The following is a 72,089-nucleotide window of genomic DNA, read 5'->3' as shown; positions in this document are numbered from 1 at the left end:
TACATTACATTTTCAAATATGTTAAAATGGGGAACAGTTATGTGGAATTGTAACAATATGTATTACTGTATTATTACTCTATTCCAGCCTTGGTGAGCTTAAAATACCTTTTCAGAAATATTACTAACTCCAAACTTTTGAATGATAGTGTGTCACTGAACACTTTGGTTGAAAGCTAGAGATATCCAGTAGGAATATCCATTATTTGACTTTGAAGAGAGTGCTGGATAAATTCCTCTCTTTCCTACAGAGTTCTGTTGCAACCCTGCAACACACCTGCCTGTAATTTCCAAGGGAACATGAAGCTCTTGATTAACTTTTTCAGGTGTGTTTGATTAGAGTTGGAACACTCTGCAGGAAAGTAAATCTCCAGGAACAGGAGAGCGCAAGCTTGCTCCTGAGAATGCAGAATTCCCCACACTCCAGTGCACTGGCACAGACATCAGCCAGACTGTGACAGATCTGTGGCAGGATCCAGATCTGCTCCCTAATGTAATGTTACAGAGAGAGAGAGAAAGAGAGAAACAGGCAGGGATAGAACTGAAGCTCTATGGGGTGATTGTCTAGATGACACAGTTTGTTTTTTGAGATGGTCAAAGATTGGGTATAGTTATGATTGTTTCCAGTGCTTTACAAATATGAATTTGAAAATGTTTTGTGCTAACATTTAGTGTATTTTCAGGTATGACAGTGAAGGACGGCTAACCAATGTGACGTACCCCACGGGGATGGTTACAAGTCTGCATAGGGAGATCGAAAAATCCATCAACATTGACATTGAGAGCTCCAACAGAGATGATGACATCACCGTTATCACGAATCTTTCATCGGTAGAAGCGTCTTATACTGTTGTGCAAGGTATGTCTTCTCACGAGTCGTTTTGAATTTGTATTGGGTTTAAGAAATCATTTTGTAAAAGATTCTCTGGTTGGGTTCGTATTTCGATTCATTTTGAACTTTATTGTTTTATATATCATTGCATGCAAACTTACTCTGCGAGATACAGATACCCCCGACATCCATGTGGGAGGATTGAAGCCAAAGAACTTTATGATTCAGTGCAGAAAACACCATTCGTTTTCACTCCCATGCCTAGTGCTCCAGTTGTATTTTGCTGTGATGCATATGATTCAAAACAAATTCATTACCTTATCCCAAGAAAATATTCACAGGCTTCCATCTGCCCTCGACCACAAACCCCACCGTCCCAAAGCTTATTTCATCTGTTAAGATGAAAGGACAGAAAGACAGAGCGGGAGAGCAACAATGTTTTACTTCCTTCCCATGGCAGACTAAACCATAAAGTCAAACTTCAATACAACTAGACGTAACACAGGATGAGGGAGGAACCTTCTGATTGAACTACTGAGGATTCAGTCCAAGGAGAACGTTCCTCAGATCACGCTTTCGAATCTAACCTTGACACGCTCATGGGGTGAATAATAAATTGACTAAACGCCTCTAAAAGGTTCCATATAAATTATAACTATATTATCTCAAATTACGAACGTACCTTGTGCTCATAAATTAGTTTCATTGTTGGTAATTTATTTATAGTGGATGTTCTGAAGCATAATAAATGTTTGTGGCATTCTGAAACAAGGGGATTTGAGGCTTCACATCATTTGTTATATCTTTTATGATCTTAAGAAAGACAGCCAGACTGTTCTTGAGCTGATGAATGCCCTCCAGCCCTTTCATGAGTTCAGAATAAATCAAGCCTTTTTTTGTAGTTGTCGTTTTGTACTCTTGTCATGTTGAAAATTTGTTACGAAATATTTTTTTTGTTCTTAATTTAATGGTAATTTGATGTCACTCTGTTGCCCCCTGCAGATCAAGTACGGAACAGCTACCAACTGTGTAACAATGGCACTCTGAGAGTAATGTACGCCAATGGGATGGGCATCAGTTACCACACCGAGCCCCATATCCTGGCAGGATCAGTGAGTCCCACCATCGGCCGCAGGAACATCTCCCTTCCCACTGATAACGGTCTGAACTCTATCGAGTGGAGGCTGCGCAAAGAACTGTCCAAGGGCAAGGTCACTGTGTTTGGCAGGAAACTTCGGGTGGGCACTCGCTCTAAGATTTTTATTCAAATATTGTAATATATTGTTTTTACATTGATCATGAGGTTTTCATGTCTAATATTTGTGCAATTTGCAGGCACATGGGCGCAATCTCCTGTCAATAGATTTTGATAGGAACACACGGACTGAGAAGATCTATGACGACCACAGGAAGTTCACCCTTAGGATCACGTATGATGCCCAGGGCAGGCCTGCGATATGGCAGCCGAGCAGCAGCCTTGCAGTGGTGAATGTGTCGTACTCCAGCACAGGCCATCTAGTGGGGCTACACCGAGGAAGTATGAGTGAGAGAACAGAGTTTGACCCACAGGGCCGAATCCTTTCACGCTCTTTTGTGGATGGAAAGGTCTGGAGCTACAGTTACCTGGACAAGGTGAGATCATTGTGAGAGTTGGGTAAAGATGTATTTAGAAATGTAGAAATTTAAAAAGAAATTTAGAAATGTTGTTGTTGTTTGCTTTGCTTTGCTTTAAAATGTTGAAATATACTGAAAATGTAAGTAAAATAAAATATTTTGTCAGATAATATACCATGAATTAGGATTTATATATTTTTTTTAACTTTTCCTTTTAATTGGACATTTTTATTTTTATTTTTTTAAGCGTATATTTAACTCAAAAGAGTGAGATTTAAGCTTAGAACTGGGGGAGGGGGCAATAATAGTTAAATTGTTTATAATTATGAATAATTCATGATTATGATAATTATATTAATAATTGTTAATAAAACAAAATGTTGTTTCATTATAGTCCAGGTCATTATTGTTAACTAAAACGTCATTAAAAACAATAATTTATGCTCATTGAATCTAAGGCAAAAAAATCAGAACAAAAAAAAATAATTTGATTATAAACTTAAAAAGCAAAATAAAGAAATATAGAATTATATATATTTTTAAGTATTTTTTAAGAAAATTATAAAAAAATAAGATTACCAAGAAAAATATTACAACTTATATACATACACAAATCTACTCCAAAAAATACCAACATTTAGTGCAGAAACTCTGATGCATGATTACATTTTGAATTATGACAGCTTGTTAAAAGATGTTGTTGCTCATTAATTTCAATGTGATAATGATGATCTGAAAATATTTCTCTCCACAGTCCATGGTGCTGCTCCTGCAGAGTCAGAGACAATACATCTTTGAATTCGATGCGTCTAACCACATCACTGCTGTCACCATGCCCAGCGTCGCCCGTCACACCATGTTCACTCATGTCTCCATCGGCTACATCCGCAACACCTACAACCCGCCAGAGAGCAACGCGTCCATCATCTACGATTTCAGCGAGGATGGGCGCCCCCAGGCCACCTACTTCCTAGGTACTGGCCGTCGTGTGCTCTACAAATACGGCAAGCTGGCCAAGCTCTCCGAGATCTTGTATGACAGCACAGCCATCACCTTTGGCTACGACGAGACAGCTGGCGTACTAAAAATGGTCAACTTGCAAAGCGGTGGCTTTTCGTGCACGATTCGCTATCGTAAAATGGGTCCCCTGATTGACAAGCAGATCTATCGCTTCTCGGAAGAAGGTATGGTGAATGCACGCTTCGACTACACCTACCATGACAATAGTTTCAGAATCGCAAGCATGAAGCCAGTAATCAGCGAGACGCCACTTCCTGTTGATCTATACCGCTATGACGAGATCTCCGGAAAAGTAGAGCACTTTGGAAAGTTTGGCGTCATCTACTACGACATAAATCAGATAATCACCACTGCCGTCATGACCCTCAGCAAGCATTTCGATGCGCACGGCCGAATCAAAGAAGTTCAGTATGAGATCTTCCGCTCTCTCATGTACTGGATGACGGTGCAGTACGACAACATGGGCAGAGTAATCAAGCGAGAGTTAAAGATTGGCCCCTATGCCAACACCACCCAGTACCGCTACGAGTACGACAATGACGGACAACTCAGTGGCGTCAAGGTGAACGATTGGTCCACTTGGCGCTACAGCTATGACTTAAACGGCAACCTACACCTGCTCAACCCGGGTAACAGCGCCAGGCTCATGCCGCTCCGCTATGACCTACGAGACCGCATCACACGACTGGGTGACGTCCAGTACCGTCTGGATGAGGACGGTTACCTCAGCCAAAGGGGCGGCGATGTGTTTGACTACAACTCTAAAGGCCAGCTGGTGCGCGCCTATAGCCGTGCAGCTGGAGGATGGAGCGTCCAGTACCGTTACGATGGACTCGGACGGAGAGTGTCTACTAAGAACAGTCTGGGTCAGCACCTCCAGTTCTTTTATGCTGACCTGAACAACCCAACTCGGGTCACGCATGTGTTCAACCACTCCAGCTCGGAAATCAGCTCTTTGTACTATGACCTGCAGGGCCATCTGTTTGCCATGGAGGTGAGCAGTGGGGAGGAGTACTACATCGCCTCTGACAACACTGGTACGCCACTGGCTGTCTTTAGTAGCAATGGGCAGATGATCAAACAGGTGCAATACACCGCTTATGGGGAGGTGTACCACGACTCCAACCCTGAGTTTCAGCTTGTCATCGGCTTCCACGGTGGGCTTTACGACTCGCTTACCAAGCTGGTGCATTTCACCCAGAGAGACTATGATGTTCTAGCAGCCAGATGGACGTCGCCTGATTACACCATGTGGCAGAAGATCGGAAAAGATCTGGCACCCTTTAACCTATACATGTTCAAGAATAACAACCCTCTCAGTGATATGCTGGATGTCAAGAATTATGTCACAGGTGGGAACTTGTAATTGGGTGCTGTTGCAGTTTAGCAAATTAGTTCATTAGGTCAATTTCACATGTTAATTAAATGCTAGTATTGGTTTATAAATAATGTGATTTTTTTTTTTTTTTGGCAAATGTTCAGTCATATTTAAATCAACAATATTCAGAAACTGTATATGCTACAGATGGTTCACTCTTACATATATATGAATAGGAGAAATATGATATATTAAATATATATTTTATGTATATACACTACCATTCTGCAGTACATGGTCAGTTAAGTTTTTTTGTTTGTTTGTTTGTTTTTTAAGAAATTATTACTTTTATTTAGCAAAGACACATTAAATTGATCAAAAAAGACATTAAGGACATTTCTGAAGTTAGATTAAAGATTTGTTTCAAACATCATATATATAAGCAAAATATATATCTACTTATTTTTCATATAAGTTTTTGCCATATGATGTACTTCATTTTATGTTTTTTTTTTTTTTTGTTATTATTATTTAAATCACATGGGCCTATTTATTGCCTATGTTGTAAACCCCAAAAGCTTAAGCTTAAACTCCTTTTCTATGTATTTTTCATCGCAGATGTGAAGAGTTGGCTCGTGATGTTTGGCTTCCAGCTTAGCAACATTATCCCAGGCTTTCCCAGACACACACACTATTTTGTGGATCCACCATATGAGCTCCTCGCCAGTCAAGAAAGTGAAAACGGCCAGGTGAGTCACCACATTAATACCAAAGTAAATCCTAAGGGAATTACTTTTGTTTTCCAATGGCAGCAAATCAGTGAATCTTGAACTAGGTGATCTAGCTTGCATTTACTAAGGCCTTTAATTGTCTTCTTGCAGCTGATAACCGGAGTTCAGCAGGAAGCTGAAAGGCACAACCAAGCATTCATGGCTCTGGAGGGACGGCTTCTTGACAAAGAGCGCAAGACCAAACATGAGAAACCAGGCCACTGGTTTGGCACGAGTACCCCCATCATCGGACGAGGGGTGATGTTGGCGGTGAAAGAAGGCCGTGTGGTCACAGGGGTCTCCAGCATGGCCAGCGATGACAGCAGGAAGGTGGCCCTGGTGCTCAATAGCGCCATCTACTTAGACGGAACACACTACACGCAGGATGGCCGTGACTGTCATTTCTTCATGAAGATCGGATCAGCTGACAGTGACCTTCTAGCTTTGGGACTCACCAATGGACGAAAGGCACTGGAAAGTGGGATCAATGTGACGGTAAGCGGACGATCGCGAAGAGGGGTCACCGTTGAGTTCCGGGTTCCAGCGCTTTCTCTGAGCGTGCGCTATGGATTGGCATCGGACGCCCTGGATGAGGAGAGAGCTCGGCTGTTGGAGTTGGCGCGGCAGCGGGCGCTATCAGGAGCCTGGCTGCGAGAGCAGCAGCGGGCGCGGGATAATAAAGAGGGAAGCCGCTTGTGGACTGAAGGAGAGAGACAGCAGCTCCTCTCAACAGGGAAAGTGCAGGGGTACGATGGGTACTACATTTTACCCGTGGAACAGTATCCCGAACTAGCGGACAGCAGTTTCAACATCCAGTTCTTGAGACAGAATGAGATGGGGAAGAGTAACAGTCCAAATCATTTGTTATCCCATTTGGCTTTCCCTCCGCTTATACCTTTACCGTTTTCAGTTCTTCTCTCAATCTTTTTCTCTCTCTTGCTCTGTCTTTCTCTTTTTTCCTCGCTTTTTTTCCGTTATCTCCTGAACCCACGGAGAATAATTGAACTAATGGGGAAACTCACCGAACGCTGCAGGGACTTTTAAAAGAAGAACATTCAAAAACTTTGTTAATACTGCCTCTGGCAAAAAATAAATAAATAAATAAACAATTTGAAAGACCTCGTCTTTGTTTTCCAACAATGGACGTCAAAAAGCACTGAGAAACAAAACAGAGTTACTGTTGCTGAAATACGAAAAATCCCCTTTTTAAAAAAGAATTGATATTTTTACCCATATTTTTTGGGTTACCGAGAGGATGTTGGTGCCAGATGGTACGCTTGTGATCGTGTGATCTGGATCGGAGAGGTGCTGCGAGTCTCACGCGCCATTGGAGAGGCCCAGTCTCCACGTCAGAACTGAAGAGTCTCAGGCCTCACATACTTCACAGCCTAAACTGTCAATTGCCTCTGCAGCAAGTCCCATCATCTACAGACTGTTCCTTCAAGACAATTCCAGCGGAGTCAAAGTGATGAGAACATCCAAGTCCGGCATAGTTCGTTTAATCACTGATAGAAAAGTACAGTACTTGCATATCTGTATCTGATAACAGTGAAGTTCTGAGTGTGCTTTAGATGCGATAGTTTTGTACGTCCCAGTCGCATTAGAGTAACGAGACCTTCACCAGGGCACTTCTGTATAGAGATATCAGAGAAAAAAACACTCACAGACTTCAGATTGAAAGGTTACTAGTGTCAGAAACTATTTATTTTTAGTTAGTTTGTTTTATTTATTTATTTTTCATTCATAGTACTCTATGACAATCACAAAGGAGTCACGGCTTTTAGCTACATAGATAAACATTGACGGTCGAGTTAATTTTCCTTTGTACAATATGTAATAATTTTTGTATTATTATTATTTTTTTCTTCAAAACAAATTCTAGTCATAAACAGAAATAATTTATGTAAAGTGTTTTAAAATGGTTTATACTTTAAATAAAGTTTAAAACTGTGAAGCTTGTTTTTCAAAAATATATCTGTATGTACAGTGTATAGATTTACCTTTATGCAGCACAGTAGAATATTGTTCATAATATCAACTTTTATATTTCTAACAGAAGGTGGCTTGTTATGTGCAAATCAACAGCTGGTATTAAAACACTAGAATTTTGTGACACTCAGATATCACAGGTGAATAATATTGATACCCCGTTTGATGTTCTGTTTGTTTAGTTTTGTTTTTATGCAGAAAAGTTGCTGTACTAGAACCCAGACTATAGAAATGGATTCTTTCCACTGTGAAGAGACTCATTATGGATGTCATGATGTACCAAATCAGTATTGAGGGATGATTCTTACTCAAGTGAGACTCTTCTGAGACCTTACCAATAAATAGTTTAATTCATGTGAGTTCGGCTAGTCTCATGTATTTGTAAATGTCTTCACATCTGTATTGTTGTTGTATTATGTCATTTCTCCACATCACATGAGGTAGAGAGTGTGCTGTTCCCTTACCAAAATTGACCGGGTTAAACTATACTGCAGTAAAACTTTGATGGTAATGTTAACTAAATGTAGAATGGTAATTCAGCATTAATATGGCTTTTTTTGATATACACAATGGTAATACTATAATAATAATAATAAATGTATTTTTATACACAGTAGCACCTTTAAAAGTAAATTCTTATAGCACTTTAGAAAAGATATTAATATTAAAAGAGCAAATAAAGTAGAAAGGTAACAAATGACTCAAATGATTCGCGAACCAGCTCTGAAGTCGCGATCTGACTAAAATGATTCGCGAACCCGCTCTTAAGTCGCGATCCGACTCAAATGATTCGCGAACCCGCTCTGAAGTCGCAATCTGACTAAAATGATTCGCGAACCCTCTCTGAAGTCGCGATCTGACTCAAATGACGCAAATGATTCAGATGACTCAAATGATTCGCGAACCCGATCTGAAGTCCCGATCTGACTCAAATTATTCGCGAACCCGCTCTGAAGTCGCGATCTGACTCAAATGACGCAAATGATTCGCGAACTCGCTCTGAAGTAGCGATCTGACTCAAATGATTCGCGAACCCGCTCTGAAGTCGCGATATGACTCAAAATGATTCGCGAATCCGCTCTAAAGCTATGCTCTGAAGTAGCGATCTGACTCAAATGATTCAAATGATTCGTAAACCCGCTCTGAAGTAGTGATCTGACTCAAATGATTCGCGAACCCCCTCTGAAGTAGCGATCTGACACAAATGATTCAAATGATTCGTAAACCCGCTCTGAAGTAGCGATCTGACTCAAATGATTCAAATGATTTGTAAACCCGCTCTGAAGTAGCGATCTGACTCAAATGATTCAAATGATTCGTAAACCTGCTCTGAAGTAGCGATCTGACTCAAATGATTCGCGAACCCCCTCTGAAGTAGCGATCTGACTCAAATGATTCACGAACCCGCTCTGAAGTAGCGATGTGACTCAAATGATTTGCGATCCCCCTCTGAAGTAGCGATCTGACTCAAATGATTCGCGAACCCGCTCTTAAGGCGGGATGTGGTATAGTTTCCACATACTTGTGTAAGTCCAATTTGAATAAAGAAAAAAGAGGTTTAGAGCCAGTAAACTTTTGTTTATAGCTAAATGTGAAATTTAGCTAACAGGAAACATAAATTATGTAATATTTTCCAGTATTCTCTTTTGAATGGTCAAACAATCCAAATGAAAACAAAAAGAGAAGTCACTTACAAAATAACACTGAATAAATGCCAAAAAGTCTGACCAAAATTTTTCAGTGTAGGAGCATTGCCAAAATAAATGAATGAAGACTTCTTCAGAAGAATGTCAAAAACAGCAACTCACGTCAATGTCTAACTTTAATTGGGTAACATTTGTGAATTAACTTAAATGTTATTTATTTTACTTTGTTGGTAAGCAGATATCTATGAGGCAAGGTCCATACTTTCTCCCAAGGTATATTCTCCACAATGCTATTCCAATTAGGTATTATGTAAGGAATTGGTATTATCTCTCTCTGAAAGAGAGCTCTAATTTTATAGTTATTTTTTTCTTGATCTGCAGAAAAGCAAACATTTCCGATCATTGTGTCAGTTAAATTCAGAGTGTAAGTAGCCTACATGGCCATGTACTTACAATACCTTGTTTGGTTCACATTTGTCTGCTCTGCTGTAAATAAGCAGTCGTGGAGCAACTCATCTGGTTCATTGTGTCGAGGACTTTGTTTTTGCATCTTTTTTTGTTTTACTGGAAAGACACACTGCAACAAAAATCCATTGAATCCAAATCCATTCTATCAATACACCATTTACTCCCATACAATGGTTGTAGGAGATTTCATATGACTTTATTATTGTTTGCAGCAGTAAAAATAATCTGACAGTCTGTAAAATGTGTTTTGGTAAAATCTATATCTAGGTAAATTGCTTTAATCAAGAATTGATGAAGAAGTGATGATTATAACCATGAGTTAATAATAATAATAATAATAATAACAATAACAATGACAGTTACAAGCACACTTTCTGTTGTTCATAATAATAACAACAATTTATTAGTATTATTATTCATATTAATATTCAACTTGCCATGTAAGCAGTCTTATTTTGAAGCTACAGGTCTTTATTGGAAAGTTTTAAGGCGGTGCCTTTTACAAGACCACGCCTACGCTTACAGTAGAGCCAATATGAGATGGCTTTTAAAAACTTGAATGAGGAAGTAAAGGTGCAACCACCCGGTGAACTGTCTTAACGTCAACATGGCAAGCAGCGGTAAGTTTGTGCTCGGCTAAAAATAAGAAACATACTTTAAGAGAGTTAAATAAATCGACGTGTGAAACTGCAGATTTTTTTTCAGTGTTTCTGAGTACTGGAAACGGATGTTGGCTTTGAGCAGCTGTTGTTTTCGTTGTCTCTCGTAGTCAGGGTGACAGTTCCCAGGTGCACATGTGATAAAACTACCATTATCTCTACATTTTATTACTTACAGTGCAACAAGCTGAACGTTTTGTAGCCTACACTTGCTAGTATCCATAATTCCATTTAATGCATTTTCTAATAATGCATGCCTGCTATTTTCATTACTCCATTCATTCGCTTTAAAGAGCGTAGAATCTTGTGACGTAAGGATGACTTGCAGTAATTGAAATGCTTTATGTGTATGGAATGCAACATTTTCACTTTTGATTTAATCATTATTTGCATATTAACAGATATGAGACATCCATACATAAAAAAAATAAAATAAAAACAAAATAAATAAATCATAAAACAGAACGATTAACCAAACAATTTACATATAAACAAACTCTCGCGTAAACAGTATGGTTCAAATGATCTGTCTTTTTTTCTTAATAATCAAATATTTAGCGTGTAATGTATAAATCATATCTAAACAAACTTGAATTGTTTTATAGCCTAGTATTGTTTTATGTTCGTTGATTACTGAGCGTTTATTTCGTGACAGGAATGTAGGCTTAACTGCTTGATTGTACACATTCCTCTCTGCAATAGATAAGGAGATTTCCTATGCTGATCTCAAAGCTCTCTTGGCGAAGGGTTCAGGGCTTGTTGTGGATGTCCGCAGTAAAGAGGAGGTAGATAGAGGGCGTATTCCTGGCTCCATTCATATCCCAGGTAAGAGAGATGGACTGATTGCATTGTATCGTGTTACACAAGAAGCAGATTTGGAGGTGACCTAAAATGAAAAACAAAGTCAAAACAAAATCAGTTTTTCCATCACTGGAAAAACTCTAAAACAGGGTGTTGAAAATGCTAATAATGAAAACAGGTAGACATATTGTTTGGGTGGCAATTTATTTTCCCTGTTTACATTTGTATTGGCCATGTGTTGGCCTAATAAAAAGAGAACTTGATGTTGTTTTTTTGTTTTTGTTTTTTAGTGGAAAATGTAGAAAGTGACATGTCATTGGACGCATCTGAATTCCTGTCTAAGTTTGGCGTAGTTAAGCCGTCTCTGGACAGCTCTGAACTGGTTTTCCACTGTCAGGTGGGAAGACGCGGCGCTGTTGCCACAGAGAAAGCCAGAGGCCTGGGCTTCAAGAAGTAAGAAACTTAGCATCATGAATGCTAAACAATCATAGTTTTGCTAAAGCTGTAACAATAATTCCTTCTCTCTCTTCACAGTGCCCGTAATTATGCTGGCGGCTACAAGGAATGGTCAGAAAAAGGAGGCAAGTGACAATCCTCAGAACTCCTGAAAATCTAAAGATTCCATCTTAATTTAGGGACCTTTTATCACTTATACCTCTTAATGATAATCATAATATTTGTGCATGTATTTTAATAAAGTCTGATTATTAAACACATAAATGTTGTCCTTGTCTCTTTAAATGTATGGAAAATGGTATGAAACGGTCCTCCTCATTCAGAACCATAGAATCTATCAAAACATGGACGTAGTGTCCGTGACGTCACCCGTAGACTCCTGAAGAGCGTTTTTGAAGCTCAAAGTGTGCAGAGCAGGCCGTCAGGCATCTTGGCAGCGCATCAAAATAGGCAAAAGGCAGGAAGCTGGTTGCTGAGGCCACACCCACCTAGCTCGACCGCAGTGTCAACAGCTGCAATCCACCTGTCACTCAAGTGGCCACGCCCTTAATTATGCAGAACTTTAAGGTTTAATATAATTTAAATGGATGAGTTATAAAAATAAAAAAAAAGGCACACCCCTCATTTATCACGAAGGGCAAATTATATAGACCAAAATATTTTTTATAACCAGGCTGTAAACATACACACACAAACACACACACACACACACACACACACACACACACATATATATATATATATATATATATATATATATATATATATATATATATATATATATATATGAATAATGATTTTTATTTATTTATTTATGATTTTTTTCTGCTGTAAAGTTGGGCATTTTAACATGAGGGGTCTATGGGACTGAGTGACTCCCTTTTGCAGTTAATCGATGAATTACAGTTTTAGTCACTTCCTGTTGGCTTCAGGAGAGGTTGCCCCTCCTTCAGAACCAATAACCAATCAGTTACATTGTTTCCGATGCGTTTCCTCTTTTCTTTTAATTGCACGTGCGCATCAGCTTCACCCTAAGGCAGTAACAATACCTGCGAAAAGCGAAATGTTGATATGGTGGTAATTAATGGACACTTACGTTGATCTCTGTCAATCATTCGGGTAATATACTGCGATGTCTCTAAATAAATAGTTAAATCAGTGTTTGAATCCAATAACACGCGTATGCGAAGTCGACTTTTCGTGAATTCAACGTCTTGCTAGTGTGGATGTTTGATTTAGATATTATATTTGCGGTACCGTAACATTAACATTGTTCGTAGTCAGGATGACTAACATTAGGTCTTCGTGTCCAGTGTGCCCCTCTGGGTGGGGCCGTTACTCCACGCGGCCTCCAGGCTGAAGACGCCAGACCGGATCAAACGAAGAAAAGTTTATCGTTTAATCCAGCGTCAGTTAGTAAGCATCACTTTGTATTTTATTATATATATATATATATTATTTTGGGTGATCTTAACGCAAATGTTGACAGCGGAACAGGATCGGCTGCACTACGCGTGAGAAATGCACGTATGTGTACCCAGCTGAGCTCAAAGAGATGGTCCGAGCAGCCTTTCCAAAAGACATCTGTGACTATGAAGACCCCTGTCACGAAAACGTGAGCTATACATTTAAGTTCGTGTTAGTTCTTATAAATGTACAATCAGTGGTGTAATTACATTATGTTTGACCCTTTATTGAATCACTCAAATTAAACATTTTACAGTAGACAGGGACTGAACACAAAGAAAAAGAAATACAAAATTACAATGAAAACAATAACATAAAATAAAAAATACATAAAAATATGGAAATGTTTACATACATTAATACACTTAACAGCTTTATTGTTTATCAGATTTTAGGTATTGCTTTAAATGCTTCGCTTTTGTTGCAGGTTGTTGTCATCACTATGGATGACTTGAAAACGATGGAGCTTCCTTGACTGATAAACTGCAGTTGCAGTCTAAATGGTTTTGTACAGTAGCCTATAACGTTTTTATATGTTCATAGAAATGCAAATTGTGATAATTTAAAGTACATTTATTCATATAAAGTTGTTCGGTTTCCATAAATAGGATTCAAAACGTGTCAATAACTGTTGTGTGGAGTTTTCATTTTACTGCAATACCCATAATTCCTCCTTGTTTGCGTCACTGGTTTTGATATGCTGGTGGAAAAATAAATACGATAGTATTTATCCAAAACGATTGGTTTTTAATGTCATTTGTTAAATGTTTGTGTTGTGAAATGTTACCCTCATGAACGACTCTGACAGTCCATCTTACTGAGTAACTGACCTGCTGGACTCCATGACAACGTACACAACCTACACGAACACCACAGCAGTGGAGTTATTTCCATTAGGATACTGACAGTTTAACACAGGACATTACATAATTCCAGGTATGTATCGACCTGTATTTGTTAGTGCAATAATACGTAATGCATAGGCTGTGTATAGCCTATTGAGTTGCTTAAAGGAACTATCGCTTGATGATCTGCATAGGTCCATTCATATATCCACATTCACATCTCTCTGTCTGTCTGTTGTCCTAAATTTCTGTATATAACACTTTAGAAAATGCCTCCAGAAGGGAAATCTGACATGGAGCGGATTGGCATCTTTAAAGAGATGGGATACATCTCAATAGGGGACAAATACACACCTTTTATATACCGTGAGTGTAACCAACATTAAACTTTAATAGTATGAATTACAGTAGCTGGTGCACTGCTGAGTTTGTTTGATAGAGTGCGTCAAAACTTAGTCCACGGTAACGTCAAAGTACAAGTTTCATTATAGAAAAATCATAAACAAGGTATTTAATTAAAATAGCGCAAGTTCTCAATCTGTATGGGTTTATTTATTTATTTATTTAACTAATGGATTTGGCGCCACAAAGTAGCCTAAGTTTTAGCCTCAGTTATTGTAACGGCTGTAACAGGTTCACTTCGCCAGTTTTTAAAAGGTTGTTATTCATTGTGGAGGCTTGTTGCTACTTGTCACATTTTTACACCAGCGAATATTCCTGAAGTCAGTTTAAATGCATCCATGTTTAGTAGCCAACAACATACATGGGTTAATGTGACAACTAGCCCCGCCTCCTGCATAATATAGAAAATAAAAAAGTTAATAATTTTGCTAAATATTTGATATCCGTCTCATGCACTTTGTTTGTCACTAAAAAGGCCCATTTAATGACGCCGCATACAAGAACAAACAGATGCTGCCAGGAGGAGCTAAATCAAAGAGCGCGCTCCCGGCGGGATACTTCGACGCGCAGTTTAAGAGGATCTTTGAGAGAGAGGCGCTCACAGACCCTGTCAAAATAGAAAGACAGTACAGGATACAACAGACCAAAAAGAACATAGGCAAAGCCTTTCTTCCCACTAACGGAGAGAAAAAAACGTGAGTCCCTATATACTTTTCTGTGGCAGACTGCAAATTTGTATTTATTTTAATTATGTATGTATAATTTTTTTTTCATTTTTTTAATGTGATAAATAATTGTTTAAAGACAAGACGAAAATAGTAGTAGTAGTGTAGTAGTAGTAGTAGTGTTGTTATAGTTGATGTTGTGTCAATGGCCAAAATCTTAAAGGGATAGTGCACCCCAAAATGAAAAACTTCTATCATTCACACCTTCATTTTATTTTAAAACTGTATCACTATCTTCTACGGAGCAAAAGGAAGACATTTTGAGGAATGTTGACTCCTATTGCATGGAGATATTTCTGAAAATATCTTTATTTTCAACAAAAGGAGAGAAAAAAATCATACAGGTTTGAATGATAGAATTTTAATTTTTGGGTGAACTATCCCTTTAATTTTTAATAGGTTTATTGACTGGTGTACTGGTGCAGATTTTATCCAGAGAGCTATATTCAGTCTTTACACCAAGGAGAACAAAGTTGCGCCTGAGATGTATTTGGTTCAGTGATATTTCATTAGTGTGAGAGGTAGGCATTGGTTGGCATGGTCTATTAAAATCTGAAGACATAAAAAAACTCCAGAAACAAGATTTCGTCGAGAAAGGAACATGGTTTGTGCTTTTTAATGATGTTTGTTCACCTGAAAACAAGATATAGTCCTTCATTTTTAGAAGAAAAGGATTTAACCATGTTGTTTCAAAGCGGCAAATGCAAACAGTCTGTTTTTCATGTGCATCTGAGAGGAATAATAGCCTGAGTGAGCCATTAAGGCTGCTAGTCACAGAACTAGGTAGACGTCTGTTTTTTTTGTTGTTGTTGTTTATTCTTCTTCTTTTCCCTATTCATACCAGAAAAAAAACTGCCATGCAGCTTAGTTTTTCCAGTTATTCCCGAAACCTCTTACAGTTGCTCAATGGTTTTCTCGGATTTGTAGATGTGGAGTGGGCAGCTATTATGGGACATTTGGAGGCCCCATTCAAGCAATGAGTGCCCTACAGAATCCAAGGAAACTAAACAAATCACCTGGAAAAAACTTCTACACCAATCCGCCCAAGAAGGGAAGTGGTTACGGGTAAGCAAATTACTTTATCCTCTGATGTGCCAGTTTCTGTGGTTTTGCTGTCAGATGTATTGATTTGTCCTTGCGCTCTAATAGCTTCCCTGACGTCACCCTCTCCAAGATGGTGTCCCATTCCTCAGACCCCTATGACAGAGCCAAGGAAATGCTAAAGGTATTTTTAGGTCTACCTAAATGAGAATTTTAATCAGACTCCCGGGTCCTTGTTTTAATTAAGATAAGGCGTCCTCTGAGTACCTGACAGTATAATTCTATGCAAGCAGATGACTGTGTTCTCTTTCTCTAACGAGAGAGATAATTTGTTTACCAGCGTGAGATCACGGCACACAAATCCATGCTAAAAGGGGGAGCGTTTCGTTTGAACCTTCATCCAGCTGAATGCTTTGACAGCAATCCTTACAAATTTGACAAACCTCTACCACCTCCAAAGAAGACAGAGGAGAAAAAGCCCATTACAGTGCCCTTCAAACCAAGTTCGCCCAGTAAAAAGGTACGTAAAGGAGATCAAACACAGTGTAAAAATGAAATGCATATGAGAATAGTTGCCGTCTTGGAACATTTTGTGGCTGATTATTTATGTGGCGTATTTATTTTTTGCAGACTGGAGGTATGAAAGCAGGAACGTTTCAGTCCTACCCTACCTACTCTGCAGAACCCTATGGTACCAAAAAGACCAAATCAGCAATGAAGAATAAGGAAGTACAAGTATTTCATCCCTCCCCTGGCCCAAAGAGCACACCTGTCAAGAGCATCATCACCCTCAATGTCACTAAGTAAGCTGAGCTCCAGGAACTAGCACCAAGACACTCATATCACCCACAAAATGCTTAATGCTTATCATAATAATCACTAATATCAGTTGCTGACTGATCCACAGAATAAGACACTTCAGACTCATGGTAATGTGAATGACTTTATTTTACAGAGCTGTGAACTCCACAAACTACAACCAAATCCCCTCTGTGATGGCATATTAAGAACGTGTGATGTCTTCAGGTGATTTAATGAATGTCCTATATTGGTCTTTAGATTAAAAAGCTACAACTTTGAATTGTATTTACATCATTCTCTTAACCGATAAAGATAAACTCAAAAGACCTCATGTTATGCTCAGTACAATCCCAGAAAAAAAAATTGTTTCATACCATCTAGAGATGTTTAATTGTACAAGTCATGTTTAACCACTGTGTAGCATTTTGTCAGTAGTACACTGAGGCACTTTTGTCTAAAATCACAAGTTATTAAACATTAAAAACACACATTATGTATTTAACCAGCAAGGTAGTGGCCAATTCAGCAAGCTCTTAAGTTTTTGCAGCCTTAATGTCATTCATTTTATGAATATGGTTTAGTCAAATAATTTCAAATGTGTTATAATTTACAACGTAGTGATATAATAAACCTTTCGTCTTGTGTTATAAAAGGTGCATGGCTTTAAAGGGATAGCTGAGCAAATTATGACTGATTTCTGTGGGTTGTGTGTGTGTGTGTGTGTGTATATATATATATATATATATATATATATACACACACACACTACAAATAATATGTACTGGGAAACAGATTACCAAATACTTTGTACCTAGATGACATATTTAAGCCTGTATTAAAAGCAAAATTAAAGGCATTAGTTTGTTTAATTTCAGTATTTGCTCTACACAGAAGCCTAATACGTGAGAAATGGGAGAGTTAATTAACAGCTTTTCAAAAAGAACTAGATTAAGGCCTTAAATTTAGTTTTGAGAGTATAGATCCCATTTACACCTAGCATTAACTGTGATCAGATCACAAGTTGTCAGTGCTCAAAATGCTTTGTGGGGTCTTACATGTTTAGGAATTGTATCAGTGAACAATGCAAAGGTAGTCAGAAAAACTTGAACACACACTGCTTTTAAATTCAGTCCATCCTGAATGCTTCCCGAAACACAGTGAAGCAATGCCATGTTAATACCAGGTGTAAACAGTAATGTAGAAATGATCTGATCACTAAAATAATGATCTGACTAAGAAATGAATAGCAGAACATCAAGAAGGAATAATTGCAAACAATACCAGTCGTCTAATTTCGACTGTCCGTCCCTCTAAGCAGTAGGATATACAGTAACTAGATCATGTCCCTCAGGTGGGGTCATTCGCATTCGAGCATGGGCTTCACAGTACATCTGTCCCTCCACAAAAAAGTAGCCCTTCTGCTTCAAGTTCAAGCCGCAGTCTGAGCACACAAAACAGGCTGGATGGCGGTACTTGTCCCGAGCTTTCACCACCGGTCCACTGTGAGCCAATCGTAGAAAAACTTTGATTTAATCAAGTTGTTAAAATGCATGAATACTATTCAATGTAGGATAATTTTCATGAAAATTGGTACTATATTCTCAAAGAAGACACCATGTGTATGGTCTTGTGCTGAATGCCGTACTCACACAATGCCAGTGCCACATTTATCACAGAGAGGCAGCTTCTGGAGTGAGGATGTGGCGGCTTGGGGTTTTGTCACTGGGGCTTTTACACTTCTAGTCACCATGGGCCTTGTGCCTGTCAGAGGAATAAAGAGTCTCAGAAACACTTCGGCAATGTGAAATTCTTCCTCATACTGAATCCAGATTATTAAGAGAACAGCGGGCTCGGACTGACGTCATTAGCAGGATTGTTGAGAATAGTGAAGGCATCTCAAGTCAAATTGAGCCCACAAGACTATTACTCTACAAGTGCAGCTGTAATTCACCGGATTATCTGCTGACATTTAAACTTTGACATCTTTATCAGTTCAGCAAGCTGTAGTTTCTATCTTGTGAAGTCAGAATTGCTTCAAATAGCAGATAAAGGCAGCTCACCATCACTCTCCACATAGTCTTGCAGGGCCTTAAATGATCCAGACTGACGTGGTTCATGTGGTTGCTCTTGGTTGTCCTGGAGCATACGGTACACATGAGAGTCTTCAAGGGACGTCAGGGATTTAGGGCTGAAAAAAAATAAAGGCAGAAGCCCACAATGTTTGTCCATAATTTTGTGTTATATAAAAGTTTGGCAGTGCTCAGGAGGACACATTATGAATATTAGATGCTGTCTAACTAAACTGTTTAGAACTTTCATTGGTATAAAAGAATGTCCTGGATTCAGTTAAAAAAATGATTAAAACAGTTGATGATGTTTGAATTGTAAAGCGGTCTAAATCATAATTTAGCAGTGGAGCTACTGTTCTATATCAAGGAATTTCTATTTAGTTTGTGTTTTCTGGCTTTACATGGTCATAAGTTTTGAAACTAGTCATTTATTTAATTTTACATTAAATTGATTACCCTTGTTTACATTAAACATAGCATTTATGCTTTGCACCATAAACTTTTTGTCATGTTTATTTTAGTTTCTTTGCATATTGACCAGAACCAATAATCCTTATGTAGAAATTTCCATTACTAATATTTAATTACTGTAATTTCAATGTTTTTTTTAGGCCTTCAATCTTTAAAAGAAAGGTTCCAAAAAGAGGTTCACTGTGATACCTTACAAGAACCATTTGGGGTTCCCAGTGAGCCTTTCAGTGAACAGTTAGTAAAATAAAAATTCTTAGTGTGAGAAACATTTTCAAAATCCAAAGAACCCTTTTCCCATGGAAAGTTTCCATGGATGTTAAAGGTCTGGATCTGAAACCACAGATGCCATTAAAGAACCTTTATTTTTAGAGTGCACATTTGCAGTATTTTCCTTTTTTCCCCCAACATATTCTGAAGTTTTCTGTAGGAACCCTGTGTCTTCAATCTATCCGGTCATTATTCAGCTATGCTTACTGTAGTAGCACAAGCTACTAGATTTGTAAGGTGGCGTAAACAAAGCTCTGGTTACCTGGGTGATGCCTGCCTGACTACAGTGGACATCTGAGCCTGCTGCACTGTATTTGAGACATTGTCTGCTGAGTATAATGCAATGGGGGAGTTATACTGTGCAGAAAGAGCTGCCTTGGACCCAGCCGGCAGGGTGCCAGGCATCTGAGCTACATTCCCCTTCAGCATCTGGGATGTAGTATCACTGGAGTTGTGTAAGGTCAGTGTATAATAACCAGGTGGACCAAACCAGGAAGCAATCAAATCAATAGGGCCACACAGAGGACACAGAAAAGGACAAACGACAGAAAAGAATGGAAGAGGTATAGTTAGAGATGTACATAGAGCTTCAGTATATATATATACACTATGCTGCAGCTTCATAGCTGTAAAAACGTACAAATTCTGCTGTTATCAAATGACTACATGCAGGGTGCATATATTTGACTACATGTAGGGTGCTTTTGTCTAATGACCTCTTTTGGCTTGCAGATATGAAGGGCTTTGGTCTGACATTAAACTTGTGTTCGAAGTAATCAATGTCCTGGAAGACATAAGAGCGAAGATGTGAATAGACAGTTAGAGGTGAAAGATAAAGGAGCAGAAGTCCTCCAAGATCCAACTCTGCAGGCCCACATGTGAACATTTGTTCTGCTATAATATACTAGTATGAAAGTATTAGATAAGGTGTTGCCCTTTCTTATCTCTAACAGAACCCAATTAACTTCTTTGCATCTTAATACTCTATCCAAATGCTTATATTTGGGCTGCAGGAAGACTTGTGTGGACTTCTGGAGGATCAGAGTGTGTTAGTGGTAAGTGGGCAGCCGGTCTACAGCAAGCAGAGAGAAGTGTCTTAGTCCATAGGGTTGGGGTGATCCATGTTGCACTCACCCCTCAGGCTTTTCATGCACCAGACCCCGGATCTGTCCTTGCAGGGCGTCCTGGATGTTATCTGAAGAGTAGAGGCCTATGGGAGTGTTGTAAGTGGAGCTCACCACCTGTGTTTTGTCATCCAGACTGGCGGCAGCCACAAAGGGCTGTGCTCTTCTGTTATGACCTGTGCCAATAGGTTTATACTCCTGCATGTGTAGGACAGATGGACACACTACATACTACATACTCAAAGCCCCACACAAACACCACATTCTGGTATGTCCTTTATATCCCTAATACACTCATTTAAATTTTGCTCAACAATGGATCCTTTGCAGTGAATGGGTGCCGTCAGAATGGGAGTTCAAACAGCTAAAAACAACAACACAATAATCCACATGACTCCAGTCAATTAACATTTGTAACAATAAACCATTGCTTCCAACTTAAATACAAGTTATTATAAAGTTATAAAGTTATTTTTTCATAATATTGGTTCCAGGGGGGGCCATCTATTTTTATTTTTTATCAGCCGTTTGAACTCTAATTCTGATGGCACCCATTCACTGCAGAGGATTTAGGAAACTTCCATTTCTAGGTGAACTTTTCTTGTACAAGACAAAGCAAACAAAAAATAACAGCTTAGCAGTTTATGAAAGGATACACAAAAATGCAAATCATCATTTATTCACCCTCACATGGTCCCAGGTGTATATGACTTATTTTCTTCTTTGAAACACAAACTCAATTTTTTTGTTAGAAAAATAATCCATCAGTCAATACTATATAATTCTGGCAGTTGGGATGACGCTTTAAAAAGCACTCAAAAAATGAACAACGGTAATCCATACAATGAATTAATATTTTATGAAGCGATATGGAAGTGAGAAAAATACCAATATTTTAAACTTTGTAAGATATAAACCATTACTTCCAGCTGACTATCATGCACAGGTTGATGAGTTCATGCATGGCACAGGCATCATCTTGTTGTGATGCGTGAGGTAAATGCATTGTGAAACCTACAAGTAAGTGATACAGAAGGACAGTCACTTCTCGCACCAGTTTCACAATGCGCTTACATCAATATTAGTATGAATATTCTATTATTGATGTATGGCTGTATTAAATTATATTAGAATGATGTAAGAGCTTCACATACGTATTTTTCTCATACACACCTATCATTTTGTTAGAAATGGATTTTTAGGAGTTTTAGGAGATTTAGGAGTTTTTTTCGGAGATGGAGTGTTTTTCTAAAAATATCTGTTTGTGTTCCATGAGGATGAGTAAATGATGAGAGGATTTATATTTATGGGTGTATATTTGTATATTTATCCCTTTAACATGCCTCATGCACTCTAGTGTTTTGTTAAAAAAAAATAAAAATATCTTGCTGCATTTTATAAGCGGATAAAAAATGTCTTTATAAAGAATGGTGCATTTGTTTTTATTTTCCATTACACACTTACTTGCTTCTCTGCCTCCAAATTGATTTTGAATGGGTTCACTTTCCCCTCTTCTATAACCTGAGGTGACCACATCTTTGTTTCTGGCCTGCAACACATTTAATGCACAGTTAGACACAAGTTCCTCGCCTCCTATGAAATCATAAAAAAAAGATCAAAGAGCACTGGGGGGTGGGGGAATGGGTCATTACTGTGCACCAGGGCCATGACCGCTTCTAGATAGTAAAGCAACCTCAACAGACTGGCATGTACAAGCCAGATGGTTTATGGGTGAAAATTAATCACAGAGAAAAGACACATTCATCATAGTCGTAAATAAGGCTCTGTGGGTATTGATAGACACTTTCATAGCAAGCGGTAAAGACAAATTCTTTTGGAACTCCATCTTACGGTCCTCCCTCTGGCTGCAACTTTAAAAGGAGGTGAGAGAACCTGATATTAAGTTGTTGAAAGATGCTTAAGGCTGTTTGTAACACTATCCTTTAATGAGAAAAGCTCATGGTACCTCTCTATCTTGAGGAAAAGCTGATTGGTGGAGTCTTTGATCTTGTTCTGAGCTTCAGCGTGAGTCATACCATCAGTGGACGCTCCCTGGATAGCCAGGATGATGTCTCCTGGACACAAGTTGACCCGAGATGCCTTGCTGCCTGGTGTCACCTGAAAAGAAGAACCAGCCTTGATGCTTTTTTGTCACATCTATTAATTTCTTTATAAATGCATAACAAAGGCATGCGCACACAATGACTCGAATGATGTTTGTCATTTCGGTAATAAAAATCCTTTTTTTTCCCTCTGTATATGGTATTTGAAATAAAGGTAAAATACTTATATATATATATATATATATATATATAAAAATACAAATAAATGAAAAAAAATCTAAACTTAAAATTTAAATGGCAACTTACTGAAAAAAAAGTTTAAGCTGAAGTACTAAAATTACTAATACTAACTGAATAAAGATTTGTTTAAAGTAAATAGAAATGACAAAAGCGCATAATTACTAATTCTAAAATAAAAATTACAACTGGGAATATAAAATAAAAACTAATTTGAACAATTTACTATTATAATAGTATATGAAAAATAAAAAAAACTTTATTTAAATACTTTTTGTACATTCACATGTATTTAAGCTGTAAATATATGTCTTTCTTTTTTTAAATCATGGTTTTACTACATGATGTTTTAGAGTCTTGAAGCTTTTCTTAAAAGAAACCCTAACCCTAACGCATAAAAATTATCAAAACCATAATAACCCAACATAAATACAAAGAAAACCTTTCTTGTACCATCTAATGACACTTACAGACTGTTCAAGCAGACACTATTTTACTTGAAATTACTCCTCCAAATTACTCGCTGTACTCCTCTACTTTGAATTTTACTGTGCTGTTTTTCCATGTTTTTTTTTTTTTTTCAGCACTCACGTTAAAAGTTGTTCAAAGTGTGATCCAAGTCTCTTTGGAGTGCTAAATATGCTTTAGCTTCTAACAAAGTTTTGAATGAAAAGAATTGGTTTCTTAGAAGCCTTCATTAAAAGTCACTACAAGTTTAGAGTAGTTTAGACATAAACGGAAAGTGACAGGGGTAGAAACAATCTGTTGACCCACAGTGGTTTAGAAGTGAGCTAAAAATAGCAAGCCATGGATGTGTCAGTCAAGGCCGGGTATCACCCCCCAGGGGAGCAGAGTCAGGCCTATTGGCGGTTGATGATCTGACTGCTGTGGCATCCACCGTGCTGGCCGGTGTTTCTCTCCCCATCAACCTCTCTTTCATTAATGGAGTCTGACATCATCCCTTATTCCTCTCATCAGTGCCATGCTCATTTTCTTAGGAATTCTCCTCATCCCCCTGGTCATTTATCTCATCACCTCATCCTGTGTGCAGGCCTCGTTCTACCGGTCTCCTGACTCAGCTGCTCTGATACTGTATATCCCAACATCGCTGACCTTCTTAGTTAAGTCTGCCTCTAGAGAAGAGAAGATTTATACCAGGTCACGTCTCAACAGCTATTTAAGACCAGAGGGTTTTAGTTTTCCATCGTCAGTGTTTAATGTCATTAAGATTGGTGATGTTTTATTCCTAACGCATAATTTATAGACTGATGAAGCTAGCAGCTCTGTTTCCTGTCAAATAACAGTCACACTGTAATATCTCATTTCCTGTAGCTTTTCTTTTTGCTTTGTGTACATGACAAAACAATTACCTTTGTCCTCCCATATCATCTAGGGAAATTATATCACAATATACATCTTATTCTTAGTCCATATTTAAGTCAACAAACAAAAACTATTAATTTGGCCTGTAGACATGCATTATGAGGGTGTCTGCAGAAATCAAGGGTTACTGCAAAGAAAGAAGCATCCAAATGTCTCAGAATGGACAGTATATAAATGAGATTTTTCCCTTGACACTACTTAAGGAAATGAGAGATGTGTTTGGCTCAACAACAAAGACGCTCTGTTTAATAGATGGAAACAAAGGGAGCTATGAACTGAGAGTGACTAGTATAAACAGACACATGAATATAACAATTTGGTTTTTGTAAGCTTTGCAGCACCTATGCAGAAAAATCCCCAAGGTGACACACAAACCCAAAAGAGAAGCATGTAAGGGCAGGCTGAACATTAGACATTATGTTTGGAGCAACATCAGACAGAATAAATTAAAGGATGTTTAACCTAGGTTAAGATTCTTTCACCCTTATGTCATTCCAAACATGTATGGTTTCCTTTCTTCTGTGGAAGGGGAAAATGTATATTCTGAAGAAAGTCACTGTATGGAGAAAACCATTAAAAAAGTCAATGGGGTCCAAAACAACATTAGACCTCACTGGCTTTTAATACACACTCTTAAAAATAAAGGTTCTTTATTGGCATCTGTGGTTCAATGATAAACCATGCATGGAACCTTTTAGTGCACAAAACATTCTTTTTTATGATGGAAAAAGGTTTTTTAGACGACTAAAATAGTTCTTCACGCTAAGAAAATTCCATTTTTTGTGTTGTTCCACACAAAAAAGAAAATCACACAGATTATGAACAACACAAGGGTGAGTAAATGTGAATTGTTAGGAATGTAGGGTGAGTGCACCTACACGAAAACCGACATAAGGGTGAGTAAATGATGACAGAATTCTCATTTTTGGGAGAAGTGGCTAAATGCTCAACCATGAACTATCCCTATCATTCCTTTAAGCAAAGAGCACTAAACCAGGCTAAATCGACCATCCCTGTAATAAATGATTTGGTAAAGCTTTCTGCTCAATGACTGGATTTAGAAATATAACAGTCATTTACATTTTTAATTCAACAGTATAATTTAGACGGTCTGTGCTGTGCCCCATCTGTGCTGGCATGCCCACATCAATGGAGGCTAATGTTACTGGAATAAGAACATCAGGGCTCATAGTATGAGAAAAGAGCCACCTTGCTGGCATCAATACGTGTATGATTACAGACAGTGGTTTTACAAAGAAACCGCACGCATTCTGTATTAGTCATCAGTATTTCTCTGCTTAAAGATGCAATATATTTAGCTTTCAGGATCCGGCCATGGCAAACACCAAAATAAGAAACATGCTCATTCTAATCCATTTAAATTATGTTGGAGTGGGTTTTATTGTTTTTGTTTGAAATCAAATCCAATGGATTTAACTTGGATACCGCAGGGAAGTCATTAGCTAGGAATGTTAAATAAACCTGGTTGGTTTATTTTTAAAAAAATGACATCATTCTGCTCAGCTGAGCCTTCACGTCTAGTCCACCTGGAAGTTTGTTTCCCTATTGTGACCAAATCCTGTGCTGCACCAACAAATATATACTTTTCAGACATGTCTATTGGCAATACCATGATATTCTTTGAAATACATTGGAATACCATGGTATAAATCACTTTACTATGGTAGCACCACAATTTCTTTCTCCCACTGTTCTGGTTCCAATCAAGGTGTATGGGAAGTTTCATTTTTACGACGACCTGTCCGTTCTCGGCTACGTTTTTATTTTCCACAATTTATGGCAAATGTCAGAACAGCCTTTTCACTAAGAATGTACTTGAATGTCACGATCAAAGAGTGCTGTTGATGAGACTGAGCTACTAATCATTCCGCTACATTCCACGCAGCAGAATGCAGCGCTTCCTGTGAAAAGCTGTTCAGACACAAGCCTGATGAGATACAGAAGTCATAATGTAGCTGTTCTGTAGGTGCAATACATAGAATTTCCTACAGTCAATCTCCCAACAGTGTTCTTATAGAGACACAGAAGAAGCTGGAAAGGCAGTTTGTAGTGTCTTTCCATATAAGTGAAATAGTTTTAGTCAGGTGGAGCCTTTGGGCCTTCTTAGCCTTCACCAAAACACATAAATGGTGCAGTTGCTGAGCATAAATCTAGCATGCCAATCTGCCTTTTTATTCAGTTCAGAATAACTTTATCTATGAAATGGGGCACTTTCATCACCTTCAGATGATCTAGAAGGAAGGATTAGACCGTTTTATACATTTATGAACAATCTGAGTGGATATGAGGCCTGAGATTGTGCTGGAATAATTGCTTAAATTAGAGATGGTCCAATTCATCTCACACATGTCACTGAGCGCCCAGTTAACCTTTGACCTCTTGTGTTACCACAAATGTTCAGACTTCATCGGCTGTTTAAAATACTTTCGGACTAAGAGCTTTGCGATTCATACAGACAACAGGTGTAGAGATCCCCTCTGGAGCCAGGCATTAGACTAACCTCTGTGTGTGTGTTTGTTAACATGTTAGTTAGAAGAGAAAATGCCTAACACTTCATGTAATATACACTTTTAGGTACAGCTGTAATGCGGTAAGATTCTTGACATTTTGAAAGAAGTATCTTATGCTTACCAAGGCTACATTTGCTTGATCGAATATACAATAAAAGCTGTAATATTCCGAAATATAATTTGATACAATTTGAAACCGATTTCTATTTCAGTACATTTTAAAAAGTAGTGTATTCCTGTGATGGTAAATCAGGATTTTCAGCATCATTAATTACAGTTTTCAGTGTCAGATGAGGAGAAATTCCTGTATGCTGATTTGATGCTCAAAAATATCTCTTTTTTTATTCTTAAATCTTTACTTGATAACTATAATACATCCTTGCTTGAATAAAAGTATTAATTTTCTAAAATGCACTACTAGAGTAAATCAGAATGACAAGAAGATAAAAACTGGGTCATTATAACTAACATAGCAAGTCTCTTTTGGGAAATGATTACATTACAACCACAGATGTTGTGGCTCTAAAAATATTTCTCTGAAATCTTTCTGACTGTAAGTCTAAAGTGAGGTCCTGGGAATTAGTTTTTTTTTTTTGATCCACCCACTGGTTTCTCATGCCCACGGCAGTGTTACCCAGCACATCAAAAGCATCATTATCTCTGAGTGGAATGTGTGAAGCAGCAGACTTTAGCCAAAGGCTTTCGCTTACCCGACTTATGGTCAGCGGCTGGTTAAAATCTTTGCCTCCTGACAGCCGAAATCCCCAAGGGGCTGGCCCGTCCAGCACCACGTTCTGTGGCATATCTCTCTCGTTTTGTTTCTCAAAGTTGAACTTGCTTCCTCAGTAAAGTCTCCTCTTTTTTGGCGAGAGATCTACAGTAAGAAAAGAATAATCAGCTCTGTCTCTCCTACCCTGGACGAATGGCTCACCCAGCCACGATTGGAAGCCAGTGCTCGTCTCTGCGTCCCTTTTAAGCATGCAAGTGGGGTTAGGAGAGTGAGTGAATGAAGGAAAGATGATGCCAGGATGCCACACCTCTCGTGAGGTCACAGGGTAGATTCAGAAACTGAGGGTTCAAACTCTCTCCCCACCTCTTTCATATCCAAACCTTGCACCCTTTACGATTAATCTTCTTTTCCAAGAAGTCTTAGCGGTTTGATAGCTAAAATCATCCACCAGTGACTCTCTTCCCTGTGTCATCACCCAGTCTGCTATCTAGACTTTTCTGTCCTTACCGCGGGCAGACACCTGTGCCTGACTGAGAGGAGTAAATATAGGCTACTTCATCATGAAATTAAGGCTGAGCGTTAAGTCAGAGCCTTTACTGCTGATGAGCAGATTACAAACTATTTACAGAGCACAATAACAAAACGATATGTCATATTGCCTTGCTCTTTTAAACATCTCCTCTTGGGAATGTAAACATATTCAATAACACAACCACATAAGGGAACAATGAAAACTGCTTGGATTTAATTTCAAGTGATAATTCTCTTACTTTACCAGCACACACACACACACACACACAAAAGTTGTCTAGCCTAGTGTCTTGATGTCATGAAGTGGCTCCAAAAACAGTTTCGGACACACAAATCATGCTTAAAATGTATGAATGTCATTGCATTAGTTGGTTTAAAACATCAAACATTCTCTGAACTTACGTAGCTTTTCTGAGCCATTTTTCCAATGACTTTTGCAGTGACCTCAAGGGATATTGTTAGCGCATGTACAAAGTTCACACAGGTGTCCTAACAAACTAGCACAGGTGCAGTTCATCACATTAACTATCTAATGACATCTGACAAAACAAACGTCTGTTCGAGACGGTTCACACTAAACGCCTTCTTGCGTCCCACTGTGCTTCTTTTCAGTCGTTTTTCCACGTTATCATGGAAACATAATGTAGCCTATTACACAACCCCGTACGATTTCGGCGTCTGAAAAAATGCGCGCCACATTTTTAAGATGTCGTCGTGTCAAATGTAAACATCTCGAGATCCTGCACTGTGTCCATTCCGCTGCTATCCTTATTGTTCTCAAACATGTGATAGACGTACATATATATTTTTAGAACTTTATAAAACACACACGCACACACAGAGAGAACGATAAACGTCCTGTAAAATTTTGCTTTGTAACTTTTAAAGCTTTTTGTTTTGCTTAAATACTGTGCTCACTGCTCAATGCAGATAGTTCAGTATACACATTTTGTGATTAGACTACAAATACTTTTTTGTTGTAACCAAAATATACCGCTATATTAGCTAGGAATTTAGTAAACTACTCAGAATTAATACTACTAACAAACGGAATGTAACAGTGATTTTTTTTTTTTTTTTTTTTTGGTTAAAAGGCTGATATAGTTTTTGCAAGTTGATATAGTGTTCAGGATTGTCTTGTTTGTATTTTTTTTTAATATACTTCTAACATCTTTAGTTGTTTTATTTACAGCTTGATGTTAAAGAATACTTTGTATACCATTCTTTATTTCAGTGCTGCCATCAAGAGCATTTCTAGCTTTTCCCCAGTAGGCTACACATGGGACATTTTAAAACTCTCCTTTTGATACAGTTTTGGATAAATGTATATAAATCGTCAAATTACTAACAGTTTCACAGATGTCATTTGTACAGAGTAAGAAGGGTGTAATGATGCTTCTGTCTGTCATCCTGTTTATTAGCCATATGGGGTGAATTGCCCTAATGTGGGACATTTTTGCATTTCAGATTTCTGTGACATATTGTGATGTGTAACCAAAATCCACAACTAATACCATTTTAAAAAACCCAGGATGTGTCCCCAGCTTTGGTAACCCAGAGTTTAACTGGCTTATCAGCTCCAAACACGCAAAAATTAAGTGTCCCACATTAGGCAGTGTCCCACTTTAGGGCAATTCACCCTGCATGAAATACAGTCATCTGTGCATGCGATACTTGTTTCCAAGGTAAAGTTTCATTACCTACACAGAGAGGAGCATATGTACTGCACTACATGGCACTGTAGGACTGTGCTCTTTATATGAAGGCCAAATCTAGCTTGAGAGCACTTGTATTGTAGGCTTGAACAGCTTGTTTGGTGTGCCAGGGACGAGCTGTTTGTCATGGCCTGAGCTGCATCAAACCGAGGAAGCCCTAACACCAGGAAATCCTTCTCTAACCCAGGCTGTCACATCATGCACCCCCTCTAGTAATGAAAGGGACGGGTTGTCCAAAAATGAAAATTCTCTCCTTTATTCGCCCTCATGTTGTTCCAAAATTCAAGGGAATTGGAACAACATGAGAGTGAGTACATGATGATTTTTGGGTGAAACTGTGCCTTTAATTGAGTAGATTGGCATTGGATGTTACAGTAACTTGGGTTTGCGCCCTGTTTCCAGATATATTTATCAAGTGCTTAAAAGAGCATGTGAGAATTTGCTCCATTAAAAACAAATGTCGGGAAAAGCACAGAGTCTAGACAGAAACCCCTGCCTCCAGTGAGGAGGCTGGATGGCTCTGGTTCTTTCTCTGAGGCAAAAACTCAGTCCGGCTCTCCACTGACCCTCTGTTTACTGTGTCTCCATGGTAGCAGGAGGGACAACTCCAGGACACGATGTAGCTGTTTATAGACCGGACGGTCTGCAGGGACTAGATTGCTAGCAGAAGGCCGAAGTCCTGGTTGGCATGCTTGTCCTATGCACTTACGGAGACTGTGAATCCCATTGATAACATAGTCTGATGAAAACTGATAAGAGATTTTTTTTTCACTATTCCACATAGAAAAAAGACGAAGGCTTCAAAAATCAATGATTGTTTTTGCTTTTTTTTTTTTTTTTTTTAAGTCGAATCAGACACTTTTTGTTTATTTATCAGTGGTTGCGGGTTGAGGACTCTGCATGTCATGTTTTAAACCAATGATAATAGAGCAATTTTTTTTTATCCAATCAGAGTCCATTACACTCTAGCACCAAACGTAATGTTCAGTCAGTGGCAGATTTAATTTACTGAACATATCACAGTGTTTTGTACTTTATAAACATTTGTTCCTTAATCGTGCATTATTAAATATTACAAATAGCCATGTCATTACATAAATTACATGTGGTAAAATTATGCACAAGGAACAGCACAGTTTACATCACTTCTGCTTAAGAACGGAAGACAGTCTGCCACAGATCTCTGGTAGCCTTGATGGTTCACAGAGCCAGATGAACGCTCATACTGGTACAATAATACGTTTGCACTGATGAGCAATTCTTTTTGAAACAACATGCACAGGATTTTACTGGTACATTAAGCACATTGACAGACACAGAGACTGCATAATTCCATGAGGTATAATATTGCCTAAGTGACATATATTATTGGTTCATGTTTCTACTGACTGACACATTTACATTTCTTGCTTTACTGACTGGAATAAAACTGTTAGTCATACAGTCTCGCTGGAAGATTGAAACGCTGCATATTTTAAATCGAACATTTGTATATGAGAGTGCAATCACTGCGCTGAACAGATCATAGACACAGAAAGTGAACAATTAACAATATATTAAGTATATCATAATGAAAAAGGTTTGCTGAATGATCAAATAAACAAAAATAGATTTTTTACGTACATTTCCTCACTCAAATTGAACCAATTGGAAGGTGGCATATACAAAATACATGGCTGCCAATTGCAGTTTAGTAATTATGACATCATGTGCTCCTCTTATTGGCCATAAATAGTGTGTAAACCAAAAGTGATGTGCAAGGTCACCAAACAGAGAAATATTACAGGCAGTAGAGACATTAATGAGCCATTTTACTACGGCTAACATGCCCATTTTGCCAAAATGCTTTTTGCATTCTCAAAAGACGTTGTCTCTTTAGATGGAGAAATATCAAAAATATTTTTCTCTTATCTGTAAAATCCTTCAAATGCTCAAAGGAATGTCTGGAGGAAGAACGTAGAAGCCCTAGAAGACCGAGGTCATTCTTCTGAACCAGAAAGTTAATAACATACTGAAAAGATACATGTTGGCAGGAATGGTCTTCTGTAATATCCACTGCCTGACACAAACATGACACCGCAATACTGTTCAGTCTATACAATCTAGATCAGATCAGACATCAGGTCCAGTGTACAAGGGGCACCATCAGTAGATCATTCCTCACCTACTGTATTTCATCCGTGCCTCTTAATAAATTACAAATAAATAGGGCACTTGATTACTCATTATGTTGAAATCCATCAGCTTAACGAGAAGGCAAGCGAATTGATTATTTTCAACTATGAGGAAAAATGCAGGCAACCAAATGTTTTAAAGCTTTCACTGAAATTCCTAATTAATGGGATGCTTTCAGAATGTAATTAGCAACATATTTGAACCAAATGACATAAATGGTGCAATAACCCTTCGAAGGCCATTGGCTTTGCATCAGTTTCATCACTTTCTGTCGCTCCAACAGATTGATGACTGGAACACGTCGTGCTGATTCCAGTAGGTAGCTGTAAGTGACATTGTCCATCTCTCCACAGCAGATGTGTACTGAAAAAGTCAATTTATAGCCGCTTCACGTAGTTCCCAGGAAAGGTTCCAAAAAACTTGGTTCTCCTGGACGTTCCTAAAATATGAAATATGGAATGAGGCCAGCATAAATACTGTATGCATCTATCTAGATGATAAAAAATGTAAAGTCAAGTGTGTGTATTGATAATATATAGGATTATAATTAGTAAACTATACATTATAATGACAAATCCACCTTATATTCTATTTTCTCTCCAAACATCCAAGGGCTTTTTGAACCATGACAGAGTTGACAGTATTTTCTGGTTGGACAATAGCGCCAGCTAGTGGCAAATAAATGAACATCACTAAAACACTAATGAAAATGGAGTTTACAGTCTTACCCACAAACCATCCATCATCACACTTCTCCATGACGTCAACTACATCTCCCTCCTTTAGTTCCAGCTCATCTTCATTTCGTGGTATGTAGTTATACAGGGCTTGAAATCTGCGAGAGGAAAGGCTTTTTAAGTGTGTTTTCCACATTAGGTTATATTTCAGCATCAGGGCTTGTAATACTGACCAAAATCCCACAATGGAATAATGTTAGCATAAAACAATCATCTATTTTCAATTTACGGATACAGAAAAGGGCTTGAAATACTCACGGTTCCCCTGCACCTTGAAGCGGGTCATGAACATATGCCTGTCTTTGGGACTGAAAAGAGAGAATACAGGAAAGGCCATTTAAATGTTTCCATCTCTTATTCTGCTGTATATCCATCTGATACTGAGAGTTCAACTGTGCTCCATTGATGCAAAGCCTGAGGCCAGACCTGGATCAGCCGTGTATCTGAATCATTTAAATACATAAACTCGGTTTAAATGCAGATTTAAAAACTTTTTTTTTTAAATACTTGTGAGATCCAGGACTACCAGAGCTCAAGTTCTGGTTTTCTAAGCCATCAACCAACATATTTTCTAAAATATGTTTGATTTGTGGACTTAGAGACAGTCGAGAAATGCCTTAAATCCTGAAAACGAGGACTGTACTCCCCTTGTTTGGAAGGAAATGTGGGGAATAGGCCGCTTGCCTGGCCCTGGGGAGTACACCTTGTTTAAGCTGTGTACACAGGAAAGATCATTGGGACAGTCCCATGAGTAATCCAGACACTCCAAACACATGGCTTAAACCAATACTGCATGTACAAGCCTGCTTTGAGCCACAAGAACCAAAAAAAGACTGCAGAGATCCACTATTTGTGTTCTAGGAAGTCATGATCATGCAGGAAAACCACTTCCACAAACACTTCCAGCATGCAGACAAAATAAATGTTATCCCTCTACACAGCAATGTTAGGAATTAAATGTTATTTTCTCGAGCACAAAATACACTAATGCACACAGACAGACAAGGCCATGGTGTTAAGAGTATCCCGTATTCACTGACTCAGCATTCCTCCACATTGTACTGATGGAATGATACTGCGTACGGAAGCATCATGTGGCCATACGCTGACACAAATATATGCCAGTATATATTGTATCATTCCTAATATCATTATATCCAGCTGTAGCAGCAAAAATGGAAAGAACTGCACTCAAAACAGTGAATTAATGCCCAGGTCAAATACAGTGAATGACATTATGGGTTGTGCAGGGATACATTGAAAAGAGAGAAAATGTAATTTGCCTTGAGTCAAATTTGCCATTGCCACACAAGGTGCACATACTCCCTACCCTATGAGATGGTGAAAAGTTTTGACCTCTAACAGGCGAGCCGCAGGACCTCCTAGACATCACAGGGCTACGAGGGGGCTTACCAACAACCCCAACATCACGCCTTAACACAGGCTGAAAGAACCAGAGCCAGGGGAAGATCACATGAATGTTATGTGCAGTCATATTTAAAAAATATACACTACCGTTCAAAAGTTTGGGGTCAGTTTATTACTATTTATTTAAATAAATTATTACTTTTATTCAGCAAGGATGCATTAAATTGATCAAAAGTGACAGTTAAGAGTTAAATAAATGCTGTTGTTTTTTTTTTTACTTTCTATTCACCAAAGAATCTTGAAAGAAAGGTATCAATATGTAAAACAGTTTTTGACATTGTTTCTTGAGCAGCAAATCAAAATGATTTCTGAAGGATCATGTGACTCTGAACACTGGAGTAATGACAGGAATACATGACATTTTAAAATATATGAATAATATTTAACACTATTACTTTTCTTACTGTTTCTGATAAAACAAATATATCATTGGTGAACATACAAATCTTACCAAACCTGATTTTTGAACTGTAGCATAATATATTTATAGAAAAATGGGTTAACATGAGTGAATATTCTTCATACAATGTACTCATGGACAGAATTCCCTTTGGTCTAAATGTCTCATTATTTATTCCGTTACCCAGGCATCCGTTATGAGCGCTCTTTGCTTGTTTGTCCCAATGCCAGTGAACAGAACTAATAGCTAATTTAAAGGAAGGGTTGGGTGATTCAAATATGTCGACAACTTATAAATAATTAATGACTCTAGCTTCCCATATAACTATAATAATTTGCTGTATGTCAGACATATGAACTACATTGTTCGGTGTTTCATTTAAGAAGCACGCACACTGTGGTGCAATAAATCTCTCATGGAAATTCATACTGCAGAAATGATGTAGTTCAAGTTTTATAGATCACTTTAATAGGGAATGTTAGTGTCTGTATTATGGAGTGGTGAGACTAGGGGGAAGAGTGGAGGATGATGAGCGCTAGTACAATCTCTAACAAGCACCTTGTCTTTACCTTGACCTTTGGGGAGCGGAGGTCCTGTCGAGGGAACAGTTTAGCAGAGGGAGGGGGTGACTGTGAAACCCCGGGCAGAGGGGGGTGGAGCGAGGGGAAGGGGGAGAGTATTTAGCCGATGAGGGCAGTGTGAACGGCAATGACATCTGTGAGGACAGGGGAGAGAGACGTGGAGAGGCATTCTGGGAAACTTCCCCCTGCTGGTGTGGAGAGGAAAACAGTTATACATGCCACTGATGTACGTTCATCATCCTCTACAGATGCTTCAGGATTTAAAGGTGAAGTGTGTAATGTTTTGTGCCGTTAATGACACCAAACAGAATTGCAAAAATCAGTGATGCACTGAAATCTTGGGAACTAAAATATTCACAGTCAAAATGCGGCATCAGCCCTCTAAAACTGTTTCAGCCAAAACATAAAATGTATTTCTAGCTGAGGTGGATGATATTGTTGGATTTATAATATTAACTTTTATAATATAAAAATGAATGAAATTACAATATTAAAATTAATTCATTTTAAATCTAAAGTATCTTCATTTTAATGAAACAACATCTTTTAGTCTATGCTGTTTTCTTTTTGTTGATGAGTAAACAAAACTTCTCTAAACATTATTTGTAGTGCGTCTACCATCCAATAATTGCAGTAAGCTTTGTGCTTCATTACTTTAGGGTCTGAATGGAAAGACATAAACAAAACAGCTTGCAAAAATTTTATTTAATGTCGTTCAATGTCCAGACAGAAAAATAACTCCAGAGTCCTAAATACATACACCATATTATATATTAATAAAAATTTTCTTAACCTGTTGTCTTTATTATTTAATGTATGTTTGAATAAATCTGTGATTTAAAAAAAGCCACCATATAAATATTAATATTTCAACAATCCTAATATGCAATTTAAATGTTTATAAACAACTCAGATTTCTGAATGTTGATTGTTAAATACATTTGATTGATTTTATTATTATTATTCATTTTTACACTTTACTTTCAATTTTGCTTTTCGTCTAAAAATAAAAGTGATTTCAGGTTAGGTGTGTATGTTTTAATTTCAATGCATCACAGGCAAAATAATAACCAATGGAGAAAAAAACAACAACAAAAAAGTATTTTAAATTAGTAAATTTTGTATATAGAAGTAATCTAAAACATTACACACTTCTGTAAGGAAATCTATTTTGGGCGGTATAACCACACAGCGAGCACTACCTCAGTATCTGACCCCTCACTATGGGCGGTTTGGACTGGAGTAAATGTATTTGATGGCAGGGGTTCATTTATGAAGCTGTTGTCTTCATTTGTTTCCTCCTCTATATACAGTCTGGGAAGCTTTTCCATTACTTCTGGTTCCTGTCGATTAAATCCCTCCTCTTCTTTGAACCTGCCCTTTGATTGGCTGGCCTTAATGATTGACACTAACTCCTCACACAGATCATCCTCGGGGTCTTTAGGTGGAAGATTGTCCAATGGGGATTCATATGCCTCTAAAACAACCAAGTCAACAGGGTTGCACAATTTAGGGGGGTCTGTCTCGACTGGTTTGTGGAGGTCTTTGCAATCTGAGAACAACTGTGGTTCTTTCTCGGCTAAATCTGCTTTTTGGCTGGAGAGGATCTCTATGACACTGCTAGATCTGGGGCTGGAGTCAAATATGGGTGAGGTGGGTGAAGGAGTGAAGGAGGCAGAGGTGAGGTAAGGTTGAGGTGATGGGCTGGGATCGGGGGACATATAGGACTTTGGGGAGGTGATGGGAATAAAGTGACCCTCTTTGAGTGCATGAGTGGAGGTGTAGGGAGTGAGGGCTGGAGAGCGGCCCAGCATGGAGGAGGCAGGAGAAGGCGAGATGGCAGAATCCAATACTCCAAAGTATGGCTGGAAATTGGAAGGAAAGGGAGGAGGTGTGGGGGCAGGGGTTCCTGAAGGAGACAGACCCAGAGTAAGGGCCAACCACTCGCTGGTGATGGCCTGAAGGTGTCCAGCTCTCTGTGGACTGGGAGAGGATGAGGAGAGTGGACGGACAGATGGGGATGAAGAGTTGAAGAGGGTACGTGCAGGTGATGGCTTAAGGGAAAGAAGGAGAGGGAGAAACAGAAAGTGGTAGTGATGATACACGCTGGAAAATAAGAGAACTGATAGAAAAGATAATACAAGTGACAGGAGGACAGATGAAAGAGAAACAATGCCATCTAGAAAACTATGTTACAAAAACAGCACTTTAATATTCAGTAAATCGGACTAATTCCTGATGATTTAAGAAGTTTATAGCTACAGAGTGGGGTTTGTATTCTGTTATGTGTAGATTAATTACAATTTGGATGTAAATAGAATCCCACCCATCATCTAAATTGGATTTCACATAATTTATGGCCATCATCAAGGGAAATTCTCTAGTATATAGCATCCTTGAAATCGCTTAATGTTCTGTATAGAGTCATAGCTCTGCTACAGAAATGCTGTCAGTGTGAAAGCTTGTTGCAGGCTCACATTCTGTATGTGGGGAAACAGGCCTAAGACAAAAGGCATGAGCTACAAGGAAGGATATACCATAATTAATCATTTTTAGAGCGCACTTGCTGTCGGTATTGATTTGTGAGGTGGAAACAACAACAAGGTCACTAAGAGGTCATCTGTGAACCAGCAATAAGAGTATCCTGTCCTCACAATACAAGCCTTCCACATTTACCCAGGGTGCTTTTCAAGAACTTCCTTTTCTTATCTTCCACCAATGTTTGACAACCAAGTGTCCAAATACAATGTAGTTTTAATAGTAAACTGCAGTTCAAGTTTGTGGTCAGTGCATATTTAATTGACTGACTTTCACATTGTTTCAAAAGATCATATTAGAAAGATGCATCATGGTTTCCGGAAAAAATAAAATAAAATAAATATTAAGAAGCACAACTGTTTTCAACACTGAAGATAAAAAGAAATGTTCTTTCTAAAACATTACCAAAAATATCAGTAGCTCTAGTGTATATCTGTTAATTTAGCATTTAAAATCTTAAAAAAATAAATAATAAAACTTGTTTAAAAGTGTGCTTGTACTATTTTTTTAAATGAATGACACTGGTTTGATATTTTGTTATCTAATGTAAAATATCTATCTTTTTAAGAGTAGCTTAAGTGTCCGAATACAGTGTATGTACTGCAGTACAAAGTTAAAATGTGTTTGCGACAATGTTTGCTATGATAAGAAAAGATACTAGTCCAGTCCAGTCACAGTAGTTCACCTTCACAGAAACTGTTCTTTCAGTAACAGCAGGAGCCGAGCAGCACATGTATAGCGCAGCAGGTCATGTCCACATTTTAATTAGCCTATACTGGATACTGGCAGGACGTGTGATTAATCTGATATAATCCTGCTCTCGTGTGAGCAAAGGAATAAGCCTATACTTCTTTGTTCTTTAGATGGAATTACAACTCAAGGGCATTTAATCTGAATTCAGCCTTATCATACACAACAAGCCAAAGGTAATCTAAAGATGACAGAGGTGATCTATTTTGGCACCGGGACAGCTGCCATCTGAGAAAGGATTAATTTTATACTTGCCACCTTGTTGGCACTGATAGAACTGTACATGACCTATGGCAATATGAGTAACATGAGATGAATGAGAGGCTTTACTGCCGGTGACGCCACTGTTTGTCGGCACAGATCATGTATTTAAAGTGTAAGTCAGTATTTAATCCAGATAAGATTATACAGTCACCTAACTAGATCATTTTGTGGATGTAAGTTACCTGAAATTCTGAAATTAAACCTCATGAAGCTGTAACATGCTATATGTTTTAGGCATTTTAGGTACATTTTAAGTGGAATTGCAGATGAAAACGTACCCTACTGTTTAGTCTGTCACTGGAGTAGCTGGTGGGTATACTGGGCCCAGGAGGTTGACCGGTACTTTGTACTGAAGCCTTCTTAACAACATCCACATACGACACAGGGAAAATCCCTTGTTTGTTTGTACCTGGGATTTTGCCCTCAAACCAGTTCTTATCCACCTGCCGCAACAGAACAACACGCTCGCCCTGGAAGACACCAACACAAGATATATTTGATGGATCAAAATTTCAAAGTCATAACCAATTATAATGTTTTTGATGTTTAATGTACAACTATATGGAGAAGCTGAGGCTGGTTGAAGCAAAAGTTTCATGTTTTTTTGTGTGTGCGTGTGTGTTTTCTGTCTTGTTTTATTTCTTCTTAAGAGTTCATTAGAACATTAGCATTTGGAAAAAAGTGAGAATTATTTAGCAAAAGGCATGCTCTTAAAGTGGTAGGAAACATTAAGAATGGATTAATGAGCACTTGCTGAAACGAAAAGATATTTATGACATCAGTACTAAGAAAATGTTTACTTTTCTTAATGAAAGTTCCACATTAGTATCAGCATTAAAGTTGTAGCGGGCAATTGCTTCCCCAATTTCTTTGCTTTGGGCTGGTGGAGGAGGTCTAGCTGGCTGAAGTCTCTCTGAAGGCGGGATTTTCTGTGAAGAGAGATGTTAAAAGAGGATACTTCAGTCTTCAGACAGAGATAGTTAATAATCATAATGATGTTCAAATATCATCATTAAAGTGCACACCTCCACATATGAGATGGGGAAGATGCCCACGTGTCCACGATGTTCTCCTTCATACCAGTTATTATCTATCTGACGAGTGATGTATACCGTCTCTCCTTTCTTAAAAGTCAGCTCTCTGGAAGGAAATAAAAATCAAGTTAACGCTATTCCTCATGCAAAGGAATTATGCAAAGGAAAGACATAAATAAAACATGAAAATGTACTGATTGTAGCACATCAAATGCAGTAAAAGCAGTAACTTGTGACTTTTTTTGCACGTTGTTCTTACTTTGCTGTCTGTGCTTTGAAGTCATATATTGCTCTGGCTGGCAGTTTCTGTCAAGTGAATGAAGAAAAGGAAGCAAACCTTATTACATGTTGTCATGAGGTGGGTTTAATTTCAGTTTGATCAAAGCTTTGATAATATATTTATGATACTACTAAAATTTAGCAGGAACACATTACAGAGTGATGCATATTCCCTGCCTCTTTGACATCAGGGGTTTGTCTCCTGCTCTGTGGTGTGCGGCGGCCCACATCAGGGTAAGAGTATTCTCTGGAAGTGTCCTGATCTAGAAAGAACAGAGATAAATCGATTCAAAGACGAGGTTTACAAAGACCCAACACTATTACATGCATGGGAACAAGCAATAGCAAAGGAAACAATGATTTGGGGCTTGATGAGAGAAATGCAGACAAAAGAAAAAGAAAACATGCAAAAGTAAATACAAATATATATTTTATTGACCAATGACAAGTAAATAATGTAAATAATATAATATATATATATTCTGTTTGTCCATAATAATGAAGAAAGCTACCATGAATCATCTCAGAAGTTGTTACACCCATCCTCTAGAGTCTAGACTCATATCCCCAGTATAGATCATGTGTATTTATACTAGAACCGCAGATGGTTAGCTGGCATCTGTGCCAACTGTGGGCAAGCCCCTTTGCTCTGAACAGTCTTCATTTATAAACACTGTGTACTATGCAAATGTAAACAGTGTCGCATTTCTTAATGATTAAAAAAAAGCATCATAAAACAATGACCTTATGCCAAAACAATTGACTGAAACTTAAGGTACTGAGGCTGATCTCATCATTTATGTCTGGTCTGACGGAGTGAACTGTGTTAACACTAATAAGATAGTATGTTTCTTCTCAAGCCAATAAAATCTCAAATCTGTTTTTAGATTGCATGCTTCAGCTGCTCAAGTCATCTGTCCAATGCTATTTATATAGAGTGAAACTTCACAAAGTTATATTTCTTTTGTGGCAAGCCCACACATGAACTAGTGCTGCTCTAGTGTTCTGATTCCCAGAGACTGTATGAACCTAATAAAATGTGTACCTTCGAGCGTGTGCCAAATACATCAATGTATTATTAATGGAGTAGGAAAATAACTTTAAATAAATGTTTGATCAAAGAGATGCAAACAAAATACAGTGTGATATGAGAAAATGAAAGACATAGGGGCAAAATCAAAAATAAAACTAGGCAGAGGATGTGGGTTTGAGTCATGCTCTCTGACGTTCCTTGCAACAGAACAATTCCTTTCTCTAAACCAGGGGTGTCCAGTCCTGCTCCTGGAGGGCTACTGTCCTGCAGAGTTTAGCTCCAACCACAATGAAACACACTTGAAGCAGTTAACCAACATCTTCAGGCTTACTCGAAACTTGCAAGCAAGTTGGAGCCAAACTCTGAAGCAGTGGTTCTCTGAGCCACTCCTGGGGATCCAGTGGTCTGCACATTTTGTATGTCTTACTTATTTAATGCACCTGCTTCAGATCATCAGCTCGTTAATAGGGAGCTCCATGAGGCTTTCACATGCTATCTGAATTATCGTAAACAAGTCTCCTAGTCAGAAATTGGACATGAATGGTCTTCCTTACTCGTGTTTGAAACTGGGAAACTCTGAGATAATTGTAATACCCGAATGGAGCCATAAACTTTAAATATGGCAGAGGAGAGAAACACACAGTGGCATTAGTACTGTAAAGTTTTTCTCACAAAATCTACATTGCTTTCTCCTGCCATTACAGTCAAGTGCTGTCAAACGATTAGTCGCGATTAATCACATCCAAAATAAAAGTTTTTGTTTACATAATAGGTGTGTGTACTGTACATATTTATTATGTATATATAAATACACACACATGCATGTATATATTTAAGAAAAATATGTTTTTATACCAAATATATTTATACATAATAAAAATTATATTAATATAAATACATACATGTAAATATATGTAATGTTTTTCTAAATACATAGGTGTATGCATGTGTATTTATGTATACATAATAAATATACACAGCACACACACATTATTCTGTAAATCAAAATACATTTTTGGATGCGATTAATCGTGCCAGCTGAATATCTAGATGGCACTGTGAATGTTAATACTATATGGCTACCAATTAATGGAAAGCTACATTTTATTTATATGTTGGATATTAACCAAATATCTTCTAAAGTATACCTTTTGGCTTTAATAAAATTTCCCCAAAAAAACAGACAGGATTTATGTTCTGTCTGACAAAAAAGCACTTGAACACGACAAACTCTAATTACAACTTCAGAAGTGTGAAGTAGGACGTTTCTGATAGCAGGTGAAGGTGGCAGCATGAACTGAGTATGTCAGATAAGACAGAAATACAAAATGTACAGAGCAGTGCGTACCCAAAACTGAAGTTGAGGACTACCGCACTAAAGGATGTTGGCCTTCCAGGAGCAGTTTTGAACACCCTTGCTCTAAGCAAGCACATTCACAAACACAAATTGAACATAGCAATGGTGGAGGAGCAGAGCTCAAACACGGGGGACAGAATGGGATTTGGGAAACCAAATATGGATGAATAGAGTCCACCTTGATAGCAGTATTCAAAGTTGTGTTTCCTCTGGTTGTTGTTGCTGTCTATATGGTTGTGAGAGGCACTATGGGACATGCGTGAGTACTCGGATTGGTGAGTGTCCTGGCTGGGCATGCCATCAGGCTGTGGGTGGTAAGAGCGAGGCTGAATTATTGGGCTGTTTCTCTCCAGTGCGTGTAGAGATGAATTCCTTTCAGGAATGTCGGGAAGCAACTCCACCAGCAACCTATGAAGAATGCTGTTGTCCGGCAGGTTACCCCTGTACTTTTCAGTGTGGATGTGGTCGTAGATGTCTTTCAGGGCTGAATCTAGAGCCTCATACATACAGCTCTTAGAGTTTGGCACTCGGGAACAACTCAAAGGTGACAGGTTCCTCCGGCGGAAAGGCACTGGACTGACCAGGAAGGCGAGTTTGCTGTGGCCGAACTCAGACTCTTCAACTCGCAAATGTTGCCTCCGGTCCTGCTTGGCCCTTTCGTGCTTGATCATAGTGGTGAAACGCGTGTAGGAAGCTGGGCAGCGGCCCTTACAGGAGCTCACAAGCTGCCTGTGATAATGATGTTGGTGCCCGGATCCCCAGAAGCTCTCTGAGGAGGCAACTGAACACACGTCAAACTCCCTCTCGCTACAGAAGGATGATCCCTCAATCTGGATGAAGTCACTAAGGTCGGACACTACAGCATCATGTTCGCTGTCTGAGTAGTCGTGTTGCATGGCAGAGTTCTGTAATTGGTCACTGGTGACTTGAATGTGGATTGGCACATGGGTGTTTATCTTGGGGTATTGAGGCCGTCCTTCAGGAGGATTTCTGGTCGGTGATCCTTCATCCAGTAATGACTCAATAGAGAGGCTACGCTTGGGACTGCTGGCCCTCCTACAAGAACTCTTGATCAGGCACTCGTCCCCAAGATTTGGCATGGATTTGGACTTCTGGATTAGACTTTCGAATTCAGAAATCCTATTGTGCACCATGTCCCGAGGCACCTCTTGGTTACAGTCCTTGTTGCCACCGTGTCTGTCCTTCCGCTGTTCGCTCTCATACTTATGGATCCTGGCTTTGACGGAGCATATCACCGTAGAGTTAATCAGCTCTTGTCGGTTGATGTGATGCATCTTTTTGTAGAGTTTGAGGAAGCCTGGTGCATCGTGTGCTGAGCGGTGCCTTGTCCTCTCCCTAGGATCCTCAGACTCTTGGGCGCCAATGCATTGTGATGCCTCTAGTTCCCCGTTGTGCAACAAAAAGCCGGTGATTTCCGAACGGGTCTGCACATCTTTTCCCCTCCCCTCAGAGAGAAGGTCATCACAACTCCAAGATTTGATCTTAGATGTGGTCTCCTCTGAGATCATCCAGTCTTTTGGGTTCTCTTGGGCTGTTTTCCAGCCTTCGGGGAGGCTGGAGAAGCCTTCTGAGACTGCTGGGACAGCTATGAAACTGTCCTCATTTTGCCCTTTCTTTTGATATGTGGATACTGAGGTAGCATGGTTTGGACTTTGACAATTTAAATGTGCTGCATGCATATTGCTCACATCCCCACCTTAGATATCCACCACAAGCAGCATGGTAAAAAAGAGACATGAGAAGACATTAAAAGGTAATTGACCCACAGGAGAGAAAAGTAAGGATGTTTATGCTACGACCTGGAGGAAAACTGGAAAGAAATCAGACATCTTGATCAACAAGGCCTCGATGAATAAAGAAACAATTGATATGCTACACTACACTGAGGGGAAGATTGTAAACACTAAATAATTCATTGAACTTTATTCATGCAAAGGGATAGTCATTTAAAATTCTGCTTGCGCTGCGAGGAGCAAAATGAAAAGTGTGTGTGAACCTTCCCCTGTTGCTTATTCTTATAATAATGTGCACAAGTCTGACTGCTTGTCTGATGTCTACCTTTAGTCCTAGTGGTGGCGGGGGAGCTGGGGCTGGTGAGGGGATTCCTCCTGGGTAGCTCTAGTGGTCTGACAGACGATTGTGCTGTGCCCACACTGCTCTGAGCCCTGGGCTGAGGGGCTGCAGGTTCAGATTTACGTCTCTTGTTATCACTGGCAGAGCTGCAGAATCAATGTGGTGGAAAATATGTGTACAACACATTCAAAAATTTTGTAAACAATGTTACAAAAGGGGGAAAAGAAAGAAAATGTAGAATGAAATGCAGTCCTAATCTCCATTTGAAAACAATGCCATGAGGCTTTTTTTTTTAACTATGCAGTGACCTCAAGATATATTGTAAAACAAAAATCAAACCAAGTGGCATTTTTTGCATGTTTACAAAATGTTTCACAAGAAGAAGTCTTTTAGATTTGATTGTATTATACTGTATATTATATATAATTAAATAGTTTAGTGACTGATACAAAAGAATATTAAAAATAAGACAAAAAGTAGTCAGACACTTTCTGTCATGACCTGCATTATGCATCCTTTAAGACTGACCTTGGGATTAGTTGTTTAAAATTAATTGCAAAAAAAAAAAAAAAAGATAGTTTTACAAAATCTATTCAATAAACTATATATTTGTTTGTCTTCAAATCATTTCAATGCATTAAAAGTTAACCTACCTTGAGAGCCTTTCAAGGCTCCTCTCTATGGATGGCTGATAAAGGGAGGTCTGCAACAGATGAAGGAGAAAAAGCAGGGTGAATTCTTTACTTATTATCCAAACTTACTTCCTTGATACCCAGCACTCTCCTTCACAAATCCAACAATGGTTAAAACAGTGAAACTCCCATGTCTGGCAAAGTGCCATGGGCCAGCTGTCCCTTGAAAACCCAGCCATTCCCAGGACAGCTAGATGCATTAGATCACTTACGAGAGTTTCTATGTCGAACAAAGCAGGGAATTCCTTGTAAGCATGGCTGGAGTAGATAATCATCTTCCTGTTTGTTGAAGCTCTGAGCAGTGTTATCTGGAACAGCTCTTCAGACCAACAGCAGACGCCCCCCGCATTTTTTTAACCCTCTTTAAAAGTAGCCCAAGCATGCAGTACTGGGAATATCTCCTCAGTGTGGCACTTTTACATCTAGTCAACATAAATACTGCTCTGAGTGACAGATACGACACTAGCAGGCTTAAAATTGGGCTGCAAAATTTTTAGCAATTCTTTGTTTGGATTTAAAGCATTCCTCAAGCCATAACTGTTACTACACTGGCCTCTAAGTTACGTTCTCTCCTTTACGGTGGTAAACAGAAATTCACAGGGTGCAAATGGTCAAAAAAAAAAATATATATGTTTTAGGACAAAATCACAAAAAAGCTGCACCACTAGCATGTGGTATATGTCTGTGCATATGTCTTGATGGGCAAAATGCACTGAATTATGCACTCTTTCAATCTTGCCTCCTTTCTGTGTAAATATTATAAACATAGATCATTATAGAAAAAACATATGCATTCAATGTCCCTTGATTTGCATAATTCTGAATCGGGTGTGAAAACAACTTAGTGACACTATTAATTTATTCTAAATTAATTATTCCCTTTGACAGCCAGCAAACTATATTTACAATGACAGAAAAAAGTCTGTGAGTGAAAGAGGAGATGTAATGTGATACTGTAGATGGCATGTCCATAGATCCTTCACCTACTACAAACACATGGACAGAATCGGCAGATGACAGCCAGGAGGAAGTGCTTCTGTCTGACGAAAAATAAATGGTGTAATGCTAGAAAGAAATGTTATTATGATAAGAGAAGCAAATGCAGGTGTACATGCATATTTAAGACATGGGACATAACATGTCCCACATGCAATTACCTTTGTAACTTTGTTGTATTTACACTTTAATATTAATAATCAAATAGGATCATCATTAATTCTTAACACAAATTTACCATGTTATCCTAATGTGCATGCAAGTATCTATTCAATCAAAATTTTTAAATGGCATTAGGTGTTTGCTAAAATGTATTTATTATACATATTTGCAAAGAAACATAATACTTATACCAGATTTACATTATTTACATGTATAAGAGTGTTTAAAGCTGTGGTAAAGGAAAACACCTCTGTAAAAAGAAGAAGCAGGAGGCTGCACTAAATGTAAATCAATACTTCTTAACATATTTAACAGACTATATCTAAGTAATCCTTCTTTGCATAAACTCATTTTCTCAGTTCGGTAGTCCAATTTGTGGCATATTTCAAGAGTGCATTGCTCTACTCAAAACAATGGACTTTGTGTCAGAATTGAAGCTAAGTGATGTTAAATGAGGATGGGTTGAGAAGGCAGGCACTAGCTTATTTTGGTTAATTTCTCTCTTTTGTTCTCCTAGTTGGTCAGTGAAGCTTTTAATCATTTAATCAGTCACTCATTCATTCATTCTTTACCTCCACTCGGAATCGAGGAGAGCTCTCTGGATTGTAATCAAGATGTTTTTTTGGAGGCTTCACCCAGAGGTGGGACAGAGAATGGCAGAGAAATGGTGACATAACAAGGGAGAAAGTAAAGTAACATGACTATGTGACGATCACAAACTAAAGTTGCACATATGCAACAAAAACACTACACTCTGCAGTACAGCTCCTTTTACATAAACACAACATAAAGCATGCCAAGCCAAAGAGTACTAAACTACACACACCTTGCACAAAGAGTGAAAATCTCATTTGTAAAGTCATGCAAATAGGGTCAAATTAATCCACAACAGTAGTCAAAAGTGTGCAAATCAAAGCCAGAAATGCAAAGACACAGATTCTAGTTGGAGGAAGCAAGGCTCATTTACACAGAACCTGATATTAGTTATTCATCACACTCCAGCGCATGTGTTACAGTGTCCAGAATTGTCCACTCATTCCAATCAGTCACTTCAGACATGTCCACCACAGGCCGACAGCATGTGCAGCACGTATCTGACTTTCCACCCCCACACCAATCACAAATCACGGCATGCCATCAGCACCAAACCGAAGCCACACTTACCGGCCGCCCAAACTCCAGTTCAGCAAAGAACTTATACCACGGCTCATTCTCTAAATCTATGTCCTCTGGCTTTAAATTACTTGTCTGGTGTTGGTAACGAAAGCAAGTGCGGGAAGAAGATGAAAGAAAGGGATGAAACAAGGTAATCATGCGAATGTGACAGTCAGATACAGATGTAAAATGAGGAATGGCAAGAAATAAGGGAACACTGTTGATCTGTGAAGTTCAGCAGAGCACAAAACTAGTATTACTTTGTTGAAATAGCAACAGCACAAAGGCTGGTTTTAATTTTCCACTCCTATCCAGCAGAGGGCAGCGGCACATAACAAACACCCACTGTACAAGGACAAACTGCTCTAGCAGGAGCAAATTGGTTTCTCTAACCTTATTAGTGACCTTGACCACATTACGCTCTAATGGACCCGCAATGTATCTGCTCTACTTAGTGACTCTGCACAGGCTTACTGAAGCACTTCAGCCAAATTAGGGCAAATGTTTGTGGAGGTTCTTTTGACAAATACAGAAAGCACACTGTGTATCTTCAACATATATTGTAAATACAATTCTATTAATATACAAGAACAACTCAGTTTAGCCTATCAACATTCTGCAGCGCTGCTGACACTAGGACTCGCCGACTGATAGTCGATCTGTCTATACCCATAAAGCCATGGGCATTAATTCTAAGATCAATATGTTTGTGCCTCCAAATACTAAACACAAATTGTAAAAATGCCTCATAAATTTTATGCATGTTGTGTAACCAGCTTTAAACAAACCATAAATGATTAAGTTACTTTAAAAACTACGCTCGTTTAATTTCGTTCATTGCGATTTTTAAACTTTAAAAGTCACTGAATACCTACCGCTCTCTCTTGCTCTATAATAGACGACTTTCCCGGCTCGTAGTCAAAGATGCTTCTCGGCTCTGCTCTGTATTTCCGTGTGTCCACCTTTCTGTCAGGAGGCCCCCACTCATTCCTGAGAGACATGCAGAGAAAAACAAACAGTGCCTGAAAATTGGGACTTAGTGGCTGTCTTCACATCCGAAAATCCTTTAAATTAAGTTTGCCTGAGAAGTATTGCTTTCATATTATAAGCATGGATGGGTGATTCTCACATGTCAGTGTGCTCCCTTTCACTGGATCTCTGCTGTGTGGATGCTGATGTGGGCAGAGGGGTAGGGACAGAAGAGGAGGCAGGCACCCTGAAACCGTATCCGCCGTTATCAGAGACACTCTTGGTGATGGGCCGGTAGGTGCTGGTTTTAGGTGCAGGATGGGCCTGAACAGCATTAGGTGCCGCATGCTTATCTGAAACAAATGAAACACATGATATACTGTAACAAATATATAATACTAAATGGAATAAATAAATGCATAAATAATATTAAACAATACTAAATATTTCCTCCAAATGAATACAGTACATTTTACAGTGTTTACACTTTTTTTGGGACATATGTTACCGTGGACAACAAAACCAGTAGTACGGGTCCATTTAAAAAAAAAATTGAGATTTATACATAATCTGAAAGCTGAATAAATAAGCTATCCACTGATGTATTTGGCTGAGATAAAACTTTTGAAAATATGAAAAAAAAAAAAGTTGTGCAAATGAAGTTCTTAGCAATGCATATTACTAATCAAAATAAAGTTTTGATATATTTATGGTAGAAGAGACTGTAGATGGTTCGTACTCTGAAAAACTAGACAAAGTCTTTAACAAAAAGAATCAGTCATTTATTTGAGCAAGAGCAGACGTTTCAGCCATCCAGCTATTCTCAATGCTCATATAAATAATATATTTATGGTAGGAAATTCACAGAATATCTTCATGGAACATGATCTTTACTTAATATCCTAATGGTTTTTGTCAAAAAAAAATAAAATAATAATAATTCTGGCCCATTCAATGTATTGTTGGCTTTTGCTACAAATATACCCGTGCTACTTATGACTGATTTTGTGCTCCAGGGTCACATATTAGAATGATTTCTGAAGGGTAATATGACACTGAAGGCTGGAGTAATGATCCTGAAAATTCAGCTTTGACATTACAGGAATAAATAACATTTAAAAAATATATCAAATTTTATTAAAATTGTTATTTTAAATTGTAATAATAGTTTACAATATTAGACAATATTTTAAGTTTTCTATTACCAAGGCTGTATTTATTTGCAAGTGTATACACTTTGATATAAAAATGCTTAAAAACTTGAAATGATACTTTATCAAATAAATGCAACCTTTGTAAGAATAAGAGACTTATAAAACATTACTCTAAACTTGGCCAGCAGATCTGTAATGTGTAACAAGGATACTAAAATAAAGTGTCCCCCCAAAAAAGCTAATTATTAATATTCCTATTGGTTTATACTAGTATAAACCAATAGTATAAATAAAGTAATATTGAATCAAAGAGAGACCTTGTTTGGAAATAGCTGTGCCAGTACTTGTGACAGGATCTGTGGCAGTACGGGACCCAGACCACTCGTTATCTATGAAAACAAATAAGCAAACATGATTAGTATGGATTATATATATCACAAACAGGAACTGCATACAGAGTGCTTTAAACCTAATAATGTAAACAAACTCATTTGTAAGCAGGATGTGGGAGTAAGACAATTAAAAAGACATAATAAGATGCGAAATGAAGGGTTTGATCCTGTGACCCCTGTAATCTCTCAGGCAAACCCCCTGACAGTAATGAACGCACTTGTAATCCACAACCTGCTGAGTAAAACTCTTTTATTGTCACTTCTCTTTAGGTTGTACTTCTCTGCAAAAAAGTGCATTAAAGGTCTATTATCACACAGTAAATACAGGGAGATTCTGTGTATTCCTGGCATTCATAAAACCAACCTGTAATTATCTGTTTGCGTAAAGTAATAAACTACAAACTAACACAAACTATAATAGTTTGCAAAAATATTTTCTGTCCATTTTAAGGGGTGTAAAAATAGCTTTAAAATCTAAATAGAAGAAACTGAACTTAAAATAAGTTTGGTATGCGAGTGTTTAACTAGAAAATTCCTTCCAATAACCACATAATAGGCTTTTTTCTTCTTCTTAGGGCTTATGATTTCTTAATATCAGCATACATTTTTAATGTAATGGTGGTAGATATAAAAAATCCGGTCTTACCTGGTTTAGGCACCACATGAATCTGTTTGAACATGGTTTTGTACCAGTCTTTTGGCCTGTCGACAGTCTAAAACAACACATAAAGCAAGCATTTTTAGATTACAGGCTTTCCCAGCTCTTACAGATTAAGATTCCAAGGTCCAGAAGCAAAGTTTAGAAAACAAATAGCAACCCGAATGTGCTCCATGACTTTGAGTCCAAAACTCTGGATGCAAAAGGCTCCTATAGAAATGCTGATGCAACTGGCCTCTCCACGTTAAGCAGAGACAAACACATCACTGTCTGTCTGCTGGCCCATCAATGATGCTGAGCACAGCTGCCCCTGTTTCCCTAAGGCTAAATAAAACTCTGTGTGGGAAAATGCAATTTAGCGCACAAATCAAAACAGCTCGTCCCATGTGACCAGAGACCGACTGAAGATTAATTCTGGAATTAACAATTATAGGTATGCACTTCCGACAATGTCTCTAGAGCCAATAAAGAGCCAGGGAGCTTTCTCAAAATGAATGCTAAGCTTGTTTATTGCATTTTTATGTTGTTGATAAGCCTGTAGTTGTTACAGTAGGAAGTTCTCAAGTAACATGTGGGTGTTTTTTTATGTGCCAGAGGTTTATTTATAATAAAACTAACAGATTTCAAAGTCCTTTTCATTAGAAAAATAACACATAAAAACTGTATCGTAAACTTTCTGCCATGCATTCATCATTCATATTTGATAACTGTGTGCATTCCACCATAAACGCACACAGTTAAAGAAACTATAAATTGCTTAATAATTTGCTTCTGTGACTTAAGAGCACGACAAAAATGTATACAGTAATACCAAAGGACTTTTATTTATTCTGAGCTGCACAGTGTAAATATGGAAACAAAAGATTAACATCCTGGAAGAGCATTCACTCACCGTCCGTATGGCAACGGGAATCCCAGACTCATCCACGGGACCGATGCCAGTATAGAGCGGAGCTTTCCCTGTTGTTTCTTTCCTGTCAGTCTGTGGCGCTTGTGCGGGAGGATCCACGTTGGCGTAGATAGGATTGCTAGACTCAGAGGCTGATGGGGGGAAGACAGGGTCAGGTTTGGGGGGGTGTGTTTTTAGTAATTCCCATAGAACTAACCAACATTCCCATGTCAGTAACTGAGAAATACAGCCAGGTCAGGGATGCAGTGCAGACTGTAATTCCAAATCAGGAGAAATAATCCATAAATATGTTGATTCCAGTATTCCGACATAAAATAATAAACACAGAAAGCAGTTCTCCACTCCTGAGTTCTCTGGTATGCACAGGCATTCAGACTGAAGCATTTTGGTGAAAAACAGCAGAATGGGCTCTGGTTGGGAGACAAAGGCCAGCCTCGCGCACACAGACGCTCTAATCCCAGTGTCTCAGCTCCTCCCTCACCTCAACCACTCCGGTGCTCAGATTTGAGCTTAATCCCAGGCATTTACCACTTGGGATTAGAGAGATCGTGGGTGCACACTCAGAACGGACCAGTTGAGATACGCTTAGTGTCACAGGGGCGGTAAAAATGCACTACGTTTACTTACGCATTAGTACTTCATTAGAGTCTGGCACATCACTCCAGTGACCAGGGAGAACTGCCACGCTTAAGACATACACTTCGCTGTACAGATATTTCCAGGACAGGTAGATTTAAAAAGCCATGTTCACACTTATTATGGCTATGAGTATCAATGCAGACTCCCTCATTTGATTCTGATTTACAAACTCTATTAGATTTTGATTTGCTATATTTCAGTTAAGATGTTAATTTTGTTAACATGTAAGATAAATGTTTTCTCTGCTAATTCTGTGTTTCAGACTGATTAAAACTAAGAATTGAGTATTATTTAACTTTTATTAAAAATAAATAAATGCTTCAGGCAACACTGGTTTACTAAAAAAATAAATTACAAATATATATATTTGGACTGGCTTATGAAGTCCGCTGTTCATGAATCAGAACACCATGATTCATTTTTGATTTACTAAAAAGATTTGCAATGAGCAGCAGGGGAAATTTGGGGGATTCTATTAATCAGTATCAGGGTTATTTAAAGAAGAAAAAAATATTTGGAAAAATAACTTTTTTTCCAGATCTATTACTTATTTTTCACTATTCGAGAGAAGTTTGTAGTTTTTTATATATGAACGTTTGGGTTTACATAATATATGTGTGTACTGTATTTGCTGTCAAATGATTAATTGCAATTAATTGCATCCAAAATAAAAGCTTATGTTTACATAATATATGTGTGTGTGTACTGTGTATATTTATTATGTATATATATATAAATACACATAAAAATATTTAATAATTATATTATTAAATTTATTATATATATATATATATATATATATATATATATTATTATATATTTAATTGTATATATATATATATATATATACAGTATTGTTCAAAATAATAGCAGTACAATGTGACTAACCAGAATAATCAAGGTTTTTAGTATATTTTTTATTGCTACGTGGCAAACAAGTTACCAGTAGGTTCAGTAGATTGTCAGAAAACAAACAAGACCCAGCATTCATGATATGCACGCTCTTAAGGCTGTGCAATTGGGCAATTAGTTGAAAGGGGTGTGTTCAAAAAAATAGCAGTGTCTACCTTTGACTGTACAAACTCAAAACTATTTTGTACAAACATTTTTTTTTTCTGGGATTTAGCAATCCTGTGAATCACTAAACTAATATTTAGTTGTATGACCACAGTTTTTTAAAACTGCTTGACATCTGTGTGGCATGGAGTCAACCAACTTGTGGCACCTCTCAGCTGTTATTCCACTCCATGATTCTTTAACAACATTCCACAATTCATTCACATTTCTTGGTTTTGCTTCAGAAACAGCATTTTTGATATCACCCCACAAGTTCTCAATTGGATTAAGGTCTGGAGATTGGGCTGGCCACTCCATAACATAAATTTTGTTGGTTTGGAACCAAGACTTTGCCCGTTTACTAGTGTGTTTTGGGTCATTGTCTTGTTGAAACAACCATTTCAAGGGCATGTCCTCTTCAGCATAGGGCAACATGACCTCTTCAAGTATTTTAACATATGCAAACTGATCCATGATCCCTGGTATGCGATAAATAGGCCCAACACCATAGTAGGAGAAACATGCCCATATCATGATGCTTGCACCTCCATGCTTCACTGTCTTCACTGTGTACTGTGGCTTGAATTCAGAGTTTGGGGGTCGTCTCACAAACTGCCTGTGGCCCTTGGACCCAAAAAGAACAATTTTACTCTCATCAGTCCACAAAATGTTCCTCCATTTCTCTTTAGGCCAGTTGATGTGTTCTTTGGCAAATTGTAACCTCTTCTGCACATGCCTTTTTTTTAACAGAGGGACTTTGCGGGGGATTCTTGAAAATAGATTAGCTTCACACAGACGTCTTCTAACTGTCACAGTACTTACAGGTAACTCCAGACTGTCTTTGATCATCCTGGAGGTGATCATTGGCTGAGCCTTTGCCATTCTGGTTATTCTTCTATCCATTTTGATGGTTGTCTTCCGTTTTCTTCCACGTCTCTCTGGTTTTGCTCTCCATTTTAAGGCATTGGAGATCATTTTAGCTGAACAGCCTATCATTTTTTGCACCTCTTTATAGGTTTTCCCCTCTCTAATCAACTTTTTAATCAAAGTACGCTGTTCTTCTGAACAATGTCTTGAACGACCCATTTTCCTCAGCTTTCAAATGCATGTTCAACAAGTGTTGGCTTCATCCTTAAATAGGGGCCACCTGATTCACACCTGTTTCTTCACAAAATTGATGACCTCAGTGATTGAATGCCACACTGCTATTTTTTTGAACACACCCCTTTCAACTAATTGCCCAATTGCACAGCCTTAAGAGCGTGCATATCATGAATGCTGGGTCTCATTTGTTTTCTGAGAATCTACTGAACCTACTTGTAACTTGTTTGCCACGTAGCAATAAAAAAATATACGAAAAACCTTGATTATTCTGGTTAGTCACATTGTACTGCTATTATTTTGAACAATACTGTATATATATATGTGTGTGTGTGTGTGTTTGCATGTGTGTATGTGTACATATACATTATATACATATATACATAGTACACACACACACACACACACACACACACACATATATATATATATATATATATTATGTAAATAAAAACTTTTTACAGCCTGTAGCCTGTAGTTAAATAGACACAGTACAAACTGAGATACAATTACCCAATTCTGTTTCCTTGTTCTTTTCTGAAGAAATCAATATTGACGATGAACGTCATTCACTCAAGAGCATGTGGAAGTGATAGATTAGCTTCAGTACTCACCAGTGCTTCTAACCTGCTGCATGGCTGTAATACTAGGGCTCAGTGAAGGAGGAGGGGGGTATGTTGACGGAGAGAAGGGTCTTTGGAAGTGACTACGAGGACTTGCTGGCACACTCAGACCCCCGTTCATAGTCATCTGGCCCTGTGTAACACAACACAAAGATCCTGTTAACTGAACAAACATCTTTAGGCATAATAAATTACATTGAGATTGGACTCTTGTGTCACAGATGACATCTGTTAGCCTTAATGAAAGTTGACAGAGGATAAAGAACAGAACAACAAACAATGAAAAAAAAGAAAAAGAAAAAAGAAAAGCTAGTAAAATAAACATACAAAATACAGTGCCCAACCACTGGGAAGATAAAAACAACAGTGTATTTTAGTAAAATGGCTTTCAGTATTTAGATTTATTTATTTCCAGGACAAACAAGTATTAGTATTAAGTGTTAGTATACCGAAAGAGATACCACAGGAACAATACAAGAAGTCTCAACAAAACCGTGTTCGTGTTCTCCACATTAAGTTTGTGGCAGAGACTCAGACTTTCAGCATAATATTTCAGATGCTTTGTATGGAAAAAGGTGTTAGTGAAGACCCCTGATTTGATGTGAATTTATAAAATATGTTAGTATTGGTATAATCCCAGATGTTACACAGAGAAGAAGTAGTGAAACTGTTAAATGTGAACAATGGACAAGTGATATTGGTGTCTGTATCCAGCCTCTAGAAATGAAGAACAATGAAACCAAATTACAAACAATAAACAATAAGTTGTGAAACTGATAAAAGAGAAGAAAAGAAGAGATAATAAAAGGAAAAGAAAATTGGACTGTGCAATTAAAGGGGACATATCATGAAAAAACTGTAATTTATTTTCAGAATTCTTTGATAATTAAAAGAAAAGCATTTTTGAAATATGAATATTTTTTCTTTACTGTCAATTTTGATCGGTTTCCTTGCAGCGTTGCTGATAGAGTACTGATTTTTTTCAGAAAAGTCTGCCTGACCCCAAACTTTTGAAATAATACACAAAAAAGTTGAATATGGCCCCTTTAGAAACAGAGGTACCGTCGGAATCCTTATGAAAACTGACAAAGAAAGAAGCAGTAAGTAACAGACGTGACAAGAGTGTGGAACTGCCGGTGAATAGTTACATGAGCGGTGCTAGCTGGAGGGGAGTGTAACCCCATGTTGACTGTGACCGCACTCATCGGGCTGAGGGTTGGAGAAGGGGTACGAGAGCCACCCTCTGGGCCTAGTCCACACACCCTCAACTCCTCCAGCACCGCTGTGGACGCTTCGCTCTGAGTGCAGGAAGAGCAGCGGCTCTGCCCCAGCGGAGGCTCCGAGCCGGGAGAGGGAGGGCCTGGAGAAGGGGTCTCGGGGTGAAGGTCAGCTCTGATGAAGTCGAGGGAGAGTCTGAACCGGTTAGGTGGTGACTGTGAGGTCAGTGTTTGTTTGAGGAGGACTGGCGCCTCAGGCTGAATGACAGAGAGGAGAGTAGCACAGGTGAGATTCAGCAGTAGAGCACAGCGGCTGTGAGAGACGTAGAGATGTGATGCTGCAGACGACTGTGCGTTAGAGAGGATGGAGGAGTTACAGTTATGAGATCAATATCCTATTCCAATGTTGCATTTGAGCATAATCATAAAACAGATCATTCAGAACTGCATAAAGGTCATAATGCGGTAGAAAATATGTATATGCAAAAATAATATATTGTACATTCTACCTTACACTACCATTCAAAAGTTTGAAGTCAGTAAGATTTAAGTAATTTTGTAAAATATTATTACAGTAAAAAATAAGTGTTTACTCTTTTAATATATTTTAACATGTAATTTATTCCAGAGACACAAAGCTGGATTTTCAGCATCATTACCCCCAGTCTTCAGTCTCACGTGATCCTCAAGAAATCATTCTATTCTGCTTTAGAGCTTTTTTTTTAAATTTTGGATTACTAAAAAGAATGAAAAAATAGCATTTATTTGAAACAAATCTTTTGTTACATTTTAAATGTCTTTATGGTCTTTACTTTAAATCGAATTAATGCAGAATGCAGAAAAGAAGGGGGGATAAAATGCTGACTCCAAACTTCTTGGATGGTAGTGTTTATTTTAGCCAAATACTGTACAGTTAGCTGAATAAATGGTGTCTGGAAAGTGATTCAGGTCCATAAAAAAAGGATTATCTAATTTTACAATGACATGAGCCTGATTGTTAATCAGCAAAATGAAAATCAAAACAAAAACAGGATTAGTTATGTTTGCTAAGGCACAGCATGGCGTAAGGGAGGCTGTTATTACACTAATGCATATGTGGTTATGAAATCCGTGACATATACCACTAGTGGGGCTGCAGATGGCAGTGGAGGGCAAGGGTGCGAGCGGCTATCCGGGAGGTCCATCCTTTTAGGAGGGGTAGGGGGTCTCAGAGACAGTGTCTGGGTGTGCCGTCCTGATATCTCAGGCCTAGGGTTAATGCGGATGGAGAGGGAAGCTACTTGTCTCTCCAGCTCCCTAGATGAAGGGTGTAAGAAGGGCTGCTCTGCTTGTGAAGAACATGAGGTTTGGTCCACTGTGGACAGCAGTCTGTGGGAGTGGACACTATGTTCTTGTCCCTGATTGAGGAGAGTAGGCATTGGGATATTAGAGCATGGGTCAGATACTGTTAGGGACTAAATTGTTTGGGTCCAAATATTTATTGGTAAACTTTGTTTTTATTTCTCACAGTAACTAATGTAACAGTGTTTAATGCATGCACAGTTCTAAAGTATGTAAAGTATAGTGCCTCTAATGCTTTTTAAAAACACAATAGTATAATAGGAAACAGAAGTGTTCTGTATTTGTTATGATGACCAGTACAGAGAGTCCTTCAATCACAGTCGAGAGCTTTGCTTTGGGCTCAGTTTTTAAACACTAGAAATGGGTGTGACTGGTACAGTTAAAAATGTCATGAATAAAACCTGTCGAATGGGCTTCCCCAGACATTTCCTGAGGAAGGAAAACCTCCAGCAACAAACAGTAGGGATGAGAAAAACACATGAGTGAAGTAAACAGCAGAACGTACTGGTGTGGGAGACTTTTTATCCTGAAAGTTGGGCCGGACACTTCTGTAACCTTTAGCTGCCAGAGAAGAAGAACACACGTCACCGTTTCTCAGAACATCACTGGTGCTGCTGCCGGGCCTCCGCAAATCTGACAACAGACAAACAAAACACTTGAAAGAGTGCTTCATATTCATATATAAACAACAAAACAATATGACCACAGAATGCCACTACTGATCAATGAAGAGAAATCAAAGTATATGTCTTTATTTTATACATAAAACCTGCTTACCTGAATCTTTAGATTGTGATTCAGAGTCTGCATGGGTTAAAATAAGATAAGAAAACTCTGTTAAACACTAGCAATGGATCTACTTTCACACAGTACCAAATGCAAATTAGGTATAATATATTCACTCATTAGTGATTCATGTTTTTAGTGGACTGTGTGTGCATAAATTGCATCCTTAATGTATTCCAAACCACTGCTTCAGATTTTAAAACAACAGGTGAATGAAAGACAGAAACATATATGACAGCAGGAAGAAACACTGATAGGTAAAGTGAGAAAGTTATATATAGTACATGTATAATGGAGTTTCCCCTAAACATTTTACGGAGAACATCTTGCAAAAACCAAATTCAGAAATTCTGTTTACATACTTTTGTCTTAAATAAACACTTGATAAAAGTGAAAAGGCTGAAAAAAACAAAAAAAAGCATCCTTTCGATTTCATTGATGTAATAACCTTTGGCTCATGAAACAGTGCTAAATGAACAGTGGACTAACTCTGTCCTAAACGAGTGGTGTTTGTTCGGTTAGCTCGCTCCTGCAGCACCTCAACCGCCCGCACACTAATTCAACAATGGAGAATATGTGTGTGTGAGGTCATAGTCCATGAGACTGCTCAAACAAAAAGGGTCACTCCCAGAGGAAACTGTGCCGAGAGAGACGGGGGAAAAGCCTCAGCTATACAATTGTTGCCATGGAAGTCCACAACTATGGCAACAATCTCGCCACTTGTGAGCTGCTTTTTCCCTTTAAGCAAAGGAAAGGAGAGCTACCGCTCTCAAACATTCCTTAAGGAGCTGCGAGCACAATAATGAGATGGCGAGCAAGAGTAGGAGAGAGAGAGAAAGAAAGACAGTGAGGAGGAAGGCTGTGGTAGGACATGAGATGCAGAGAGACAAAACACAGATGTGGAATGAGTGACGCTGAGTGCAGTGAAGAGGAATTCCTGCTCACGGTGCAGGCTGAGGAAAGACACCATCACATTTAACACCAGCAGCAATGTCGTCAGATCAGAGGATATACTCCACTGCTTACGATTAACAGGCTAATACGAATATGAACAATCTGTTGGTTTTCAAGCCACTAGTTGTCAAATGTTTCATGCATTATTGTAGTTTAAGTGTGATCTGATTCTTGATACCTGTGAGCGTGTATAGGTTTGGTGAGCTCTGTATTCTCTTCATGGGGGTTAGAGTGAGTGAAAGCGTGGCACTTTTGCGGACATGTCCTCCACTGTCTGTGAAAAGCGCAGTAGCACATGCAAACACAAATGCACAAGCATCAGTACTGCTGCACGGCAAGATAACTGTGACTCAGCAAGCAGAGCAATGTGAAACGTCTCAGCAATACAACAATATACATTACAGAATTATTTCACAGCATGCCAGGATGGATTTTTTATTTTATTTTTTTTGCGTGATGGGTGAATGTAACTTTTTAAACTGCTTTTTTAGTCACTGTAGAGGGTTCCCACACCTTTTGACCTATGAATTTCATGATTTTTCCATGCCTGTCTTTCCATTTGAGTTTTCCAGTAGTTAGTAATTACTGGAGGCTGCACTAACAAACTGCAACTGCCAGCAGATGAAATGGTTTAAAACTAAGCATGCACAAAAATGTACACAGTACAGACTATAGAAATGTACATAACATTTCTGTGACTTTTAAAAATTTAAAATGTAAAATTCACTGATATTTTACCTTTCATTTAAAAAAAAGGTGAGGTCATGTAAGTTTCTTTTCGTTTTTTTTTGTGTGTGTGTGAAAATAATAAAAAATAATACTTCAAATTAAAAAAAAATATTTTGATCTAATGATTAACCTATCATGTAAATGTATCATGTTTCCACATAAATATTAAGCAGCACAAGTATTTTCAACATTGTGAGAAATGTTTCTCCAAATCAGCATATCAGAATAATTTCTGAAGGATCATGTGACATTGAAGACTGGAGTAATGATGCTGGAAATTCAGCTGCGCATCACAGGAATAAAATGTTGAAGTATATTCAAATAGAAAACAGTTGTGTAAAATAATTTCTCGCAATATTACTGTTTTTACTATATTTTTGATAACATAAATGCAGCCTTGGTGAGCATAAGAGTTTTTTTTTTTTCAAAAACATTAACAAATCTTATGACCACAAGTGTGCTTATAGCAGAGTACAGCTTATCAGAATAACAGAATAATTATATGCAGAAAAGAAATATCAACACATCAAACATGTGGCAGAAATCTTATTGTGTATTAGCTGGAAGTGGTTTCTAAGAATTCGTGGCATCCAAGGTTGCCACAACTGAAAGCAGAACCTAAAAGTGAGGGCACTACGAGACTATTTTGTGGATTGACAGGGTGGCATGTTGGCACTGCCAGATGTAGTCAGATGGCTTTCCTTTTCCTTGACTGCTATACCTCTGGATGTCAAAAAGGGAGTTTGCATGCCAGAATCTTTGTCAGACTCTGAAAAGACAGAGTTCTCTGAGAAAGCCAGCCAAGAAATAAGAACACCCCCTGCACAGCTTTTCTCAGTATCTCTGAGTCTGAGACGAATACAAAATCACATGCTCTGCCCTACAAAAACAAGTCCTGTCGGGCCAGCGTAAAGGGAAAGGCACATGTTTACTCCTTTCTGCCTCGCAATACTTGATTAGTAAAACTGTTTACCTTGTTACTTGTTTGTAAATGCTGCTGTGGCTGATAGGCAGATAATTCCCTCTTGTTTGCTCTCAAATATACGTCTGTGGACCATTCGGTCACCAAGTATATTAATCCATTAAATTATATTTAATTAGATTCAAGATTCTACATTACATAAATGTATAATTAATAACAGAGTTATCTAAAGCCACACATTTCTGTTATTTTTTTTCTAGTGTTTTCTCAAAACTGCAGAAACACTTTTTACTCGGAATTAATGGCACTATGTGGGCTTCTGTATGTGTTGCAATATTCTTGAAATTTCCGTAATGAAGTCATTATCACAGGAATGTATCAAAATTTCTCAGAACTTCAGATCCATATTAAAAATCAATAGATGTATGGATGGATTCCAGCTGAAATGCTGCCTATTTATTTAGCTGTGATTCAAGAAATCTCTAGCTTTTAGCTATATATATATATTTTTTTTTTTTTTTTTTTTTACAGTACATTTTACCTGTCTATGTGGAAGCAGCCTCAGATGTGCACAGCTGCAAGGAAACGTATCTGGAATGCCTGAGGATCTAGTTATTTCCGTACAAAAATTAATGTGCTATTAGTGCAACAGTATCATTAAGATCTGATGATGTCAGGTGGAAATACCATAATGTTTGGATAAACACTGCCATTAAAAAGGGACAATAAGAGCTATTTATAATGTTACAAAAGAATTCCATTTCAAATTAATGCAATTCTTTTGAATTTTCTATTTATCAAATCATTCTGAAAAACAGCATACTACTGTATGGTTTGCACAAAAATATTAAGCAGCACATCTGTTTTATGGCTGATAATAATGAGAAATGTTTCTTGAGCAGCAAATCAGCATATTAGAATCATTTCTGAAGGATCATGTGACCCTGAAGAAAATATTACTGTTTTACTGTTAAATAAATGCAGCCTTGGTCAACGTAAGAGACTTAAAAAACTCAAACCTTTGAACGGTAGTGTATATTATGGTAGGTAATGATTACTCTATTCCTATCACTGGCATTTGTGTGTTACTCCATGGTACTTTAAAGAACAACATACTACAACTGTACTTGTTTACACTCTATTATCATGCTACCATGTCCAAAACCATGACACATGTTTTAAATTTCTTTAATTTGCTTTAAATCATTTAAGCCGTGTAAACTGAAACTTAAACTCACCTGTGTTCATGTTGAAGATCTCTCCTTCTTGTGGTGTCTTGATGTCACACAGTCCTGAAAGACATATCATTAAGAATCAGCGACCCATACTCCTTGTAAAGCAAAGCACTGATTTATCCATTCGTACAGCATGTATGAGTGCAGGTATAGCATAGCACAGGCGTCCCGTCTCTCCTCGGCACGGCAGCATGCTAGCAAGTGTCTAATGTGGCTGGTTAACATCCCACTTGGGATATGAGGCCCAAGAGTGAAAGGTGATACAAGCCTGGCATTTCAGCTCAGAAACACGCAGCACGGTATCAAAATACACACCATACATACACATATATTCGCACGCATTCTCAGTTCTTACACATGACTACTTTTGGTGTGTCAGAGCTTAGCATGTCTTTGAGTTGGTTGCCAGCAATGAGCAGCAGTCACACACTCATAGGGGGGCTATTGTAACTAATTAAACCCCTGTTTGGTTTGACCTAGATTACTAATTTTTCAGTGATGGATTAACAGTACATGTGACTCTACTCCGAAAATATCTGACTTATTTTAGCACAAGCTGAATATATCATAGATGGTCTATGATAGGAACACTGTCACTTAATCACATTATAACATTACTTAACTTATGGGCAGAGGCAAAGCGCTGCAAATATGTCAGATAGGAGACACCGTGAACAAGTGCTCATGTGCAAGACACATGTTTTGCTTTCAGAGTGCCACAGCAGTTGTCACACATGTAGACCACCAGTCGTTCACCTGAGACCATCATGATAGTGGTATGCTGTGTGTTCATAGGTCATGACAAGAGAGAGGCATTCAAATTTGCTATTCTAAACCTTTGGTTACATTTTAAAGGGATAAATGACATTTCTGTCATCATTTACTTATAAGCCTTTCCAAATCATTATTTTTTTCAAGTTAGGAATTCATGTTTTTCATTTTCATGTAATGAATGTGAAGGCTGACCAAAAATGATGGCAAAGCATCATAAAATATGCTCATATTAAAAATGTGATGTTGCGATCAGTTGCATGTCACATGAGAATCAATGACATTTGGCATCGTTGTCAAAACTGATTTGATGCATATAGATGCATTACAATATACAGGTCTCAATAAATATACAGCAATATACAGCATCTCAATAAATTAGAACGTCATGGAAAAGTTCATTTATTTCAGTAATTCAACTCAAATTGTGAAACTCGTGTATTAAATAAATTCAATGCACACACAGACTAAAATAGTTCAAGTCTGGATCTTTTAATTGTGATGTTTTTGGCTCACATCTCAACAAATTAGAATATGGTGACATGCCAATCAGCTAATCAACTAAAAACACATGCAAAGGTTTCCTAAGCCTTCAAAATGGTATCTCAGTTTGGTTCACTAGGCTACACAATCATGGGGAAGACTGTTGATCTGACAGTTGTCCAGCAGGCAATCATTGACAGCCTTCACAAGGAGGGTAAGCCAAAAACATTCATTTCCAATGAAGCTGGCTGTTCACAGAGTGCTGTATCCAAGCATGTTAACACAAAGTTGAGAGGAAGGAAAAAGTGTGGAAGCAAAAGATGCACAACCAACTGAGAAAACTGCAGCCTTCTGAGGATTGTTAATCAAAATCGATTCAATAATTTGAGTGAACTTCACAAGGAATGGACTGAGTGTCAAGGACGTCACTGCACTCGTTTACGAAGAAATTTTTGAGCATTGCATGCTTCCTTCTGCTGACCAACTTTTTGAAGATGCTGATTTAATTTTCCAGCAGGATTTGGCATCTGCCAATTGAGGCAGTAATTAAAGCAAAAGGAGCCCCTACCAAGTATTGAGTACATGTACAGTAAATTATCATACTTTCCAGATATATATATTGTTATGTGGTTTAGAATTGTTTTTAATACATATTCATATTAAGCTTTAATTTATTCTTTATTTCTGTTAGTAATTTCGGCTGTTCAAGTTTGTTGCTAAGGCAGGATTTATCAACTCTAATTTGTTATTATAGTAATTGTTCAATACTAATATACATACTATTTATGAATATTTTGAAATTAATATTTTAATTTTTTATTTTAGTTATTAGTTTTATTAATTTTGTGCTTTTTTCAGTTTTATTTTATTTTTGTAAATATTTCTATTAGCTTTAATTTATTCTATTTCAGTTTTTAATTTGCTAATGTAATTTTGGTAATTCAACTTAAACATTTTATTTCTGCAAGTTGCTAAGGTGACAGTTCTCATTTTTAGTTAGTTTATTATTAGTTTTTTTATCTAAGATTTTATTTCTATTGCAGCTTTATCACATTAATTATTTTAATAGTTTTCGTTTTATTTAACAATAACTACACTGATAACAACTTAACAAGCAATCATATTACTTTGCCACTTTTATAGTGATTTTATTGCCATTTTTGAAGCTTAACAGCCCCTGATCACCAGTAAATTATTTTCAGTGTCAACATTCTAACGTCCACAGGAAGACATGTATACTGTAATATCGTAAAAAATTATTATTAAAAAATACATGTTTGAAACAACATTTTGGGGTAAATTTGCTCTTAAAATGAGCTTGTAACTTTAAAATTAAACAATTATGGAAACAACAAAGTAACCAGCAGCAAAGTATCATGCATCAGTGTAGTGTGATTAAAGGTAAATAAATGTTCACCTTCAGCCCTTCATAAAACATTGAGCCAAACAGTATTACCCCCTGCTGTGTTCCATTAAAAATGACTCAGAGGTCATCCTCAAAATAAATCTTCGGACACCACAGCCAATAAATCTGGTTAAAGCGGACACTTTTGCCTGTGACACCACTGGACTTGGGTAAATCAAAGGTTGTAATGACCTGTCAGCAGTAAATGAGGAAAAGATTATGATATTGGATTTCAAGGGTGCAGACTTGTGGCGACAGAACAGCTGGAGGAGAAGAGAGCTGGACACTCGCCTAAGAAATGGACACAGCTCCATATTTATATTCATGAGCAGGGCTCACACTAGTCATTTATTTATCTATTGGAACATTAGGAATCATTCTATGCGGGGAAATGCCAGGGACAGCCAAGCCAACAGGCCACACTCATTTCCATAGCCATCAATATTTCAGTGCGGTCGTCAAATAAATAGCTCCGCCATGGAAACCCTCCAAGAGGACAAGCAGTAAACATGAAGGCTCCTAAACACCAGTTAATGCTGAATCTTAATATAAAGGGGTCATGAACTGCCTTTGTTTTTTTGTTTTTTTTTACTGTTCACTGAGGTCCACTTATAATGTTATCAAGAATTTTATATATCATAATTTAGAAGTAATAAGCTATATTCTGTTCTGTTTTATATGCGTGGTGGATTATAGACTCGGAAGTAAACACCCACTACTATGACTGGCTAGTGACGTGGTCTAGAACTTCATTAAAAATAAAGTTCATTCACTCTTTCCCAAATTTGGCATCAAAAGGAAGGCAATGCATAGACTGGTTTTCCTAAACTTGCACAGCACAGCATCTTATTGTCTTTAGAGCCATCTTTATCATCAACAGAAAATAAGTTGTACAAATTTCATTACAGAAATTAAAATTAAATCGCAAATTACTTAGTTTTATGTAGTGGCCAAGGCCGATATATCGGCCAATATTTGACATTTTTCAAATATCGGCATCGGTCGATAAGCTTTTCTGCTTGTCTGATGTCTTTGAGGTGGGCCTTTTATTTTGACGGCGCTGAGAAAGGCACACAGTGCTCACTCTCTCTCTTGTTTACTGTTGTTGTTAACAGTTCTGTCTAATACGAATAGAAGTCTGTTTAATAATCAGATAGAATGGTTAAACAAAGGAATTAATGTATACAAAAAGTATTGTAACGACTGCTTTTATATTATTAGTAATAGAAAGGCAAACATTATAATATTTCTCGTTTGCCATCAGCATTAAGCAAATACGCATTTATTTCATTTAAACAAGTCTCTGAATGACTAATGAATATTTAATTTCAAAAATCTTGAAAACTTAGTTGAATCCAGCTGTGAAGATCCTGTGAAGTATGTATGTGTATGTGTATCCAGCATGATCACGTGTTTTCTGTGTTGCGGTCGGCCCGTGTTAATTGAATGCTTTAAACTTTAAACATGATTTCAAATTATGCTGCGCTACGTGCATTTGCCCACTGTCATATTTATGTCATTTTCACTGTGCGCCGTATATGTAAAATGGGTGTTATCTTGGCTTTATTTGAAAAATATGATTCCGAATGCACACAAACTTCCCAGAATACTGATTGCCCTGTTGGTTATAATGGTTACTTCCTTTTTAATTATATCTTTTAAATATTGATTTATTTGTGAAAAATACTTTGTCATCTTAAGAATATGTATGTCTATTTGACACATTTATATATATATATATATATATATATATATATATATATATATATATATATATATATATATATATATATATACACACATATATATATATATATACATACACACACACATATAGGCTTTATATCCGTTATCGGCCCCCCTGCTTTCCAAGATATCGGCATCGGCTGTCAAAAAAATCAATATCGGTCGACCACTAATCTTATGTTTTGTGTAATGCTCTTATGACTTATGAAAATGTGATCATTTAACAAATTTCCAGGGAGATGAATTCAATGCAATTGCAGTTCATTGCAACATAATTTTAAAACTGAAGTTTTGGTGAAAAATGCGCCTTAATTGTAACTGTGAAAAAAATTCCTTTTTTTCACTTCACGATCCAATCCAGTAGGTGACAGAAATGTATCTTTTACATGCAGAGAAATGTAAGAAGTAAAGTATAAAATGGTGCACAGTACATCAAAGGCTATGCCGCCATGATTTTATAGGAGTGTTAAGTGCTGCATGGCCAACATGAGATTAATGGCAGCTGGTATAATTTGGCTGTTGAAATATAAAGCATTTTTTCACCAAAACTTATAAGAGCACTTGAAAAGCATGCCTTTTTTTGGATGCGCTTGGCTGTCTTTATTAAGGTGAGTCACAATGTACTGGTATAGTATTTTTTCTTTATCCAAAAAGAATATTTACTAAATGATGTGGTTCTTTTTGGTAATTTTTGGGTCAACTGTGTTTTCAACTTTTGAAAACAAACTATTTTCTTTAGAATAATGTGCATGGGCTGATGAATTTTAATTCATGATTCATCAGGCGTTTATTAAATTGGGTCAGTTTTGATTTCATGCTGTTTTTAAACACAAGCTCGTACTGTTTGTACACGCATGGTGCTATGGGGATCATGTTGTTCTTGTTTTGACGGCTTATTTATAGTCAGATTTGTCAGACTTCTGTGTAAAGACTGGACACAGGCCATTTTCACCTCAGCCTAAAAGCCTTTTCCAGAAGTCAGAGATGAAACATGTCATCTCCATAAGTAGTGCTCGAGTGCCAGGGACGGAGAAAAATAAGAAACAGCTACGCTGCCAATTAAACCAGTAGACAAGTGCTAAGACAGAACTGAAAGCATTAATGGATTCAGTCTAAACATTTATTAGTCTAATTTATTTGTGATGAATTCTTCAAAGACCGGAAGGGTACTCGAAGTTTTTCGAGGCTATAATTTGCTGTCTTCAAAGCAGCTTTATTCACTCCTTCTTTTCATACAAAGATTATTTAGATTTACAGATATATCTATGAAAATAAACGCAAGCCACACAGTCATGTTAATGCTGCAAGCATAGATTTAGACCGACTTTGCAAAAAAAATTGTTAAATTAAAGCGATCAGCTTTGTAGATATATAATAACAAAAAGGCTTTTGTAATTCTTTTAGAGATGTTAGTTTAAGTTTCAATTTAAAACCCTAATCAGAAAACGCCAGGAAAACAATGCAGAAATACTACTCTGAATGGAACATTCTACCACAGAACGTTTTTGTTCTGGATGCTTTTATGTGCATAATGTGATAACAGTAATTGCATTCCCTTTGAAAGCTTTGGATTTTGCTGATGCTTATCCTACCTGTTGGAGATTCTATTATGGATGTCTTGAAATAGATGTCCTCTGAAGAACAATTTAATAGTTACATTACAGCTCCTGTCTATCCTGATTGGTAAAAACAACATCCGAGTAATGGGCCTTCTCGAATCTCCAAAATAAGACACTAATATGCTGCATATGCTGCTTGCATTCTCCAAAATAGGAAGAATCTCTTGCTTTTCATCAGGGATTTCCAAACAGGCTATTTATATGAGCATCTGAGGCAGGACACAACAAGCTCTATGTTCTCCTAAATGGCAACTTTTGAATCACCATTACATTAAGTTGGGAACTGTGCATGTTTGCTGCTGTGCTTTCCGCTAGATGTAACGAGACCAACACATAGTTTCTAAAGCCTCAAATAATTGCTTAAATTGCTCCCATGTGCTTTAGGAGTATAATTTGATTGCTATATATAGCTCCTAATAAAAAATGGCTGTGTGTTGTACTTGAATTTAATATTTAAGAGATTGACCAGAGGGGATAAACACACTGTAACTGTTAAAGCTTTTGAAATATCAACTACTGTGTATGAAATGTACAGTAAGTTTAGGGTCAGTGATATTTTTGAAAATGTTTTTCTGAGAAGTATATGCTCAACAAGGCCGCTACATTTAGCTGATTAAAAATACAGTAAAAAAACAGTAATACTGTAAAATATGAATACAATTTAAAATAACAGGATGACAATGCTGGATTTTCAAAGCATCATTACTTTAGTTTTCGATGTCACATTATTCTTCAGAAATCATAAACTTAATTTAGAAAAATGGGCTAAAAAGTAAAACAACTTTATTTTGTCTCCTACAGTATATATAATAAAGATAGCTGCGTTGAACTTAATGGAATGAACACACATATGATCAGAACATCAAAATCATGTTGATTACTGCTCCAAATTTAGTTTTGAGTAATGGATCAGAGTAGTGCGCAGCATACTCGAACAACTGCTATTTTCAAGCCTTATGCTGCTAGAACTTTTGGTTCATGCAACTTTGAGAGTTTCACAATCCAAATATGGCACGGGCCATTCCTGGTTGGGGACTGTGAGTCTACATGTTCCCCACTGGGGTTAAATGACTGCAAAGTGCACAGCACATGATCTTCCCACAAGAGAAGGGATTGAGTTAAAGAGACCCTTGTGATTTAGCCTGGTTGTGCCAATAAAGGATTTACTGACATCCATTTGAGAATGAAAGGTTAGATATTGTCCTTAGTTAGAAAGTTGATGAGAGGAGGATATTGGGCCATTTGCCAAAACTTGAGAGTCTCTGCTGTGATCCAGCTGGTGGAATCAGCAGGTGCCCCCGAGGGCTCGTGTGGCCAACACATTGGTCAGAAACGTCTCAGTCACACACTTAACATTTAAACAGCTGGAGATCGAGAGCCACAGCTTCCCTCGACAAAACAATCTTCAGAGTTTAAGGGTTTCCAGGAAGATTCATATTTAGCTAGCTGCTTTTCCGATTTTGCTCTTTTATGGAATTCGAAGCATGTCTTGAAGATAAAGCTTAGGCTGCTGTAAAGAAAAAAAAAAACAACAACCTCAGATTTTTAAGAGGGCCTATAAATAGTCAACTTAAAGGATTTTGGGCTCGCTGCAAGTCATCAACAACATTTGTAGTATAATTGTATAAAAACAACAACAACAAAAATTAGGGTTAGTTAATTGCATTAGCAATTGTAAAAGCAGAAATGTGTCGGTTTAGTTTTGTGGGGTTTACTGAATTGCATTACTGTTTTACTTTCTTTTTTTTTTTTGCACAAAGGCTAGTAAGTGATTTTTTTCATACTGGAATCATGTTAACATTGTTTACATCCTATGGCTATACTATTGAAACTGTGAGCATTTTGATGTTCTACACTGCACATGCTTGAGCTTAATACAGACTTAATCTAAATACAAGTATACAGCTCATTTTATGTCCAGCAATATAGAAGGTACATGAGATCCTTCACAGTGAGTAAAATAGCTTTTAGGAATATTGTTTAGTGTTTTGTGTCAACAGCTTTATATTAATTTATCTGCATTACTTTTTGAGCCCGGTGTGATATATACCAGACAGAAATGCAATGTTTTCCATATAAACAGAATCCATGAACTCATTACTCGTGGCCCCAAAGACCACCAACAATGTGCTGAAGATATTATATAGACACTAATCTCTACAGCGTAAACAATGAATAATAATCTGAGATATAGGTTGGCATATCTTTGTTCTCATATCTGCTTTATCAGATCCAGCCAACAAGAGAACATCCTAAACACTGGCAACTTTCCTTTTTTGGTAGTGTTGCAATGTTTGGCATCTTCAGCATGTCTTCTGAATGTTTAGTCTGACAAAGAGCACATTAGCCGATGTCTACAGACAGAAATATCCTGATGAAATCATTTCGAAACAATTGCGAAACCTGTCTTTTTATATTCATCTTTTAGTAAGAAGCTCTGTGCTTAGTAAAGAGAGGTAGGCTTTTAGAGGGTCTCATAATGTATACACACAACGGCCAGCGAAACAGGGACCCGACCTGAGAGCCAAGATAAGCAGCCAGCACTCAGCATGCCAGCACCTTCTCTTAGACGCAATCTGACAAATATCTAAATGGGCTGACATTTACAAAACCAGTTGGACCCATTCCTTTGACAGAAGCACTCCCTTGGGCTGGAAGATCCATCTGCTAATTAGGTGTTTAACCTCTGGAGGGCACCCAAAGTGACAGACTGCTAAGTCTACTAGTCCTCTGACAAGATATCGCCATGTGTACGCCAGCCAATCAGTTGACGTCCTGTGTAGTTGTTCCATCTGATTTAAACAGCCACCTGATATCAAAGAGAAGCTCAATAGGCCTTGGGACTTTTGCATTAACCTAGAAAATCCACAGTAGTATTTTAAAACTCTTCAAACAGGCCTAAATGCTTTAGCATACAATTAATTGGCTCACAAACATTTCTGAGCAGATTTAAAGGGATTATAGATTCATACTATTTAACAGATTATTTATTCAACAAGTCTTCATTGTGTTACTGTACAGAGTATACTAGGGTTGAGCAATATCTGAATATGATTCGCTGACAATATAAAGTGAATGGGATAATTTCAGTGCACTTTTAATAAGTCATATAGGCTTTTATGCTTAATTGCATACAACTTGCTGAAGAGTGTGTTAAGACTCTGAGTAAAACATCAAGGAATATTTCACTCAAAATGAATAAAAAAATACAAAAACAAATATGTTATTTGCTCACCTTCATTTCATTTCACAACTGTTTTGACTTTCTCTTCTGTAGAACATAAAATAATTTCTCCATACAATACAAGTTCTTCAAAATGTCTTCGTTTGTAATCCACAGAAGACATAGATCCACGTTTGGAACGACTTGAGCGTGAGTACATGATGACAGAATTTTATTTACCATGAATCAGTTCAAGTGAAATGATTGAAAAAGTCACTTATTCATCTGAATGTTGAGTCGAGTTGAATGTAAGTGAATCGAATCAAAACTTAATTGATTCACTTTTTAAATTCATAAAAAAAAATTGGTTCTATACCTTTATGTAGGATGTTATATTGGTGCATGAATGCAAATGATTAAATATAATTTGTTTATGTAATTCTGATGTGTACATTTTGTGAAGAATAGTGAGTAAAACCAGCCTTGATTGTTTTTTATGTAGCTTTTACTTTACTTTTGAATTGAACAGGCTACAGTGGCTTTTGTTTGATTGCTTTAATTGAAAAG

At 37.7% G+C, this 72,089-nt stretch overlaps 3 protein-coding genes and 2 pseudogenes across 4 annotated transcripts; 3 read left to right on the top strand and 2 right to left on the bottom strand.

Annotated features, from left to right (window-relative positions):
- The window catches only part of LOC113070205 (teneurin-2-like), a 33,314-nt pseudogene extending 26,402 nt beyond the window's left edge, over positions 1 to 6,912 (top strand).
- A 3,305-nt stretch (positions 6,913 to 10,217) lies between these two features.
- Positions 10,218 to 11,832, top strand: LOC113070207 (thiosulfate:glutathione sulfurtransferase-like). The gene is made up of 4 exons (XM_026243433.1): positions 10,218 to 10,276; positions 11,018 to 11,140; positions 11,407 to 11,569; positions 11,651 to 11,832. Exons 1-4 carry the CDS (start codon positions 10,264 to 10,266, stop codon positions 11,703 to 11,705), a joined length of 354 nt encoding a protein of 117 aa, XP_026099218.1. The 5' UTR covers positions 10,218 to 10,263; the 3' UTR covers positions 11,706 to 11,832.
- Positions 11,833 to 13,960: 2,128 nt separating this feature from the next.
- LOC113070206 (UPF0602 protein C4orf47 homolog) lies at positions 13,961 to 17,586 on the top strand. The gene is made up of 8 exons (XM_026243432.1): positions 13,961 to 13,975; positions 14,151 to 14,250; positions 14,762 to 14,981; positions 15,939 to 16,076; positions 16,161 to 16,236; positions 16,393 to 16,572; positions 16,683 to 16,855; positions 17,008 to 17,586. Exons 2-8 carry the CDS (start codon positions 14,154 to 14,156, stop codon positions 17,057 to 17,059), a joined length of 936 nt encoding a protein of 311 aa, XP_026099217.1. The 5' UTR covers positions 13,961 to 13,975; positions 14,151 to 14,153; the 3' UTR covers positions 17,060 to 17,586.
- A 562-nt stretch (positions 17,587 to 18,148) lies between these two features.
- On the bottom strand, positions 18,149 to 27,973 carry LOC113070210 (PDZ and LIM domain protein 3-like). 2 transcript variants are annotated; one of them, XM_026243435.1, is made up of 7 exons: positions 27,709 to 27,973; positions 22,751 to 22,902; positions 22,249 to 22,333; positions 20,795 to 20,982; positions 18,914 to 19,041; positions 18,503 to 18,614; positions 18,149 to 18,353 (listed from the first exon to the last, which is right to left on the bottom strand). In XM_026243435.1, the coding sequence occupies exons 1-7, from the start codon at positions 27,799 to 27,801 to the stop codon at positions 18,164 to 18,166; spliced, it is 948 nt and encodes a 315-aa protein (XP_026099220.1). In that variant the 5' UTR covers positions 27,802 to 27,973; the 3' UTR covers positions 18,149 to 18,163. The 2 variants fall into 2 exon arrangements, with proteins under 2 accessions (XP_026099220.1, XP_026099221.1); XM_026243436.1 differs by lacking the exon at positions 20,795 to 20,982 and adding an exon at positions 20,377 to 20,444.
- Positions 27,974 to 31,135: 3,162 nt separating this feature from the next.
- On the bottom strand, positions 31,136 to 62,718 carry LOC113070209 (sorbin and SH3 domain-containing protein 2-like; annotated as a pseudogene).
- Positions 62,719 to 72,089: the final 9,371 nt, after the last annotated feature.

Source organism: Carassius auratus, unplaced genomic scaffold, assembly GCF_003368295.1.
Source record: "Carassius auratus strain Wakin unplaced genomic scaffold, ASM336829v1 scaf_tig00003484, whole genome shotgun sequence".
In the NCBI taxonomy this organism is placed as follows: domain Eukaryota; kingdom Metazoa; phylum Chordata; class Actinopteri; order Cypriniformes; family Cyprinidae; genus Carassius; species Carassius auratus.
Note: the sequence above shows the minus strand (reverse complement) of the source record. Positions and strands in the feature narration are given on the sequence as shown.

What these genes read in the sequence shown, in the direction of transcription:
- LOC113070207 (XM_026243433.1), top strand. An exon ending in TGGCTCCATTCATATCCCAG is followed by an intron (nt 11,141 to 11,406) that starts GTAAGAGAGATG and finishes TTTGTTTTTTAG; the next exon opens with TGGAAAATGTAGAAAGTGAC. An exon ending in AGAGGCCTGGGCTTCAAGAA is followed by an intron (nt 11,570 to 11,650) that starts GTAAGAAACTTA and finishes CTCTCTTCACAG; the next exon opens with TGCCCGTAATTATGCTGGCG.
- LOC113070206 (XM_026243432.1), top strand. Translation starts at nt 14,154, where the DNA reads ATGCCTCCAGAAGGGAAATCTGACATGGAGCGGATTGGCATCTTTAAA. An exon ending in AAGAAGGGAAGTGGTTACGG is followed by an intron (nt 16,077 to 16,160) that starts GTAAGCAAATTA and finishes GCGCTCTAATAG; the next exon opens with CTTCCCTGACGTCACCCTCT. An exon ending in CAAGTTCGCCCAGTAAAAAG is followed by an intron (nt 16,573 to 16,682) that starts GTACGTAAAGGA and finishes TATTTTTTGCAG; the next exon opens with ACTGGAGGTATGAAAGCAGG.
- LOC113070210 (XM_026243435.1), bottom strand. Translation starts at nt 27,801, where the DNA reads ATGCCACAGAACGTGGTGCTGGACGGGCCAGCCCCTTGGGGATTTCGG. An exon ending in AGCCGCTGACCATAAGTCGG is followed by an intron (nt 22,903 to 27,708) that starts GTAAGCGAAAGC and finishes TCTTCTTTTCAG; the next exon opens with GTGACACCAGGCAGCAAGGC. An exon ending in AAATGTGGCACTGGCATTGT is followed by an intron (nt 18,354 to 18,502) that starts GTGAGTACGGCA and finishes ATTGGCTCACAG; the next exon opens with TGGACCGGTGGTGAAAGCTC.